We start from the raw sequence: 72089 nt of genomic DNA on the forward strand, positions 1-72089 counted from the left end.
ACAAGGTTAAATTACAGGCATGCAGCTCCCCAACTTTTAATGGTGAACAGCTTACAATCGTCTCACCTGTGACTTAACACCTGAGTGGAGCTAGGGTTCATTCCTCATGCAAAAGAGAGCCAGCTGCGCTGAGTGTTGGACTTTACACAGTAGCCAGGTAGAGAGGCCAGACCAGGTATGCCCAAAGTAGACAAGGTTATTAAGGGAGCCAATAACAAGGAGCGTGTTCATTGTGGGTGGGCTAAGCCTTGATTGGCTGGTGAGGTGACTTCCTACTTGTCTGACAGATGACCCTCTAGGAGCAAGCACATGGATTATCCTTTGTTTGGAGCAGTTTCCTGTCCAATCTGTTGGATAATGCTCCGTATATGTGAGGTGCTTCATTTTGGGAAGAATAGCCAAAATAGGACGTATGCAGTGAAGGGGAGGGCATTGAGGAATGCAGAGGAACGGGGAGATCTTAGAATAATGGTTCAGCATTCTTTGAAGGTGGATTCCCATGTAGATAGGGTGGTGAAGAAGGCTTTTGGTATGCTGGCCTTTATAAATCATAGCATAGAATATAGGAGCTGGGAGGTGACTGTTTAAAGCATTGGTGAGGGCAAGTTTGGAGTATTGTGTACAGTTCTTGTCTCCAAATTACAGGGAGGATATAAATAAGGTAGAGAGGGTGCAGAGATTTACTAAAATGTTGCCTGGATTGCAACACAGAAAGAGTGAGTTGACTGGGACTTGATTCATTGGAGCGTAGAAGGTTGAGAGGGGATTTGATAGAGGTATTTAAAATTATGAAGGGAATCGATAGAGTAGATGTGAATAGGCTCTTTCCCCTTGAGGGTGGGGGAGATTGGAATAATGGGTCATATGTTAAGGGTTAGGGGGAAAAACTTTAGAAGTAATATAAGAGGATGCTTCTTCACTCAGAGAGTGGTGGCTGAGTGGAATGACCTTCCGGAAGAGGTAGTTGCTGCAGCGTCAGTTCCGTCATTTAACAGGAGATTGGATGAGTATATGGATGTGAGGGGATTGGAGGGTAATGGGCAGGGAGCAGGTAGGTGGAACTAGTGGAGTTTCACGTGAATCAGTGCGGGCTTGAAGGACCGATATGGCCTTTTACTACACTGTAATTGTTATATGGTTATATGTTATATGGTTATAACAATCACAGTTGGTTGTTTTTTTTTGTTTTTCCAGACTCTTTTGTGTAGTCTTCCAAAGGCGCTATTTGCCTTGGCGAGTCTGTTGTCTATCTCATTGTCGATCCTTGCATCTGATGAAATGGTGCAGCCGAGATAGGTAAACTGGTTGACCGTTTTGAGTTTTGTGTGCCCGATGGAGATGTGGGGGGGCTGGTAACCAACTGAAAAACCTCACAAAGATAAGCGTATACAGAGCCGTTGTCATACCCACACTCCTGTTCGGCTCCGAATCATGGGTCCTCTACCGGCACCACCTACGGCTCCTAGAACGCTTCCACCAGCGTTGTCTCCGCTCCATCCTCAACATCCATTGGAGCGCTTACACCCCTAACGTCGAAGTACTCGAGATGGCAGAGGTCGACAGCATCGAGTCCACGCTGCTGAAGATCCAGCTGCGCTGGATGGGTCACGTCTCCAGAATGGAGGACCATCGCCTTCCCAAGATCGTGTTATATGGCGAGCTCTCCACTGGCCACCGTGACAGAGGTGCACCAAAGAAAAGGTACAAGGACTGCCTAAAGAAATCTCTTGGTGCCTGCCACATTGACCACCGCCAGTGGGCTGATAAATCCTCAAACTGTGCATCTTGGCGCCTCACAGTTTGGCGGGCAGCAACCTCCTTTGAAGAAGACCGCAGAGCCCACCTCACTGACAAAAGGCAAAGGAGGAAAAACCCAACACCCAACCCCAACCAACCAATTTTCCCCTGCAACTGCTGCAACCGTGTCTGCCTGTCCCGCATCGGACTTGTCAGCCACAAACGAGCCTGCAGCTGATGTGGACATTTACCCCCTCCATAAATCTTCGTCCGCGAAGCCAAGCCAAAGAAGAAGAGGATAACAATCACAGCTGCAGTGCCTAGTTTAAGTCTCCTCTGTACTGCTGAAGTGAGCAGCAAATAGGGAGACACAAGAGAGAAGTGATCCTCTGGAAAGGAATTTGATTATCGACAAAAACTTGTCCAGGCATGGGAGTGTGCTTGAAACTCTACATTCAGGATTTCATACAATTCAGCCTTGGGCAAACCTGACCCTGTATATGGTTCAGGTGGTGTCGACTGTCTCTGTAGACTCTATGACATTAGGCTCCTTCCTGATGGGATCTACCTCAAAGTTCCAGAGCCACCAGTGACGGAATTAATACAGTGGAATGCTCAATATTTGAGAAAACACTTCCTGTTAGCTGTATCTGTTTGAGCAGTTGCCGTCAATTGCCTAGATGGGGTGTTCTGATGTCACCAAATCAGCCAGCCAGTGTAATATGCTTCCAATACTCATATGACTTTCCATGGTCCTCATAGAATGATTGAGGTCCCATGAAGCTCCCAGTTCTAACAAGGGGACTCAGATGTATACCAGAGTTGTAGGCCCTTTGGGTGTAATTGGGTGGCACAGGCTCATGGACCGAAAGGGCCTGTAACAGTGCTATAGGTCTAAATTTAAATTTCATGCTCTGATTTCCATGATGGATCACATAACCTCATAGTGAAATGCTTTGATGTTGGCATGTTCATGATTATGCTGGTATGCCAGCAATGTGCTTTAGGTGAATTGTAATAGATACTGGGAAAGTGTCAGATATGCTGGTGTGGATCATGGAAGGAAGTGCCTGGTCCAATTTTGCAATGTGCCTGAATGGAAATGATTGCAAACACAATTTCTTCCAGGTGAAATCAATGTTACTTTTACATGCTACATGGCCTGATTTCTGCCACATAATGGCTACAGAAATATGTTGTTGTTGCTCTTGTTGTTTGTCCTTCATAGTCGAAGATGACTTTGGCTTCAAAGTCAAATTGGAGATTGGTGGCTGTGGGTCCGGAGGTGACTTATGAGGCCAATCTGGGCCCTGAAGGCTCGCCCACGTGTAGGACACAAGTGGGTAGGTGCTGTCATGGCAGTGGATGCTGCTTGGGTCTTGTGCACAGCACGCTTTCGTCGCGCCTCGATGATAGGGGTGTATTATAGACCACTGAATGGGGAATGCGAATTGGAGGAACAAATTAGTAGGGAGATAGCAGATATTTGTAATAAGCACAGGGTAGTGATTGTGGGGGATTTTAATTTTCCGAATATTGATTGGGAAACCCATTCCATGAAGGGCTGGATGGGTTGGAGTTTGTAAAATGTGTGCAGGATAGCTTTTTACATCAATACATGGAGGTACCAACTATAGAGGGAGCTATGTTGGATTTACTGTTGGGGAATGAGATGGGTCAGGTGACAGAGGTATGTGTGGGGGAGAACTTCGGCTCCAGTGATCATTAGCTTCAAGGTAATTATGGAAAAGGATAGGTCTGGGCCCAGAGTTGAGGTTTTCGAGTGGGGAAAAGCTAGGTTTAAGGAGATGCGAAAGGATTTACAAGGGGTGGATTGGGACAATTTGTTTTCTGGGAAGGATGTAATAGAGAAATGGAGGTCTTTTAAAGGAGAGAGTTTAAGAGTATAAAATCTTTATATACCTGTTAGGTTGAAAGGTCAGGTCAAAAGTTTGAGAGAGCCACAGTTCTCAAGGGATATTGGAAACTTGGTTCGAAAAAAGAGGGAGTACTACAATAAATATAAGAAACAGGGACAAAAAGATGTTTGGGTACTATATTGAATGTAAAAAGAATCTTAAGAAATAAATTAGAAAAGCTAAAAGAAGGTATGAGGTGACTCTAGCAAGCAGGGTGAAAATAAATCCAAAGGATTTCTACAAATATGTAAATAGCAAAAGGAAAATGAGAGATAAAATTGGTCCAATAGAGAATCGGAAAGGACAAATGTGTGTGGAGCCAAAAGAGATGGGAGAGGTCTTGAACAATTTCTATTGAATTGTGCAGGGTAAAGGAAGCAAAGTGGGTAAATATGGAGACTACAGTGATTAAGAAAGAAGTAGCACTGGAGCTTTTGAAACATATAAAGGTGGATAAGTCTCCAGATCCTTACAGGATTTTCCCCAGGACCTTGAGAGAAGTTAGTAAGAAAATAGCGGAGGCTCTGGCAGTGATATTTCAAATGTCATTAGAGACGGGTATAGTGTTGGAGGTTTGGCGTGTTGCACATGTGGTTCCTTTGTTTAAAAAGGGTTCAAGGAGCAAGTCTATCAATTATCGGCCTGTAAGTCTGACGTCTGTGGTAGGTAAATTGATGGAAAGCATTCTTAGAGATAGTATATATAAGTATATGGAGGGACAGGGTTTGATCAGGGACACTCAACACGGATTTGTGCGTGGAAGCTCGTGTTTGACCAATCTTGTTGAATTTTTTGAAGAGGTGACTAGGAATGTTGATGAGGGTAGAGCAGTGGATGTTGCCTATATGGACTTCAGTAAGGCCTTCGATAAGGTTCCACATAGGAAGTTAGTTAGGAAGGCTAAGTCCTTGGGTATTAATTTGGAGATAGTCAAATGGATTCAACAGTGGCTGGGAGGAAGGTGACAGAGAGTAGTAGTAGATAATTGTTTGCCAGGATGGAGGACAGTGACAAGCGGTGTACCTCAGGGTTCGGTATTGGGACCATTGCTGTTTGTCATATATATTAATGATCTGGAGGAGGGGGCAGTAAATTGGATTAGTAAACATGCAGATGATACTAAAATATGGGGAATTGTGGATGATGAAGAGGGTTGTTAAAGATTGCAGAGGGATTTAAACTGCTTAGAGGAGTGGGCAGAAAAATGGCAGATGGAGTTTAATGCTGATAAGTGTGAGGTGCTTCATTTTGGAAAGAATAATCAAAGCAAGACATATGTGGTAAATGGGAGGGCATTGAAGAATGCAGTGGAGCAGAAAGATCGAGGAATAACGGTGCATTGTTCCCTGAAGGTAGGAGCGCATGTGGATAGGGTGGTGAAGAAGGCCTTTAGTATGCTTGCCTATATAAATCAGTGCATAGAATATAGGAGTTGGGAAGTAATGATGAAACTGTACAAGACATTGGTGAGGCCAAATTTAGAGTACTGTGTGCAGTTCTGGTCACCGATTTATAGGAAGGATATTAACACGATAGAGAGAGTGCAGAGAAGATTTATAAAAATATTGCCTGGGTTTCAGCATCTGGACTACAAGGAAAGATTGAGCAAATTAGATCTTTATTCCTTGGAACGTAGAAGCCTGAGAGGGGATTTGATAGAGCTGTTTAAGATAGTGAGAAGGATGAATAGAGTTGATGTGGAAAGGCTTTTCCCATTGAGCATGGGAGAGATGGATACAAGAGGTCATGGATTGAGAGTTGACGTGCAAAGGTTTAGAAATAATATGAGGGGGAACTTCTATACTCAGAGAGTGGTTACTGTGTGGAATGGGCTTCTGGGAAAAGTGGTGTAGGCAGGGTCAATTTTGTCATTTAAGAAAGAGTTGGATGAGTATATGGATGGGAGGGGTATGGATGGATATGGGCAGGGTGCTGGTAAGTGGGATTAGAGGAGGGTACTTGGATCAGTGAGGGCCTATTTCCATGCTGTAATTGTTATATGGTTATTTTTCAAAGAACAAAAGGATTCAATAGAGAGGCACGGGTAAGGGCAGGTTTTATATATCCTCTAGTTTGTTCCTCTAGTCATAAACAGTGGGAATGGCAGCCATAGCAGGAGAATGCACCTCTTGCAGAATGTGGGTTGTCAGGGAAGCCAGCACTATCCCTGATGAGAAGTGCATGAATTGGAGCTGGAGTTGGATGAACTCTAGATCATTCAGGAGGCTGAGGGGGTGATAGACAGGAGTTACAGTGATGCTATCACACCTAGGAGGCAAGAGGAGGGTAGATGTGTGACAGTCAGGAGAGGGAAAGGGAACAGACAGGCAGTGCAGGTCACCGCTGTGGCTGTTCCCCTCAATAACAAGTAGACCAATTTGGATAGTCTTAGTAGGGGAGGTAAGCCACCACGAATAGCTACTCTCTTGTCTGGGACAAGCCACCATGAATAGCTCTCTTGCGAATAGTCTATTCATATGGCAAGAAGGGAAGGGAGGAGAAAAGGTGAGCTATAATGATAGGGGATTCAAAGTTAGGGTAAGGGTTAGTTAGATAAGAGATTCTATAGAGTATAGCAGATGGTATGTTGCCTCCCTGGTGCCAGGGTCCAAGATATATCAGACTGTTCTCAGGAAGGAGCCAGATGTTGTGGTGAGAAGGTCCTGCAATGAGAGTTCAGGGAGTTGGTTGAAGGACAAGACCTCCAGGGTTATCACAGTTTTGATAGTGAGGTTAAAAATTGGAGGATAATAACATTTAGCTACAGATGTGGTGCAGGAGGGAGAGCTTCAGGTTTCTGGATCATTGGCCTGTCTCCCAGGGAAGATGGGACCTGTTCCGAAGGGACAATATGCATTTGAGCTGGAGGGGGACTAATATCCTTGTGGGAAGGTTTACTAGTGCTGCTCCGATGCATTTAAACTAGATTTGCAGAGAGATGGGAACCAGAGTGGAGAGCAGATAGAGGAGTGGATAAGGGAAGTACTATCTGAAAATTACATGCAAAGTTAGAAGTCAAAGGGTTGTACATGGTGGAAAATTTCAATGCAAAGAGTATTGTAGGAAAGGCAGATGAGCTTAGAGCATAAATTGGCATGAGGAATTATGAAATTGTGGCCATTAATGAAACTTGGTGGGGTGTGTGTGGGGGTGTAGGACTGGCAGCTCGATGTTCTGTCCTTCTGTTGCTTTAGATGTGATAGAATGAGGGAATTAACAGAGAAGGAGTGGCATTACTCATTTGGGAAAATATCATAGCTGTGCTTAGGCAGGACAGACCAGAGGGCTTATCTACTGAGGCTCTATGGGTGGAGTCGAGGAACAGGAAAGGTATGACCACCTCCTGGGGTTATACCATTGACTGCTCAATAGTCAACGAGAATTGAAAGAGGAAATCTGTAGAGAGATAGCAGACAGCTGCAGGAAACATAAGGTTGTGATAGTAGGGGATTTTAACTTTCTGCATATTGATTTGGATTCTATATTGTAAAAGGGATGGATGGCTTGGAGTTTGTCAAAATGTGATCAGGAACATTTTCTAAATCAATATATAGAGGTACAAGCTAGAGAGAATGCAATACTGGATCTCCTATTAATCAATGAGACAGGACAGGTGACAGAAACACGTGTAGGGGAACACTTTGGGTTCAGTGATCATAACGCCATTAGTTTCAAGTTAATTTTGGAGAAGCATAGGTCTGGGCCTCAGGTTGAGATTCTATATTGGAGAAAGGCTCATTTTGAGGAAATGAGAAAGTTCTAGAATGCGTGGATTGGGGAGAGCTGTTTTCAGGCAAGGTTGTGTGAGGCAAGTGGAGGACCTTCAAAGGTGAAACTTTGAGAGTTCAGACTTTGTATGTTCCTGTTAGGATTAAAGGCAAGGTTAGCAGGCACAGGGAACCTTGGTTTTTGAGGGATATTGGGGATCTGGTTCAGGTGGTAAAAGCAACATGGACCCAATGAGGTACTTGAGGCATTTATAAAATACAAGAAAATTCTCAAGAAAGAAATCAGGAGAATCATGAAGGAAAATCCTCAGGGTTTCTGCAGGTACATTAAGAGCAAAAGGGATAGTAAGAAACAAAATTGGACCTTTTGGAAATCAAAGTGAATCATCTTTGTATGGAGTCAAAGGAGATGGGGGAGATGTTAACTGGTGTTTTTTAATCAGTATTCACTCAAGAAACAGGCATAGAGTCGTGGTGCTTCTTTGACAAGATATTTCCTTGAATCTTGAGGGAGGCTAGTGTAGAAATTGCAGGACATATTTAATATGTCCTTAGCCACGGCTGAGGTGCCAGAGAATTGGAGGGTAGCTCATGTTGTTCTGTTGTTGAAAAAAAGCTCCAAATGTAACAACATATTATCGTAAGAAAGGAGGAAATGGAGTCATTTGGGGTAGTCAAATGCTCCAGTTGTGGGATGTGGGAAGTCAGAGACACAACAGCTGTTTCTGACGACTACACCTGCAAAAGGTACATCCAATTGCATAGGACCGCGATAGGGAGCTTGAGCTGCAGTTGGATGAACTGAGGATCATAAGGGAAGCAGAGTCAGTGATAGAGAGGAGTTACAGGGAGACAGTCACCCCTAGAAGGCAGGAGTCGGGGAATTGGGTGACTGTGAGGAAAGGAGGGAGAGTGCCAGTGCAGAGTACCCTGTGGAAGTGCCACTCAGTAACATGTATTCGGCATTGGATACTGCTGGGGGGAACAGCCTACCAGGGATGAGTTGTGGGGGTAAGGTCTCTGGCACAGGGGCTGCCCCTGAGGTTCAGAAGGGAAGGAGGGATAAGAACAGGATACTTGTAGTTGGGGACTCATTAGTCAGAGGGACAGATAGAAGGTTTGTGGGACGAGATCGGGGATCCAGGTTGGTCTGTTGCCTCCCTGGTGCCAGGGTCAGGGATATCTCTGATCGAGTTCATGGCATTCTGCAAGGGGAAGGAGAACAGCCAGAAGTCGTGGTCCATGTGGGGACCAATGACTTAGTTAGAAGTGGGGATGAGGTCCTGAAACAGGATTATGTGGAATTAGGTAGGAAGGTAAAAAATAGGACCTCCAAGGTAGTAATCTCTGGATTGCTGCCGGTGCCATGCGCTAGTGAGGGTAGAAATAGGAGGATGTGGAGGATGAATGCGTGGCTAAAGAGATGGTGCAGGGGGCAAGGGATAAGATTTCTGGATCATTGGGATCTCTTCTGGGGAAGATCGGACCTGTACAAAAGGAGGACTGCACTTGAACTGGAGGGGGACCAATGTGCTGGCAAGCAGATTTGCTAGAGCTGTGGGGGAAGGTTTAAACTAGTTTGGCAGGGGGATGGGGATCAGAGTGTGAGAGCAGTGTCAAGGGAGCATGGCCACCTAGATAGGAATAATAACAATAAAATAGGTAGGATGGAGATTAGGGTAAAAGGTAGAAAAGAGAATATATGTGGGGGTCATTCTCTGAAATGCATATATATTTTAATGCAAGAAGCATAGTGAATAAAGTAGATGAGCTTAGAGCATGGACAGATACTTGGGGTCATGATATTGTGGCAATTAGTGAGACCTGGCTACAGGAGGGGCAGGACTGGCAACTTAATATTCCAGGATACATTTGTTTTAGATGTGATAGATCAGGGGGTAAAAAAGGGGGAGGAGTTGCTCTGCTTGTTAAGGAGGACACTACTGCCGTGAGGTGGCAGGATGGTCTGGAGGGATCGTCCAGTGAGGCTGTTTGGGTGGAATTGAGGGGTGAAGGAGTCATGAGGGTGCTAATAGGGGTGTATTACAGACCACCAAATGGGCCAAGAGAATTAGAGGAACAAATTTGTAGGGAGATGACGTGTATGTGTGAGAATCATAAGGTAGTGATCATGGGAGATTTTAACTTCCCTCACATTGATTGGGATACCCACACAGTTAGATGGCTGGATGGGCTAGAGTTCGTTAAATGTGTTCAAGATTGTTTTCTAAATCAATTAGTAGAAGAACCAACTCGGGACGGTGTAATACTGGATCTCCTGTTAGGGAACGAGCTAGGTCAGGTATGGGACATTAACGTTGGAGAACAACTTGGGTCTAGTGATCATAACTCTGTTAGTTTTCGGTTAGTTTTAGGGAAGAGCAAAGAGGGGCCTAAGGTTGAGGTTCTGGATTGGAAAAGAGCAAATTTCAAAGGAATAAGAAGGGATTTGGGGAGTATTGAGTGGGACAGGATATTTTCAGGTAAGGATGTTAATGAAAAATGGAGGATATTCAAAAAAGAAATTTTGAGGGTACAGAGAAGATATGTCCCAGTGAGGATCAAAGGAAAGGCTGGAAGTCATAGAGGCTTGGTTTTCGAAGAATATTGGAAATTTGGTTAGGAGAAAAAGGGAGGTGTACAAGAGGTATAAAGAGCAGGGAGCTGAGAATTTGAAGGAGGACTACAAGGAGTGTAGAAGCAATCTTAAGAGAGAAATTAGAAAAGCCAAAAAAAGGCAAGAAGAGGCTTTGGCAGACACAGTAAAAATAAATCCAAAGGGTTTCTATAAGTACATTAAAAGTAAAAGATTAGTGAGGGATACAATTGGACCTCTTGTAGATAGTGAGGGTAGGCTGAGTGAGAAGTCAGAGGAAATGGGGGAAATTTTGAATGATTTCTTTGCCTCGGTATTCACTAGGGAAAAAAAATATTGAACCAGTTGAAGTAAAGAAAAATAGTGGGGAGGTCATGAAGCATATAAGGATAACCGAGAAGGTAGTGATGGCTGTGTTAAAAAAGATAAAGGTGGATAAATCTCCGGGACCAGACAAAATATTCCCAAGGACACTCAGGGAGGCTTGTGGACAGATAGTGGGGCCATTAACAGAGATATTTAGGATGTCACGGGTGTAGTGCCAAAGGATTGGAGGGTTGCGCATGTGGTTTCGCAATTTAAGAAAGGGTCCAAATGTAAACCTGGGAATTATATGTCCGTGAGTCTGACGTCTGTGGTGGGCAAGTTGATGGAAAGTGTTCTGAGGGATGGTATTTACAAATATTTGGAGCTGTGGATGTTGTCTATTTAGACTTTAGTAAAGCTTTTGACAAAGTTCCCCACAGGAGGTTAGGAAAAAAGGTGGAGGCATTAGGTATAAATAAGGAGGTAGTGAAATAGATTCAGAAATGGTTGGATGGGAGGTGTCAGGGAGTAGTGGTAGAAAGTTTTTGTCCAATTGGAGGCCGGTGACTAGTGGAGTTCCTCAGGGATCGGTCCTGGGTCCACTATTGTTTGTTATATATATTAACGATCTGGAAGTAGGGGTGGAGAATTGGATAAGCAAGTTTGTGGATGATACAAAGATTGGTGGTGTTGTGGACAGTGAGGAAGATTACTGTAGATTAAAAGGTGATTTAGGAAGGCTGGAGGTGTGGGCTGAGAATTGGCTGATGGAATTTAATACATATAAATGTGAGGTGTTACATTTTGGAAAGGCAAATCAAAATAGGTCATATGCATTAAACGGTAGGCTATTGAGATGTGCAGAGCAACAAAGGGATTTAGGAGTGATGGTAAATAGTACTCTCAAGGCTGATACTCAGGTAGATGGTGTGGTGAAGAAGCCATTTGGAATGTTGGCCTTCATAAATTGGAGTATTGAATTCAAGCGTAGGGAGGTTATGATGAAATTGTACAAGGCATTGGTGAGGCCAAATTTGGAGTACTCTGTACAGTTTTGGTCACCAAATTATAGGAAAGATATAAACAAAATAGAGAGAGTGCAGAGAAGGTTCACGAGAATGTTGACAGGATTTCAGGGTCTGAGTTACAGGGAAAGGTTGTGCAGACTGGAGCTTTTTTCTCTGGAGCATAGAAGATTGAGGGGGGACTTGATAGAGGTGTTTAAAATTTTAAAAGGGACAGAGAGTAAATGTGGATAGGCTTTTTCAATTAAGAGTCGGGGAGATTCAAACTAGAGGGCATGGTTTAAGGTTGAAGGGGGAGAATTATAAACGGAACATGAGGGGAAATTTCTTTACGCAAAGGGTGGTAGGGATGTGGAATGAGGTTCCGGAAGACGTGGTCGAGGCGGGATCATTGGTTACATTTAAGGAAAGACTGGATCGTTACATGAATAGGAGGGGACTGGAGGGGTATGGACAGGTGCTGGTCAGTGGGACTAGGAGGGTGGGGATTTGTTACGGCATGGACTAGTAAGGCCGAACTGGCCTGTTCTATGCTGTAAGTGGTTATATGGTTATATGGTTATAAGTAACCCTGTAAATTATAGGCTGGTGAGCCTGATGTCAGAAGTAGGTAAATTATTGGAAGGGTTCTAAGAGATCAGATATACAATTATTTGGATAGCCAGAAAATGATTGGAGATAGTCAACGTGGCTTTGCGCGTGGTAGGTTGTGTTTAACCAAACTTGTAGATTATTTGTAGGAGGTTACCGGAAAAGTTGATGAAGGAAAAGCTGTGGATGTTGCTTACATGGACTTTAGTAAGGCCTTGACAAGGTCCCACGTGGGAGGTTAGTCAGGAACTTTCAGATGCTAGGTATTCATGGTGATGTAGTGAACTGGATTCAACAATGGCTGGGCCAGAGAAGCTAGTGAGTAATGGTGGATGATTGCTTCTCAGACTATAGGCCTGTAACTTGTGGTGTGCCTCAGGGATTGGTGCTGGGACCATTGTGGTTTGTCATCTATATTAATGATCTGAATGATAATGTGGTAAATTGGATCAGCAAGTTTGCAGATATCAATGTTTTAGATGTAGCCAAGAGATTGGTACTTTTTTTACATACTACATGGTCATGTCCAAAATTGAGACCATTTTGGATAGAATTAAAAATATTTTTGGAGCTAGTCACAGGAGTTAAATTTCCTCAGAATCTAATGTTGTTTTTTACTGCATATTATTTCAGGGATAAGACCAAAATTGAAATTAATTTTTTATCAAAAAGCATTTGTAAAAATTGTATTAGCAGTTGCAAGAAAGTGTGTAGCAATGACATGGAAATTGGATTCTCATTTAGGTTTGGAAAGATGGCATGCTGTATACCTCTTGACAAAATTACATATAATTTGAGGAATAAACATGATATTTCTTTGAAATTTTGGTCCCCATATTTACATATTATAGGTATAAATTTATAAATGGACTTTCCCTAAACCTCATGAGCCTTATTAACTTCTTGGAATAAATAAACAAATAGAATTGAAAATGGTGAAAATTGAGTGAAAGACAACCAGGTCATCTTTTTTTAAATCTTTCTTTATAATTGTATTCTTTTTCCTTCTCTCTTTCTTCCTTCTTTCTTTTCTATCCTTTTTAGAATTATTATTTAAGGGAGGGATTTGGGGGGGGGTTATATCTTGGTGGTTTTATAAAACCATCATGTATAATTGTTTTGATATGATTACATTATTTTATTTTACATTTTGACATGAATACATGTGTGAAAAATTTGAAATATTCAAAAAAAGCAAGCTTGCAGATGATATTAAGATTGGTGGTGTTGTAGACAATGAAGGTTTTCAAAGCTTGCAGAGGGATCTGGACAAGCTGAAAAAAATGGGCTGAAAAATGGAGATGGAATTGAATGCAGACAAGTGTGAAGTATTGAATTTTGAAAGGACAAAGCAAGAAAGGACATACACAGTAAATGGTAGGGCACTGAGGAGTGCAGTAGAACAGAAGCACCTGGGAATACAGATTCATAATTCCATGGAAGTGGTGTCACAGGTGGATAGGGTTGTAAAGAGAGCTTTTGTCATTTTGGCCTTGCAATAACCTGGATGAATGAAGGGGCATCAAGCCAATTGTTCTGCTGCAATTGGTTCTTCAGCTGAGGGAAGAGCAAGCGTTCCAAGGAACGTCACCGTGCAACCTAAGTAACATGGCGTACCTGACCATAATTACAACCCAGTTTCAGATACAAATTCTTCACTGCAGCGCCTTTATGTGCTGTGCATAAGATGTTCTCGATCCAAATCTCTTGTACAAACACTTGTGACATTCTTTCTCCTTTTCCGGAACAGAAGAATTGCTGAGCATGCAAGGTCCTTCAAAGAGAAGATGAAAAAAAGGTATAGAAGTTGAGACTGAAGTGGAAATAATGGTCATAACTCTGTTTTGCGATAAGTCCTTGGAGTTTTCCTGAAAGTTGTGAAGCTCTGCTGAATTACTACATTTGAATTAAAAAAAGGAATGTGTATATTGCAAGAAGCATTGCACTTGAAGCTCATGTTCCCAATTAATACCCAACTGTCTCGAAATAGAAGCACATAATCTCACTGGCTGTCTCTTCAGCACCATTTCTTTCAGGTACATCAATAGATGAAAGCTTAATTATTACAGGAAGGACACCATTGTGGGAAGCATTGTTATTTGACTGTAATGCCAAGATATAGTTACAGAGCTCAAAGGTAGATAGTGATGAGAAGATTAATTGAATTGGAAGCTTATAATTAAGCATTGTGAGTCACCCATCTCTTTTAGGAATCCATTAACGTTTCTTTCACACATGAAAGATTTTAAGCCTTTTGAAAAAAATACTTAAGATTAGTCTCAACTGAATGATTTATCTGGCATTCTGTAAGTGCCAAGGTCATCTGAAAAAGAATTCCAGTTCCTAACTTAGTCATCTTTCATGAAAAACAGTAGATCAATTTTAATTGGTTAATTCTATTCATTAGTGAAACACAATAGACTGTAGATGCTGTGATTGTAGAAAACACACTAAAATGCTGGAGGAACTCAACTGGTCATTTCCGCATCTATAAGAGACAAAGATATATTGCTGACATTTCGGGCCTGAGCCCTTCTTCAAGGAAAAATCAGAAAATATAGAAGTAGGGTACATCAGACCACCTGTAAATTGGAGGAACAACACCTCATCTTCTGACTGGGCACCCTCCACCCGGATAACATTAACATTGACTTCTCTGGACTTTGTTAAACCTCCTCCCCACCCCCTTCTTCCCCCATCATCTCGCCATTCCCAGCCTTCTTTCTCACAGGCATGATTTAATTCTACCTAGTTCCTTATCATATCCAATTTGTTGGTCTGGATTCCTCCCTCATTGTTTGAATTCTGAGGCTGTCTCATATATCCTGCTCCTGCATTTTCTGATTTTTCCTTTAATCTAGAATGGGTGCCAACATGCCATTAGGATGAGGATATTTGACTCAAGATTGGAGATGAATATTTTGGATTGGGATCTTATTGCATGGGCTACTCTTGATTAAATTTAATGTACATTTATGCATTATGGAACAGAGGAATGAGTTTGCCTCATAACCTGAAATTGAAATTGTAACAAAAACTTCAAAAGCCCACGTTTGATATCACCCTACAATCCAGAGATATTTGTTTTCATAATGCTAATATCAGCAGGTTAATTTAAACATAAATAGCTCCAGTACAGTACAAATGGACAGAAATAAAATGGGAAAGCATGAAAATCTGTGGACACTGTGGTTGAAATAAAAACACACAATGCTGGAGGAACTCAGTAGGTCAGTGTCCTTTAATATAGCAGATTCAGTGAAAATAGCATATTGAAATAATGTAGAGAGCAGTTTTATCCAGTTGATGCAATGTTAACTAACCTGGTATGAAAGTGACTCAAGGCTATTAAGGTGTGTATAGATGTAGAAAACATAAGTGGTGGAAATTTAAAAAGACAGAAAATGCTGGAAATACCCAGCAGATTGTGCAGCATCCATGGAGAGCGAAGGAGCATCAATATTTCAGGTTGATGACCCTTCATTAAAATAAAATGCTCTTCTGCTCTGTTGGAGCATTGTTGGAGCTTAACTAATACTGGATGCATGGTTTTAACAGAATTTCCACCCTTTTTAGGGCCGCACAATTGACGTAGCGGTCAGCACAATGCTATTATGATGGCAGCGACCCCAGGTTCAAATCTGGCACTGTTTGGTAAGAGTTTATATGTTCTCCCCATGTCTGTGTGGGTTTCCTCTGGGTGCTCCGGTTTCCTCCTACCCTTCAAAATGTATGGGTTTGAGGATTAATTGGGTGTAATCCAGTTGCACAGGCTTCTAAGCAGCAAGGGCCTATTACTGTGCTGGGTGACTATATTTAAATTTAATTTAAATTGGAGTAGATTTTTGTGTACTTGAAAATTTTATCCATGGTTAAACGCTTTGTATCATTGGAAGATTTTAAATTTTACACAAATTTTAGACATAGAGCATGGTAACAGACCCTTTCGGTCCACAAATCCATGCTAACCAATTACACCTAATTGGCCCAGTACATTTTGAAGGGTGGGAGGAAACTGAAGTGCCTGGAGGAAACCCACGCAGACACAGGAAGAACATACAAACTCCTTACAGACAGCGTCATCTTCGAACCCCAGTCACTGGCGCTATAACAGCATCTCACTAACCATCTCGCTAGCCGTGTCACCCTGTGTTCGGAAGGGAATGAATTATAGCTGATCAATGGTTCTCAGATAAAATCATTTATGCTGGTTTTGGTTTTGCTTTAAAGGGCAATTTCAAGTTGCAATATATTTATTCTACAACAGCTTACATTTTTACACATTGTGCCTTTGACATGACCAATCATTGCAAGGCCTTTCACCATATCAAGTGGTGAGCCATTGTTACAGAATTGTTGGATGCGATGAATGGTAAGATACATGAAGTGGAGAATTTGGGATTTGAAAGGATGCAAAATTGGAGCCTCATGAAGGAAGGATGAAGGATTTGTGAATAAAGGAATAGAGTTTGGAGCACTGATGTCCAATAGGCAGTCACTGGAAAACATAAAGTGGGATCATTTAGAATGGAATTAAAGGGTTTAATCATGGAGAGAGGTTTTAATATAAATACTTTAAAATCAGAGTACTGCAAATGAGAATCAATGACATGAAAGCTGCCTTTTACAATTTATGATGTGTTCATGTTACGAGGAGACAGAATGATTCAGAAGGCAATGGCTGAGGCATTGGATACATGGATTGGAACATCATGTGATAGTTATCCAAAACATTGATTAAGCCACACTTGGAGTATTATGTGAGGTTCAGTCACGAACGATCTGATTAGGCTAGAGAGGATGCAGAAAAGGTTTTCAAGGATGTTGGGAACACACAGGAGACTGCAGAGACTGGAATCTATTATAAACAGGAGCTCAGTGGGATAGTCAGCATTAGTGGGAGAGAAAGGACTTCAGCTCAAAATGTCGACTATTTCTTTTCTTCCACTGTTTCACCCACTGAGTTCATCCACTGGAGAGTGTTTAGATTTTTTTTCCAATGATCATTTTTCCAACGATACAATGTTGAAGTCTCTTTCTGTCAAAGAAACCCATGTTGCCCATTTTCATCCAATTAACCAACTAACACCATAAGTTTTTTGACGGTGGGAGGAAGCCGGAGCACCCGGAGAAAACCCATGCAAGTCATGGGGAGAGCATACAAACTCCTTACAGGCAGCACCAGATTCCATCCTGGGTCGCTAACATTGCACTACCTGCCACCCTAACTGTACCACAGCTTCACAAAGGATGTTGCAAGGATTAGAGGGCTTGAGTTCTCAGGAGAGATTGGATGGGGTCAGTCTGTTTTCCCTGGAGCAAAGGAGGCTGAGGTTGACATGATGGCCGTGTTTAAGATTTTGAGGGGTGTAGGTAGGGTAGATCGCCAGTGCTTATTTTCCATGGTAAGGGTGGTTAGAGGTTTAAGATGAGATAGAGGAGGTTTAAAAAGGATTAAGGGGTAGATATTTCATATCAGGTATGGTTACTATCTGAAATGAGCTGAGGAAGAAAGTTTGTGGCGGCAGGAGCAGCAACAGTATTTAAGAGGTATCTGCACGGATGCTTGTTTGAACTGATCCAGGAAAGTGGGTTTCGTGTAGACAGGCATACTGGCCAGCCAGTGCAGGTCTCTACTGTTTACCTCTATACAGTTTTACATGAAATGTTTCAGTTTTACATTCAATTGCATTTTGTAACATTTTTGAAGACAGGGATTCAAGTACAAATGCTCATAAGTAAGTTCAATGAAGTGCAGACTTTGAGGAATTAACTGCCAAAATGTTTGGCCTGGAAGTCAGCCTGAAGAAAACTGAGGTCCTCCATCAGCCAGCTCTCCACCATGACTACCAGCCCCCCCACATCTCCATCGGGCACACAAAACTCAAAACGGTCAACCAGTTTACCTATCTCGGCTGCACCATTTCATCAGATGCAAGGATCGACAACGAGATAGACAACAGACTCGCCAAGGCAAATAGCGACTTTGGAAGACTACACAAAAGAATCTGGAAAAACAACCAACTGAAAGACCTCACAAAGATAAGCGTATACAGAGCCATTGTCATACCCACACTCCTGTTGGGCTCCGAATCATGGGTCCTCTACCGGCATCACCTACGGTTCCTAGAACACTTCCAAGAGCGTTGTCTCCACTCCATCCTCAACATTCATTGGAGCGCTTTCATCCCTAACGTCGAAGTACTCGAGATGGCAGAGGTCGACAGCATCGAGTCCACGCTGCTGAAGATCCAGCTGCGCTGGGTGGGTCACGTCTCCAGAATGGAGCACCATCACCTTCCCAAGATCATGTTATATGGCGAGCTCTCCACTGGCCACCGTGACAGAGGTGCACCAAAGAAAAGGTACAAGGACTGCCTAAAGAAATCTCTTGGTGCCTGCCACATTGACCACCGCCAGTGGGCTGATATCGCCTCAAAATGTGCATCTTGGCGCCTCACAGTTCGGCGGGCAGCAACCTCCTTTGAAGAAGACCGCAGAGCCCACCTCACTGACAAAAGGCAAAGGAGGAAAAACCCAACACCCAACCCCAACCAACCAATTTTCCCTTGCAACCGCTGCAACCGTGTCTGCCTGTCCCGCATCGGACTTGTCAGCCACAAACGAGCCTGTAGCTGACGTGGACATTTACCCCTCCATAAATCTTCGTCCGCGAAGCCAAGCCAAAGAAGAAGATGCACCCAAAAAGTAGTTGTGTGCTTTTTTTTAGAAAATGGTGCATTTCCAGTTCAGGTTTAAATGATATCTAAAAGGCAAGGTACAAAGGGAGCTGAAATCATAGAAGAAAATATTAGAAAGGAGAGTAACTGTCTAATGTGAAGGAACTTTATCCAAAGCTTTCCATGAGTGATTGCTGACCTGAAAACCTAACTCTATTTCTGGAAAGGCTCACCCTGAAAAGACTCAAAAAGATCCTCCCAAGATTCTTGCAACAATGCCAGAGGATTTCTGAGCACTTGTTTCGATTGAATACGTTCCCGTTCCTTGCCCTGTCATTTGCGGAACCACAATGCCGTCTCTCCTCTTCTCTTTGTCCCTCAGCTAGGTACTGGGGCGAGTTGAAAGATCACAGTGAGATCTAGAAAGTATCTGATTCAGTAGGAGATGACACTTACTGCATCAAATGTGATATTATATTCCCCAGAGTGGCGTGGAAGAGTGGAATGGACTGCAGGAATAATGAGTTACGAAGCTTTCCTTGAAATCTTTAAACATACTTGTCAAGTTTTTCTTTAAATTGATTTTTTCAACTGTTAGTTTACATAGTCATGAAATGAGATATATGCCCCAGCCATCATGCATTTGGCACCAACAGACTGTTTTCTGGAAGTTTCTGTCTCTATGTTTTGCATTCAAAATAACACTGGCCTGGCTCCTTAGGACAGACGTTTTAGTGTTTAGGTGTGGCAGAGTTTTAGAGAGAAAGAGAAAGAGAGAGAGAGAGTTCTGTGTAGAAGGTATGTGGTGCACTGAGGTAGCAGCAAGCACAAACTAAGAAAAGACTGTACAACAGGCTTTATTGCATTAAAAGTCTGAACACCAGTTCATGCCTTGGTGGTTTCCCATGTGACTGGCTCAGGAGGGGCCAGCTCAGGTTTATATTCAGGTCGACTGATTGACAGTCGGCCAGGTGGAGTCAGCCCCTTAGGTGGTCTTCCTGCAGGTACAGAGATCGCCCCCCCTGCAGTACAAACCTGGAATGGGGTGGGGTGGGTCATTTTAGCCACAGCACCCAATCGACATCTGTGTAAAAAGGGGGAGCCATAACACTAGACACCGATGCTGTTGTGATACATGCCATGTCTCTTTTGCATGCTGTAATGGACTCCTGTTCGGCTCCGAATCATGGGTCCTCTACCGGCATCACCTAAGGCTCCTAGAACGCTTCCACCAGCATTGTCTCCGCTCCATCCTCAACATTTATTGGAGCGACTTCATCACCAACATCGAAGTACTCGAGATGGCAGAGGCCGACAGCATCGAATCCACGCTGCTGAAGATCCAACTGTGCTGGGTAGGTCACGTCTCCAGAATGGAGGACCATCGCCTTCCCAAGATCGTGTAATATGGTGAGCTCTCCACTGGCCACCGTGACAGAGGTGCACCAAAGAAGAGGTACAAGGACTGCCTAAAGAAAGCTCTTGGTGCCTTCCACATTGACCACCGCCAGTGGGCTGATATCGCCTCAAACTGTGCGTCTTGGCGCCTCACAGTTCGGCGGGCAGCAACCTCCTTTGAAGAAGACCGCAGAGCCCACCTCACTGACAAAAGACAAAGGAGGAAAACCCCAACACCCAACCCCAACCAACCAATTTTCCCTTGCAACTGCTGCAACCGTGTCTGCCTGTCCCGCATCGGACTTGTCAGCCACAAATGAGCCTGCAGCTGACGTGGACATTACCCCTCCATTAATCTTCATCCACGAAGCCAAGCCATAGATAGATAGATAAAATGCTTTGTAAAATGACACAATGGGGCAGCATTATGCCGGTGTTGTTTGGTTCAGTGTAAAAAAGTAAAGCCGGCCTAATGGCTATGCCGGCATAGATGACTGTGATGCTTCATTACCCGATGAGCTGAACACCTTCTATGCCCGCTTTGAGAGGAAGAACCAAAATATACCTACTAGAATTCCTGTAAAAGCTGAGGACCCTGTGATATCTGTCTCTGAGGATGATGTTAGAACATCATTCTAGAAGGTGAACCCTCACAAGGCATCAGGCCCTGACGGTGTACCTGGCAGGGAACTGAAAATTTGCGCCAACCAATTAGCCAGAGAGTTCATGGACATTTTTAACCTCTCATTGCTTCAGTCAGAGGTTCCCACCTGCTTCAAGAGGGCCAGTGCCCAAGAGCAGGGTGAGCTGCCTCAATGTTTATCACCCAGTAGCACTAACTTCTACCATGATTAAATGCTTTGAGAGGCTGGTCATGGCCAGAATTAACATGTATCTCTTTCATCTTGTATTCATATGTGTGAGTTCCTAGACAACACATGGATGAGGGAAAAGGTACTTTAAAGTTGTTATAAACAGCACCATGAGGCAGGCCATGAGGCTGCAAGTCTTCATTACAGCTCTAAATACTGTGTGTCATTCCCCTGCTGGCAGCCAAGTCTAATCAAACAGTAAGGCATGGCAACCATGATCACTATCATTGCAGGACCTAGGCAAAGATCTGCAATTCACCTATCGTCACAATCGCTCCATAGCAGATGCAATATCGCAGGCTCTCCAGATCTGGAACACCTTGAACTTAGCCATAACTCATATGGCTGTTCTTCATAGACTACATCTCAGCCTTCAATACCATTATTCCCTCAGTGCTGGTCAAGAAGCTACAAACTCTGGGTCTTCATACCCTAATCTGCAACTGGATCCTTGACTTTCCATCGGAAGACCATAGTCAGTATGAAATGGAAACAATCTCCTCACTGATTATCCCAAGGATGCGGGCTTAGCCCACTCTGTGGTCCCCACTCTGTGGCCAGGCACAATTCCAAAGCTATCTTCAAGTTTGCCGATGACATCACAGTTGTTGGCAGAATCACAAATGGCAATGAGGAAGAGTACAGGAGGGAGATAGATCAGCAATTTGTGTAATGTCACATCAACCAGCTTGCACTAAACGTTAGGAAAACCAAAGAGATGATTGTGGACTTTAGGAGGGAGTCAGGGGAACTCAAGCCAATCCTCATTGAGGGCTTAATAGGGGAGAGGGTCAATAACTTCATATTCCTGGGTGTCAACATCTCCGTGGATCTGTCCTGCAGCCTTCACATTGATGCAATCACAAAGAAGGCCCACCAGCAGCTATACTTTGTGAGGTGTTTGAGGAGATTCCATATGTCACCAAGAACTCTCGAAAACAATTACAGGTGTACTGGGGAGAGCATTCTGGTAGGTTGGATCACTGCCTGCTATGGAGGCACCAAATCTCAGGACAAGAAAAAAACTCCAGGGGTTAGGCACCAGACTTCATACCACCGAAGACATCTGCATGAAGCGGTGTCTTAAAAAAGTAGATTTATCCTCAAAGACCCCCACCACCCAGGCCCTGCCCTCTTCGCTCTTCTCCCAGTGGGAAGGAGGTACAGGAGCCTAAAGATGAGCACTCAGTGGCACAAGGACAGCATCTTCCCTGCTGCATGCCTGAATGATTAATGAACCAAAGACGCTGCCTTACTTTTCGTGCACTACTATTTTATTTTTTTAATATTTATTAGCGTTGTAAGTTGATTCATAATATGAATGCTTCCACCGTGATGTTGCCGCAAAACACCAAATTTTGTGACTTGTTCATGACAATAAATTCTGATTCTGATGAGGGGTCTTCTTCATGGCAGTATTGTGGGATCTCTTGTAAAAAGGGCTAGAGATTGAGTGTCACTCTCATTTCCTTGTGATTAAAATTCCATTTGGTTTGAAGTGTAAAATGATTTATGCATTAGTTTGTTTCTTTGTACAAAGCATTGGTGTTAAAAAATCTTGAAGAGAGAGTTGAAAATCCCAAAGCCCAGAAATTCAGTTGCAAAACACATGATTTTCATGCCCAACAGGATTGAATTGTCAAGTGTGTTCTTGGTTAAAAACTGATACCACCCACTTAGCATACTTGAACTTGAACATTTTGTCCATTGTCTCAGGATATATCGTAGTGACCACATGTCCTGTTGTGATGTCACTGGGCAAGCATGGTTCATGCCAGAGTAATCTCTTCATTATTCACCATTGAGTGGAGAAAAAATAATCACTGGGGCATGAAGAAGGAACTGGCCAAGGTTGATCGGAAGGGGCCACTAGTGGGGACGACAGCAGAGCAGCAATGGATGGTGTTTCTGCAAGAAATGAAGAAGGTGTAGGATAACTATCCTACAAAAAGGAGGAAATATTTTGGAGGGAAGTAAAAACCAATGTAAGAGCAAGAGAGAGGGAAGCAAAAATTAGTAGGAGGATAGCAGATTGGGATGTTTTTAACAACTTGCGGAAGGCAACTAAAAACACATAAGGACGGAAAGGATAAGTATGAAAGTAGGCTTGAAAATAATTTCAAAGATTGTTGCAAGAAGCATCTTCAAGCATGTAAAGAATAAAATAGAGGGGTGAGTAGATGCAGAAAACGATGATAGAAAAATAAAAATGGGAGACAAGGAGATGGCAGAGGAAATAAATGAGTATTTTGCATCAGTCTTCATTGTGGAAGACAGCAGTTTGTAGGATGTCGAAGGGTATTAGGGAAGGGGAGTGAGATCAGTTACTGTTTCAATGGAGAAGGTGCTTAGAAAGCTGAATGGCCTTGCATTCAGTTCTGGTCACCTCATTATAGGAAGGATGTGGAAGCCATGGAGAGGGTGCAGAGGAGATTCACCAAGATGTTGCCTGGATTGGAAAATAAGTCTGATGAGGCAAGGTTAGCAGAGCTGGGACTTTTCTCTTTGGAACTGTAGCGTGAATAAAAGCTCTCACAACTGGAGAGAGATCAAATGCTTTTACTAGCTTATAACTAAGGGTAGGGTTCAACAGTAGCCTTCAGAAGGGTTCTGGGTTTAGGCGGGAAACCATGGTTATATGTGGGCAGATGGGGGCAGAGCCGGGAGGCGGGACCAGCCATCAACACAACACCTTACCAGTGAATCCCAGTTCACTGCATTCACCCCTTCCTGTAGAATTTAGGGTCTGTGAATGAAGTGAGAGATCATGGGTTCAGAAACAAGTGGTTAAAAAAATATACAGTTATTAACAAATTTACAAATTTAAGTGGTCCGGGGATCTGGAGATCCTGGTGGAGCACCTTAGTACCAGGGAGCCTTGGACTCCTTGGGTCTCCTGGTTCCCTTGTGAGGGAGGAGAGGCAGGCTGGGTGTCCGGCTCGAAGATGGATGTGGATGCACTTTACTCCTGAACTGGATCTACCGAGGCCCTGACTGGGGTTGGTGAGAATGAGCTCCGTGACTCACAGGGCATCTGAGGCAATGGACCCTCTGTTCCGGAGGGTGCCAGGTGTCTGATGGAGATGGTATCCTCCCTGCCATCTGGGTACTCCACATAGGTGTACATAGGATTGGCGTGGAGCAGTTTCACCCTTTCCATCAAGGGGTCGGTCTTGCTTCTCCTCACATGCTTCCTAAGAAGGACTGGACCAGAATTGGTGAGCCAGACTGTGAGTGCAGTTCCTGATGCCGATCTTCTTTCAAAAGTGAATAGGAGTTCATGAAGAGTAGCATTGGTTGTGGTACATAGTAGCGATCAGATGGAATGGAGCACCATAGGAATGATTTCGTGCCAGTGAGAGTCTGGAAGGCCTTTTGACTTCAGAGCCAGTTTAACAGCCTTCCAGACCGTGGTGTTCTTCTTTTCGACCTGCCCATTTCTCTGGGGGTTGTAGCTGGTAGTCCTAGATGTGATGACCCTCGCCATCAAGTACTGATGTAGCTAATCACTCATAAAGGATGAGCCCCAGTCACTACGAATATAGCCGGGATACCCAAACAGGGTGAAAATGGAGTCTAGGGGTTTCATAACTGACAAAATGGACATGTTTAGGCATGGAATGGTGAACAAAAAGTGGAGGTACTTGTCAATGACAGAGTGGAAGAAGGTGCTCTCATTTGTGGAGGGGAGAGGTCCCTTAAAATTGACACTGAGCCGTTCGAAGGGCCTGGATGACTTGATCAGGTGTGCCGTTGCCGGGCGGTTGAAGTGCAGCTTGCGCTCCACGCAGATCTGTCAAGACCTGATCATTTCCCTGATGTCTTCCATGGAGTAGGGCAGATTGCACGCTTTGACAAAATGAGCCTGCCGTTAACCCCTGGATGGAAAAGCTCATTATGTAGAGACCGCAGTTGGACAGTGTATGCAGAGGCACAGTTTCCTCTGGAAAAGACATCTGGAGGGTCGTTAAGGGCTCCTGGTGATAGGCGATGTCATAATTGTAGGGGGGGAGCTCGATCCTCCATCTAGCAATCTTGTTATACTTGATTTTGCCCCTCTTGACATTATCGAACATGAATGTGACCGAGCGCTGGTCAGTGAGGAACATAAATCTTCTACCCGCCAGGTTGTGTCTCCAATGCATTACAGCTTCTACAATGACTTGAGTCTCCTTTTCCACCAATGGGTTCAGTAGCTCATGACCTTGAAATGTCAGTGAAAAAAATGCAAACGTCCAGCACACTTGGTTGAGGGTAGCGGTCAGGGCTACGTCCAAAGCATCGCTTTCCACATTCTCATCCTCCATGTGTATGGCAGCTTTTGCGATGTGGTTCTGGAGGTAGGTAAAAGCCATTTGGACAAGAGGGGGAAATCAGTGGCTTTAAAGAGTTGGCAAATCTTATCTGCATATTGAGGGATCCACTGGGTGTAATATGAGAAAAAACCCAGGTGGTCCTGGGGATGGGAGCTCTAACAGGGGGCGCATCCTATCAGGATCAGGCCAATGATGTCATTCTCCACCACGTGGCCAAGGAGAGCCAGACATTTAGTCCTGAACATGCACTTGTTAAAGTTATAAGTGAGGTTCAGGGCTTTTGCCGCGTGGAGAAAACTCTGGAGGTTGGTGTCATGGTCTTCCAAGGTGTGGCCACAGATGGTGATGTAATTGAGGTAAGGGAAGGTAGCCTTCAACCTATACACATCCACCATTCTGTCCATATGCCTCTGGAAGATAGAAACCCCATTAGTGATACCGAACAGGACCCTCCAGAATTGATAGAGATGACCATTAGACTCAAATGCTGTATATGGACAGTGCTCAGAATGGATTGGCAGCTGGTGATAGGCAGCTTTCAGACTGATGGTTGAATAAACCCGTTACTATCATTCACCATGTCTGAAATTCGAGGGAGGGGTTATGTGTCCAAGAGTGTGTACCTGTTAATAGTTTGGCTATAGTCAATTACTAGCCTGGATTTGTTTTCCCCTTTTACCACTACCACTTATGCTCTCCATGGGCTGGTGCTAGGTTCAATGATACCTTCATCCAGCAGATGTTGAGTCTCTTACTTTATAAATTCAGTCTGCTGCATTGTGCCTCCTGCTCTTGGTAACAATGGGTTTGCAGTCTGAGGACAGATTTGGGAACAGAGGAGGGGGGATTTATTTTCAGTGTGGAGAGGCTGCATGTGGGTTCTGATTTTAGGGGCCCTCCGTTTTGAACCATTGCAGGGGGAAAGGGACCAGAATACCCCAAGATCATGCTTTTAATGTGACACAGGAAAGCCAGACCCAACAGCACCAGAGCACACAATATATCAAGAATATACAAGTGAAATTTACAGAAATCCCCCCCTTCAAACGATCGATGCACTGTATAATGTTGTTGTACACGTGTAGAATGTGAATGAGATGTGAGAAATATGTGGTTATTGGAAGGATACCATATAACCATATAACCATTTACGGAGCGGAAACAGGCCATGTTGGCCTTCCGAGTCCACACCGGTTCACTGATTTTGTGCACCCTCTTAAGGCATTGGTCCCGGTAGATCTTCATTCAATAACGATGGGCGAATTCAATGCAGGTGGAATCAGGCATGTCTTGCCACAAAATAACTTTTATGCTAATTAGTTCATTCATAAAATGACTGGATACAACAGGGTGCCACAAAATAACTTTTATGCTAATTACATCCTCAGGTTGTATTTTTGGACAGTCCGTGAGTCTATGATGCTTTCAGTAAAGCCTGTGGTGATTAGGCATTTAGTGGAATGTCTGTTTAACTTCACAGTCACTATGGAGTTGCTGAGCTGGTGAGGTCTGTCCTGATCTAGGACCATTGAAACTATGTCCCCGAGACTCCATGCTCCTCACTCGAGTGGCCCCCTCCGTCCTGGGTTGCCCTACATGGGTAAGATGGCATCGACCTCATGGCATGGCAAGATGATCATGCTCCTTTTTCCTCTGACGATGATGGCGCCAAGTTTTAATTCGGGTTGCGGCAAAATGGCTGCCAAACCTTTTCATGTCGTCTCCTCAAGCTTGGCCTGTTCCAGTGATTCAGCCAACTTGATGTGGCTAGCCAGGTCCTTCTTTCCTGACTCGAGCAGTCGCTGCCTCATGTACCTCAAGTGGACCCCCGCAACTAGAGTGTCCAGATCTGTTCTTCCTCACGAATGCGGCCCATAGCTGCTTCGTACTTGCGCTTCTCGGTGAGTGTCCACAGATCCAGCAGGTAGCTATCGATGTCTCTTCTGGCTGTGGGTGATGTAGAGTGAGTTGGTGCCTTGCTGGGACCTTGTTTTGCGACTAGGTACTGAGCCTTCAACACCTCAATAGCAGCATCATATATAGTGTAGTCCCTGATGACTGCATACCCTTTCTTTCTTACTCTTGAAACGAGTGCGGACCTCCTGAGTTTATCGGTGTGAGGACGTCTATGGTCACGCTCAGGTAGGCCTGGAAGCAGTCTAGCCAGTATGTGAACCTTTCAGCCATGTTGGGGGACAGAGGGTCTATCAGTACCTTACCAGGCTTGAGTAAGCTAATAAAATTGTAGCGTAAATAAAAGCTCTCACGACTGGAGGGAGAACAAATGCTTTTATTAGCTTATAACTAAGGGTAGGGTTCAACAGTAGTCTTCAGAAGGGTTCTGGGTTTAGGCGGGAAACCAGGGTTATATGTGAGCAGATGGGGATGGAGCCAGGAGGTGGGGCCAACACCCTACCAATGAATCCCAGTTCACTTCAGGACCATAGAAGGATGAAAGGAGACTTAATCGAGGTCTACAATATTAGGAGAGGCATAGGTAGGGTGGACAGCCAACACCTGTTTTCCAGGGCAGGAATAGCAAACACCAGAGGATATATGAACAAAGTTGAAGGGAGGGAAGATTAGGGAAACATCAGGGGTAAGTTTTTTTTATATATGCAGAGCGCTGTGAGTGCCTGGATTGCCTTGCCAGGGATGGTGGTGGAGGCTGAAACATAAAGGGCATTTAAGAGACATGGATGCAAGAAAAATAGAGGACTGTGGGTGTGAGATGGGGAATATTAAAATTGATGAGTAGGTTTATGTAGGTCAGCATAATATTGTGGGCTGAAAGTTACTGTGCCAGGTTATCAAAAGCTATGGGGAGAAGGCCGGGCAGTGAGAATAAGTGGTAAATTGTATCAGCTCATGATTAAATTGGAGGGCAGACTCAATGGCTTGAATAGCTTGTTTCTGCTCTATGTCTTCTGCTCTGATAAAACAGGGAAGATTCAATAACTAGAATGTGGTTCAAAACAGAAGAAAGCAGAGTTGCTGAAACAAAAGCACCATTTTTCAGAAATTGACCGAGTTTGTCACACTGGACGTGGATCTCTGTTTGCTGTTCAGGTGGGCTTTCTATATTTTTCTTGTCTGATTCTTCCCGTCCATCTCAGGCACCATAATCTCCAAGCTCCCATGTCTGTGTCACTCATTTTTGAACCAATTCACCCAGATTCATCCAATGAGCTACTGCAATGGCTCCCTCCAATACTTCCTTTTTAAGTGATACAGCCTGGATGTCACACTGTGTTATGGTCTGTGCAGGCCACAAAATTACATATGGTTAATGTGGATTGTTGAGTCCTACCAATTAGCTGGACAATGTTTCAGAGGAGGCGATAAAAATGACTCATTGCTGTGTTGCCGATATCAGACATGAGGTCACTATGTTAAATAAATGTCCATTAACTTCTGATGAAGCAGAAAAACTGTCAACAAGGCATCAAGGTATAGAACAGTCAATTCCTTAAGTTATACTAGCAAGCCCTTAGAAACCACCAACTATTTAATATATGAAGCTATACAGCAGGATAAGTATATACATGTACATTACAAGTATATAAATATTAAACAGATCATTCAAGTTATCTCTTCTTCCTGTTCTTACTGTAACGGCAGGAAAACAACTGTTCTTGAATGTGGTGATCTCGCTCACAGAGTTCTTCCCGATGAGAGGAGTTGGATGAGAATTTTAACATGTTGGTTTCTTTTCAAAGACATAAATGAAGTTACGGGAGGGGAAGGAGGCTTGTGTGAAGGTCTGAGCCATGTTCACCATCTTTTGCAGTTTGTTGCAATCTTGGGCAGAGCAGTTCCATTTCTCTCCAGCGCTGCATCCTGACTGGATACTTTCAGTGGTGCATCTGTAGAAGTTGTTGAGAGATGGTGGTGCGAAGCCAAGGAGTAATGATGCTGATGAACATTCTTGACCATTGCGTCAATGTAGGACCCCAAACAGACCTTCTAAATGAAGCAACACTTCACTCGTGAATCTGCCGGGAGTCACCTCACCACCCAGCACATGCTCTGTTCTTGAAGCTGTCTCAGAAAAGAGCCAGAAGACTCACCTCCACTCCCCCCCCCCCACCAGGTTCAGGAACAGCTGTTCCCCCTCCACCATCAGACACTTCAATGACAAACTCCATCAGAGACTCAAGACTCACACCACCAAGTTCAGAAACAGCTGCTCCCCCTCCACCATCAGACACTCAATGACAAACTCCATTAGAGACTCAAGACTCACACCACCAGGTTCAGGAACAGCTGCTACACCTCCTCCACCATCAGACACTCAATGACAAACTCCATCAGAGACTCAAGATTGACCCCACCAGGTTCAAGAACAGCTCCTCCCGCTCCACCATCAGACACTCAACCTCAAACTCCATTAGAGACTCAAGACTCACACCACCAGGTTCAGGAACAGCTGTTCCCCCTCCACCATCAGACACACAATGACAAACTCCATTAGAGACTCAAGACTCACACCACCAGGTTCAGGAACAGCTGCTACACCTCCTCCGCCATCAGACACTCAATGACAAATTCCATCAGAGACTCAAGATTGACCCCACCAGGTTCAAGAACAGCTCCTCCTGCTCCACCATCAGACACTCAACCTCAAACTCCATCAGAGACTCAAGACTCACACCACCAGGTTCAGGAACAGCTGCTCCCCCTCCACCATCAGACATTCAATGACAAACTCCATCAGAGACTCAAGATTCACACTACCAGGTTAAGGAACAGCTACTACCCTTTCACCATCAGACACTTCATTGACAAACTCCATCAGAGACTCATTTAAGGACTTGTCCAATTTATTGATTTTCTTTTGTGTTCTCTGTATTGCAGTCAGTTTGTTTACATTCACTATCTGTTTGTTTGTTTACATGTTTTATGCTGTGCACAGTTTATTTTTTACACTACCTGTTAGTGATAATTCTGTTGCACCCACAGGAAGAAGGAATCTCAGGGATGTGTGTGATGTCATGTATGTACTATGACCATTCTGAACCACTCTGGGAAGTGCAGAGCAGTTCCAGTTGCACGTGCAATTATGGGTGAAGAAGTTGGCCATTGATCATTTTCACAGTGTTTATATTTTATCCTCCCTCACCTGTGGGTTCTTGGTTCTGGATATTGCAAATCATCAGTAAAAATATTCATCGTCGATGTGCCCACCACCATAACCCGCGACACAACTTTGGGCCCTGAACTGGCTGCTCCACTCCCTCATCCTTCTCAATCTCCCAGTCTCGGCGGGTCAGGATCACCAAGCCCACGACGATCATTCCGCAGCAGGTCAGCAGTAACAGTGTTGGGGCGGCGAAGGTGCAGCATTGCCCACACCGATGATGACTATTCCGCGGTACTCTGGTATAATATGTTCACTAAACAGTCCTGGGTTGTGGGCTGACAGCATCATCACGACATCATCAGCCTGTCCCCTGGCCAGCCATTTATAGTGGCTGGACATTTATGGAGTGCTCCTCTCCACCTCTGACACAAGCCTACAGAAGGATTAGAGTTAGCACCTTGGAGTCACTCACAGACCATTTACAAAGGTAAGGTTTGTGACGTGAGGACAGAGAATCCCCGCCTTTATGTTTGGATTTTTTGCTTTATTAAAGGGGCTTTCTCTCTCTCTCTCTCTCTCTCTCTCTCTCTCTCTCTCTCTCTCTCTCTCTCTCTCTCTCTCTCTCTCTCTCCCCCCTTCCCCAATCAATTCTCACCATCCTGTCCTTCTATCAAATTAACACGTTTGTCTATTGATGTATACTCCTCCCCCTCCCATTCTTCACTTTTCCTCAGCTTTTTGGTGCAGACGCCTGTCTATTTTCTCTCCTATCTTTAAGAAGGGCTCAGGCACTAAATGTCGGTAATACATCTTCACCTCCTATGGTCACTGAGAGACCAGCTGAGTTCCTCCAGCATTTCTGTGGCTGTTGTTCCCAGAATCACAGCATTTGCAGACTTTCATGTTTCACCTCCCTGTACTTATTCAGACTTACTGTTGAAAGGGGGCAATTTGTATGAGTTATTGTTTTACTTGAAAGCAGCAGGAAACAGATTTTCTTTACATAATATATCTCAGATGGGTAAAGAGGATGGCTACTGTTCACAGGACCACCCAAAATGAAGCACAGAAGGCTGCAGACACACGGAAATGCTGATGGAACTCAACAGGTCTCACAGCGTTCATGGGAAATAAAAATATATAACTGATGTTTTGGTTCTGAGCCCTTCTTCCATGTATGAGTAAAGAGCAGGGAGGTGCCAGAATTAAAAGGCTAAGCAGAAGGAAAGAAAGGGCAGTGAGAGGTGTACAGACACACAGACAAAAGGTGTAATTGGATATTGTGACAGAGTATCGAGAGGTGGTTTGGGAAGAATTAGGAACAGCTGGCACACACATTTTAAAACAGAATTTTTGCAGGACTTTTACAGAATACTTTTTGCAGAGGAGCCACAAATTAGCGACATTCAGCAGCTTGCCTGGGAGAGTCTGTGATCTTTTCAGGCAGGCCGAGAACAGTTTTGCTCTCAGAGAGGGAGGGTATGAAAATGAGAGAGAGGAGACAGAAATCAGTTCCAGAAGGACAAAGCTGGAAATTTTTTGAAAGACTGTCTGGTCAAAGGAGAAGGCTGTCTGTCTGAAAGGTGACCTGAAAGAAAGAGGATCATCTGGAGAACCCTGAAGGGGGAAAGTTTCATCAGCAAGACTGATTGGAAAGGAATCTGTTGTGGATGTCCTGGAAAAGGAATCTCTCTCTGAAAACCAGCAAGAACCCTCCTGAGTGGTAACCATTTGCCTGTTAAGCACCAAAGACTGGTGAACTTTGTTAATGCTAACTTCTGTGCACAGTACAAGAACTGCCTGCAACCAGTGAGATTAGACTGTAATCCAAAGAACTTTTTAAATCTTAAATATACATTACACACATCTGAGCTTAGTATTAGAGGGGGGATTAAGTAGGTTAGGTAGGTTAAGTAAGTAGGTTAAGTAATAAGTTAAAGTTTAATTCTGTTTTCTTGTTCAAATATAATTAAAAACTACTTTTGTTTAAGTAACCCTGTGTTGTGGAGCATATCTATTGCTGCTGGGTTTTGGGGTCCTCTGGACTCTGTAACAATATGGCCAGGACAGGAGAGAGGAAAGGTGAGAATTGACTGGGCCGGGGGTGGGGGGTGGTGCTAGGCTCTGTGAATGCAGGAATCGGGAAGAGAGAGAGAGAGACAGAGCTAGAGAAAGGGATAAATGGGGTGGGCACGTAGAAACTGGAGAAATCCATACTGATGCCATCTGGTTAGAGGGTGTCCCGACGGAATATGAGGTGTTCCTTTTCCAATGTGTGTGTGGTCTCTGGCAGTGCATGAGAACATGGACAGACATGTAGGCAAGGGAATGGGGCTGGGAATTGAAATAGGTGGCCACTGGGTGGACCCCACTATTGCGCCGGACAGAGCTGGGGTGCTCAGTGAAGCAATCTCCCAGTCTGCGTGCAGTTTCTCTGATGTAGAGGAGACCACAATGGGAGAACAGGACCACCCTAAACCTGCAGGCAAAATACTTAGATTTAGGGTGCAGTACATAAGTATAAAGGTTTCTTTAAGAGCTGATTGCAATGCATGATAGGATTATTTATACTTTGTTATGCCAAACTGTTATTTTGGGTAGGAGTCACTGCAATGTAAATTATAAAGGTACTTTTAAGAACTGAGTGCACCATTTTATATGACTTTTGATTCACTGTGGTACTGCAATTAGTTGAGAATTATTTCATCAACAAAGGATTCTAATGGTAGATCCACTCCTGTTATTTGAATTAGTCAGTAGTAACACCATAGACATTACATTGGCACTGAAGGATCTAGGGGGAAATGGTAGAATTTGAAGGAACTGACAGCAATGTGAGGAGAATAAATTAGGTTAGACTACAATTATTAGGAAAATAGGTGTTTGATGATAGGTAATGGAAACTGGGCAAAAAAGTCTGCTTCAATGGTATATATTTTTATGGCCCTAAGTAACTAAGGAGGTTACTGAGAAACCAGCAGGACAAGGATTTTGTCTAAAGTGTTACAAGCCCAGAGGACCCATAAACCCAGCAGCAATAGATATTCACCAAGACAAATGGTTATTTAAATAAAAGTTGCTTTTAATTATCTTTAAACATGAAAACAGAATCACACTTTAACTTATTGACTTAACTAACCTAACTTAACACTCAGTGCACGTGTATGTAATGTGTGTGTAAGTTCAGAAAAGTTCTTTGGTTCACAATCCAATCTCACTTCTCATTCCTCCAAGTTTATTGGTTGCAGGCAATTCTTATACTGTGCACAGAATTTAACATTTATGAAGTGCACCAGGCTTTAGTGCTTGAAGGGTAAATGGTTACCATTCAGGAAGGATCTTGTCAGTTTTCAGAGAGAGATTTGTTGTTCCAAGACATCCACAACTGATTCCTTTTTTTAATCAGCCACCTCAGTGTCTTGCTGACGATACATCCCCCTTTAGGGTTCTCCAGATGATAACCTCTTTCTTTCAGGTCACCAGCGAGTTACTTTTTGTTTCTCTTATTCCAAGTGAAACATTAGATAGTCAGTCTTCTCCTCTTGCATGAACCACAAGGGATTTGGCCAGGCCATCTTCCAAATGGGGTTTTCCACAAGCTTGCCAGCTTGTCTTGTTCCAGTCCCAGCTGCCTCTGCTGGCTTTAACACTGTAGAATGATCTCTCTCTCTCTCTCTCTCTCTCTCTCTCTCTCTCTCTCTCTCTCTCTCTCTCTCTCTCTCTCTCTCTCTCTCCCTCAGAGAGAAAGACTGTTTGACTCTCTTTGCTTGCAAACCCTCAGAATAACAAATTCTCTTCCAGACAATCTGCGGCTCTGACATGCTCTTTCGTCTGTTGCCTCTTTTAAACAACAATCCATTAGCACCCATCAAAGCTCTTGCAAAACTGCAGAGCCGTTAAGATCTGTTTTAAAGTGTTTGTATGAGACCTACTCTAACAAACCTTTCCCAATTTACCCATATCACACACATACATATCATATCATACATACGCTCTGTTCTCGTTGCTGCCAAGAGGAAAAAGGTATAGATACCACAAGACTCACATGGCCAGGTTCAGGAACAGCTGCTACCCCTCCACCATCAGACTCCTCAATGACAAACCATCAGAGATTCATTTAAGGACTCTTACCTGTGCACACTATTGATTTTCTTGTGTTTTTTTTTCTCTATTGCACAGTCAGTTGTTTTTACATTCATTATCTGCTTACAGTTCTTTTATTTGTTTACATGTTCATGTTGTGTACAGTTTATTTTTTGCCCTACCAATTAGTGGTGATTCTGCCACGCCTACAGGAAAAAAAGAATCTCAGATTTGTGTGTGTACTCTGACAATAAATCTGAAATCTGATTAACACTTTTTGCCTGCTGATCTGCATCCCACCCCCTCCCATTCTTCCCTTTTCCCCAGCCTTTTGAAACAGATGCCTATCTTTTTTTCTTGATTATACCTTGAGGAAGGGCTCAGGCCCGAAACATCGGTAATATATCTTTCCCTCCCACGGGCAATGTGAGATCGGCTGAGTTCCTCCAGCATCTCTGTGTTCTTAAATATGGGGAAGGGATTTTTTTTCTTCACTTAAAAGGAAATCAAGTAAAACCAGTGCTTACTTCAAATTCCCAGATAGTGGGAAATGGACTAGTAAAAGGAATCAGTGCTGTTGGAATGCATAATAAAGCAAAATTAATGCGTAATTAGATGATAGCCAATGAATGTGGATTATCATTCCAATTGTAAGCACGTAACAGTGAAATGTGTTAGATATGCTACGCACACGGGAATAAACCTAGGCAGCAAGAAAAGTGCAGAAGGGGTTCCACTGTGATACATAGAGTGGTTTTAACTGCAGCGAGGAATGTTCAAGAATACCCTTCACGTGGTGAGAGACACACACACACACAAGAGACTGCAGTTGGTGGTGTTGAGCACAAACAACCTCCTAGAGGAACTCAGCATGTTGAACAGCAAGGGCAGGAGGAAAAATGTCTTGAGCAGGAACCTTCATCAAGGCTGAGAGTGCAGAGGGGAGATGGCACTGGACAACAAAGGTTTTGCTTCCCGAACACGTTTGGGTGCATTTTATGGCTGTGGGGCCGCTGATCATGATGATCGCCTTAAAATGTTATTATCACATACCATGTTTTAAATATAGCCTATTTTGGTGGTGTCCTGTCATATTTTACATCTAGTTCAAGTATACAAAACCATGAAGGGCAACACGTCATTGAAAATTGATTTTCTGCATTTGCACTTGGACATCTTCCTTGATGATATGGGTGCAGTCAGTGACAAACATGGTGAAAGTTTTCACCAGGACATTGCAACCATGGAAAAGAATCCATCAACATTGGCGGACTATTGTTGGACACTGACACAAGAAGCATCAGTTGCTGGGTACAAATTTAAAATCAGCGCAAAACATTTTTAGGTCAGTTGAACTAACGCAATATGTCAGCTTCATAAACATACTAAATTTAATATAAGTTAAATTAATATTTCTTCAACTTCCCATTGAATAGACCAAATCTGAAGTTATTTATCATAATCCCCAATTTTTTTTCAGAAAGAAAACTTTTTGAAAATAATTGTTGTCCAATGTGGACAGGGTGAGAGTGATTGGGCAGGAACCAACAGGGGATTGGTGAACCAGGCAGGAGTGATGGATGATGCACAGAGGCAGTTGATTGGCAGGTGTAAGACAAAGAAATGCCGGGGTGGGGGGGGGGGGCGGAGATAGAGAGATAGAGAAGAAAATAGTGAAAGGAAATATTACCCAGTGTCTTTCAAAGTGGTTCAATTGTCGAATGTAGCAAGCCCATAAGTGAAGAAAGGAGTGTTGACTTTGGCGATCCAAATGTTGGAGGACTTGAAGATTGCTAATGTGGCAATGTACCATTGTTCCTCAAGTGGCCAAGGAACAGATCAAGGAATTAAAGGTCAGCCAGTTGCAGATAAGTGCAGGGCAAGTTATTGGAATCAATTCTGAGTGACAGCATAAATCAGCATTTAGAAAGGGTGATCTAATCAAGAACAGTCAGCACAAATCTATTAAGAAGAACTTTTATCCACTTAACTTGATAGATGAGGACAACATGTTGAGTCTACACCAGTGGTTCTCCACCTTTTCCTTTCTACTCAGAGTCATCCCTATGCCATAAGTGCTCTGTGATTAGTAAGGGATTGCTTAAGGTGGTAGGTGAGTGGGAAGGGAAGGTTGAAAATCACTGCTCTAGACCCAATTGTTACTGAAATATTTTGCTTGAGAAAAATTGTCATTGGCCCATTTCCTTTGGAGTTATCAAGTCAATTAGGTACGATTAAAACAGTGGTTTTCAAACTTTTTCTTTCCACCCACATACCAGCTTAAGCCATCCCTTGCCAATCACAGAACACCTATGGCACAGGGAATACTTAAAGTAGTGCTTAAGTGGAAAGAACCACTGGTCTACACAGATTTTATCAAGAGGTTTGATGAGGTCCCTCATGACAGACTGGCCAGATCATTCCATTTCAGGTGCAATGGTGAATCTGATGTAAAATAAGCTGGGACAAAGCAGAGCTAATGGCTGACAAAAGGTTCAGTGACAGCTGGGCACCATAAAACTGGGTCATACCTAAATGAAAACATCTCACTGTTCTTTACAACTGAAATTAAACCTCAAGGACTACAGCCAATCACATTCACTGATGATACCAAGCTTAGCAAATACAACAGGTGAAGAAAAAAACAGGTAGATCAGCAATGCACAAATGTTCTGGAGACACTCGGCAGGTCAGCAATGCACAAATGTTCTGGAAACACTCGGCAAGTCAGCAATGCACAAATGTTCTGGAGACACTCGGCAGGTCATCTTTTGGAAATAAAGGGTAAACAAGAAAAAAAGCTGAGAAGTGATAGCGGGGGTTGGGGGGAGGAGAGTTACCCATTTCCCCTATCACCTTGGCTTTTTTCTCCTACCTTCCCACCTATAAACTTCTGCTCCTCCCCTTGCCTCTTTCTCCCTACCCTCCACCCCTCCTCCCACCTTGTTATTCAGGCGCCTGCCTGTGTTTTTGCTCATATCTTGACGAAAGACTCAGGCCTGAAAGGTGAGTTACTGTTTACCTCTTATAGATGATGCGTGACCTGCTGAGTTTCTCCAGTACAACAATCCCAGCATCTGCAGACTTTCTTTGTTAACTAACATGGCTGAAACTTGTGTCTGATCTCAATTCTGGCCACAAGGCTACAGGGATGATACCTCCCAGCATGGTGTAGAGGAAACTTACAAAGTTTCTGGGGCTGGAGAATTATAGCTATGAGGAGAAATTTACTGGACATGGATTTTTTTTTCCAAGGAGAGATTTAATCAAAGCATGGACTGAAACCTAAAGTGTAGGAAAAAGCTAAGCAGGTCTTTAACGCCAGATTTAAGATGTGATAAAATATATTTAATTCTATATTTTATGATAAACATTGGGAAGTTGATAAGGATCCATCATCAGAACTGAGAGGGTAAAGTGGAAATCACTAGCATAAAGGGGTGAGTGGATAAAGTAAATCAGGAGATGGCAAGCGATATCTGGATACAGGTGAGGAGGGGTTGATGGGCAAATGCTTTTAAAAATAATTGCATCTGATGCAGTGGGGCTTAATATTTTCAATGTTCTTAAGATCTTTGGTCAGAAATAAAAGCTGAAGTTCTTGCTATTGCATGGATTCTCAGTGATTGCCTTAGAAAAGACTGACTCAAAACCCATGAAGGAGCACTCTATCTCTGTCATCGATGTCAGCATTTGACAAAATGCACGGATGCACTAGGCACTTGCATGGGAACAATGGAGACAGGCAACATGCCCAATTTCATCAGACTTTTTTGGTGACTTTAACATTTTATAGTCATGAGAAGTCTGAGATAATCAGGCACTTTGGTTGTTTCCCTCAACGACATCTACAGATGCATCACTGAAATTATCTGTCAGGACATATCACTGTGTGGTACGGGATCTGCAAGATGGCACGAGGGTCATTAGCACAGCTCAGCTTTCCTCCATACACTTTATCTTTATTTTTGCCAGTGTAAGGTTAAAGGTTGTAAGTTAAAGCAGGGTAGGACTTGCATGGTGAATGGTGGCCTTGGAGTGTGTTGTAGAACAGAGATCTACAAGAACTGGTGACCAGTTCCATGAAAGTGGTAATTCAGGTGAACAGATAATGAACAGGGCATTTGGCTCACTTGGATAGGATATTGAGTAAAAAGCAGGCAAGGCCTAATAATTAGATGAACAATGCCATGTTGAGTAAGCTGTGCAGTTCTGGTCCCCCAGACATTATGAAAGACATTAATAAATTAGAAGGAGTGCAGAGGAGTTTCACAAGAGAGTTTGAGTTATAGAGAGATTGTAGCAACCTGTGCATGGAGACGAGAACTGACCCACAAAATGGTTGACGAATGTGGCGACTGCACGGACCTGGGGGTGACACCGTCTGTTGTCCCAGGTGATCTCTGGCATGACAGGAAAAGAGGGACCTCTGGCAGGAATGCCAGCCAATCCAAGGTCGGCAGTATGATGACACGGCCACCTGACGTCAGTGCCAGGGGCCCATATAAGCAGAGCTGCCGGTGCAATCAAGCAGTCTTTGTGTATCTTCCTTCCACATTTGTCGTAACGCGCACACTATATTGGTGACTCTGACAAGTCCATCCGGCATTTGGTCCCAAAGATGACGGATCAAGCATCCACGTGGCCTCCCTCAGGCTCCCAACTGTCTGGATGTGGCAGCTGCACGTTTAGTTCAACCAGGCTGAGGCCCAGTTCCATCTTTGCTGCATCATCGCCAATGACACCTGCTACTTCTACATCATGAGTGGTCTCAATCAGGACACAATGGCAAGGGTTATAGATTTCCTATAGCAGCCTCCAGAGCAAGGAAAATGTGCAGCCCTCAGAGAATTACTATCTCGCATTATTGGGCTTTCCCCACCAGTCAATTGCTGCACATATGTCTGTCCAAATGAGTAAGATGCTTGTGCTAACCGAGAACCACAAGCCTTGCCTGCTTTTTGAACAGATCTTCCTGGAGCAGCTGTCCAAGGAAATATAGCCAAGGAACTTCAGCAACCCTCGAAGGGCATGCTCTGGAGAGCGATAAAGGACATCAGCACCATCACAGACCACATCAACAAACACCATGAACAGCCCCCAGCGAGATCAAGGCCAGCAGAGAGGCAAGTGAACATCCCGGAACAGCTATGCTTCTACCATCTGGTCGACAAGGGCACAGAGATAAGAGTTCTAACCCCTGCAGACCTCTACACCTGCAGTGGCAAGCAGGACCCAGCATGAGGGCAGCCAACAACTCCTCCATTCGAACTTTCAGGACCCGCACCATCCCCCTTCATTTCAGCAACAACAGGTTTACATCAATTTTTACCCTCGCAGCAGTTACACCACCGCCCCTGGGGTCTTACTTCCTTTGGCTCCACTGCTTGCTGGTCAACCCCATGCTTGGTGCATGCCAGATATTTTCATGTAGGCCAAGACCTACATGAACTGTCAGTCCTCCAAAGTGCAGGTTCACACGAGACCGCCCACGCAGACTTTTGAGCAAGCGCAGTGCAGGTTCACCCACATACATATTGACTCATTGGGGTTGTTACCAGTTTCCCTTGGGGTGAGATACCTCATGATCATGGTAAACCACTCCACAAGGTGGTAGGAGGCAGTCCCGCTGGCTGATATCACCACAGAAACCTGCACCAGGGCACTTGTTGACACATGGGTATCCCGAATCAGGGTCCAGGAGCACCTCTCCTCGGATGGGGGACACAATTTATCTCCAGGCTCTGAGCAGCGCTGGCTAACTTTGTGGGGACGCAGCCCCACCATACCGCGGTGTATCACCCACAGGCCAATGGGTTGGTGGAGCGTTTCCACAGGCATCTCAAGGTAGCCTTGATGGTCCAGCTCTAGGTACCAACAGGTACCTTGGGTCCTGCTGGGAATCCATACTGCACTGAAGGAAGACCTCAATGCCTTGGTGGTGGAGATGGTTTATGGTGCACCCTTGATCATCCCTGGGGAGTTCCTGGGCCCCAATAAATGCCCTGAAGACCCTGTGGTGAGCCTTGAGAGACTGCGGTGAAACCAGGGGTCCTTGGTCCTGCGACAACCCTCAACCCACAGCCAGCCCAAACCTAGCGTCCTGAATGACCTAAGAACTTGCCGGTGCATGTTCATAAGGAGGGGAGCACACAAACCACCATTACAAAGACCCTACAAGATCATTAGAGACGATGGTTCCACCTTCGTCCTTGACATTGGCGGTAAGGAGGAAACTTTTACCGTCATCCGCCGGAAATCGGCATACCTAAACTGCGATGAGCCAGTCTGCATTGTGCCCCTACGGTGACTGCACAGACCTGGCTGTCATCCCAGGTGAACTCCGCACAGCAGGAAGATGGGTGACTCTGGCAGGATCGCCGGCCAACCTAATATTGGCGCTCCGATGATGTGGGTTCCTGACATCAACACCAGGGGCCCATATAAACAGAGCTGCCAGTGCTGTAATCTTTGACTTCAACTCCTCATGTGTGTGAGTCTTTGTTCCACACTTAACATAACATAACATAACAATTACAGCACGGAAACAGGCTATTAGGCCCTTCTAGTCCGCACCGAACCAAACACCCCTCTCTAGTCCCACCTCCCTGCACAATGCCCATAACCCTCCATCTTCTTCTCATCCATATACCTGTCCAACCTTTTCTTAAATAATACAATTGACTCCGCCGCCACTATTTCTCCCAGAAGCTCATTCCACACAGCTACCACTCTCTGAGTAAAGAAGTTCCCCCTCATGTTACCTCTAAACCTCTGCCCCTTAATTCTTAACTCATGTCCTCTTGTTTTAATCTTTCCTCCTCTTAACGGAAATAGTCTATCCACATCCACTCTGTCTATCCCTTTCATAATCTTAAATACTTCTATCAAATCCCCTCTCAACCTTCTACGCTCCAAAGAATAAAGACCTAATCTGTCCAATCTCTCCCTATACTCTAGATGCTTAAACCCAGGTAACATTCTGGTAAACCTTCTCTGCACTCTCTCCACTCTGTTTATATCCTTCCTCTAATTAGGTGACCAGAACGGCACACAGAACTCCAAATTAGGCCGCACCAACGTCTTATACAATCTCAACATCACCTCCCAAATCCTATATTCCATGCAATGATTGATAAAGGCCAGCATACTAAAAGCCTTCTTCACCACCCTATTCACGTGAGTTTCTACCTTCAGGGAACGATGTACCGTTACTCCTAAATCTTTCTGCTCTTCTGTATTCCTCAATGCTCTCCCATTTACCACGTATGTCCTATTCTGATTCTTCTTACCAAAATGAAGCACCTCACACTTATCAGCATTAAATTCCATCTGCCATTTTTCACCCCACTTTTCTAAGAAGCCCAAATCCCTCTGCAATCCTTGAAAACCTTCTTCAGTGCATATGCTACAAAATGTTGGTGAGGCTGTGTCTTTATTTCCTAGAGCACAGGAGACTGAAGGATGATGAGGGAGAGGTTAATAGGATCAGGAGGGTAAGGATGAAGTGAATGTTCACAGTGTTTCTCCCAAGAGAGATGATTTCAGAATGAGAGGCCATTGGTTTAAGATAGGAGGGGAGAGATTTAAGAGCAAATGAGGGGAAACCTTTTTACTCAAAGCATGAACAGACTGCTAGAGGAAACTAGAAGTGGGTATAATTTTGACATTCAAAATCCATTTGGAAAGAAAGTAGGGGCTTTGAAGGATATGGACCAAATATAAAGGTAATGGGGCTCTCCTAGAATATTAACTTGGTCTGCATGGACAGGTTAGACTGAAGAGCCTTTTCCATGCAGTATGACTCTATGACAATGGCTCCATATCTCCCAATGGCTTTGGGAAACAACCAACAATTTGCTTTATTTCAAGAAGAGGAAATACTACTAACTTCATCTCAGAAGCAAATTTCAGCTTTTACCTCATTGTTCGCTAGACGGGCAATTCTGATGAAATGGAAAGGCAGTGTTCTATCTCCCCAGCAGGTCATGACCTTCCTACGTTTAGGAAAAAAATCAGATGCAATGTTGAAGATGTAAAAGTGAATTTCTCCAAGATGTGGAGATTTACCATAATTTAATGAATTAGGATGTTTGGATGCTCTTGAACAGAGCTGTCTGATCTCCGAATGTCGTCCTTCTTTTCCTATGTTTATTAGATATGGAAATTAACCTTGTTTCGAGGGAGGGGTTCGATTAATAGTGTTTTTTTTTCTCTGTTTATTCTTTTCTTTTTTTGGTGTTTTTGAAAAAAGTGTTTAATCGGAAAGTGTACACACAATTTATAACATGTATCCTTTTTTAATTTTTTTTAAATTTTTCACACTATAAACCATACTGACCAAAATATATACAGACATTTTTTCTCTCGAATATATACAGTGTCATTTTCTCCCCCTTTTCCCCTCTCCCTTCCCTCCCTCCCTCACCCCCCCCCCTTCCCATTGAGGTATTATTTGACAAGTACAAATTATCTGTTTGTTTTCATATATCCCATATATTGGATTAATATGTGTGTATGATTTTTTTAATTAAACGATAAAGATATTTTAAAAAGAAAAAAAAAAGAACTACCAATATATTAAAAGACTCATCATCCCCTGGCCACACTCTCTTCACCCTATTGACTTTGGGAAGAAGATTCATAAGTGTGAGTTCACACACCACCAGATTCAAAGACAGTTTCTTTCCTGCTGCTATCAGGCTCCTGCATGGATCTGACAATAGCAAAATGATGTTGCCTTTCATGTGTACTAACTGATCTCTCTCTGTAACTCTGCATTTCCATGCTGTGTCTTGTCTGTGGTACTCTGTATGAGATGTCTAGCTCAGCCATTCTTAACTTTTTCTTTTGGCTATGGCCCCTTAGTATTCTGCTCAAAGTTTGTAGGCCCCCTTCCCTGTGAAGCAGTCAGGTTTAGTTGGTTCCTTCCATAATTCTCATCTACTGACTAGATAAAAATCATTTAAAATATTTTATGATTTCAGTTCATGGCCTCTCCTCCCCATCGCACACCGCTTCCCCCCCAATACCCCTCTCCGGTCAAGAATGACAGGTCGAGCTGGATTCATTACAAAACAGAACAGGGCATAGAACATAGAGTGTTACCATAGAGTACAAGGCCTTCGACCCTTGATGTTGTGCTAACCTATATATTCCCACCAAAACCAAGTACTAAACCCTCCTTATCCTGTAACCCTCCACTTTTCCTCCATCCATATACCTGTCTACGCATATACACTGATCTGCGAAACCTCATCCAACGCACCCCTACAGCTGACAAGGTTGTTATCCTTGGCGACTTCAACGCTCGCGTCGGCAAAGACTCAGAAACCTGGCCAGGAATCCTGGGCAAGCATGGTGTCGGCAAGTACAATGACAACGGGCCCCTCCTGTTGGAACTCTGCGCAGAACAGCAGCTTGTCATTACTAACACCCTTTTCCAGCAGACAGACAGCCTGAAGACTACCTGGATGCATCCCCAATCCAAACACTGGCACCTCCTGGACTACGTTCTGGTGCGAGGAAGAGACAAATGAGATGTGCTCCACACCAGGGTCATGCCCAGCGGGAATGCCACACTGACCACCGGCTTGTTCGCTGCAAGCTCAACCTTCACTTCAAGCCAAAGTTCAAGAACAGTGGAGCCCCCAGAAAGAGGTTCAATGTTGGAAACTTGCAGTCAGACGTAGTGAGAGGAAACTTCCAGGCAAACCTCCAAGCAAAGCTCGAGGATGCAAACTGCCTCATGGACACATCTCCTAAAACCCTCGGGGATCAGCTGAAAACGGCCATACTGCAATCCACTGAAGAGGTACTGGGCTTCTCCTCCAGGAAAAACAAGGACTGGTTTGACAAAAACAACCAGGAAATCCAGGAGCTGCTGGCAAAGAATCGAGCTGCCCACCAGGCTCACCTTACAAAGCCGTCCTGGCCAGAGAAGAAACGAGCCTTCCGTCGCACATGCAGCCACCTTCAGAGCAAACTCCGGGAGATCCAAAATGAGTGGTGGACTAACCTCGCCAAACGAACCCAGCTTAGCGCCGACATTGGCGACTTCAGGGGTTTTTATGAGACACTAAAGGCTGTGTACGGACCCTCACCCCAAGTCCAAAGCCCTCTGCGCAGCTCAGATGGCGAAGTCCTCCTCAGCGACCAGATCTCCATCCTCAATCGATGGTCAGAACACTTCCAATCCCTTTTCAGTGCTATTCGCTCAGTCCAAGAATCCGCCCTGCTCCAGCTCCCTCAACAACCCTTGAGTCTAGAGCTGAATGAGGTCCTTACCCGGGAAGAGGCATATAAGGCAATTGAACAACTGAAAAGTGGCAAAGCAGCAGGTATGGATGGAATCCCCCCAGAGGTCTGGAAGGCTGGCGGCAAAGCTCTGCATTTCAAACTGCATGAGTTTTTCATGCTCTGCTGGGACCAAGGAAAGCTGCCTCAGGACCTTCATGATACCATCATCATCACTCTGTACAAAAACAAAGGCGAGAAATCAGACTGCTCAAACTACAGGGGAATCACGCTGCTCTCCATTGCAGGCAAAATCTTCGCTAGGATTCTCCTTAATAGACTAATACCTAGTGTAGCCGAAAATGTCCTCCCAGGATCACAGTGTGGCTTTCACGCAAACAGAGGAACTACTGACATAGTCTTTGCCCTCAAACAACTCCAAGAAAAGTGCAGAGAACAAAACAAAGGATTCTACATCACATTTGTTGACCTCACCAAAGCCTTTGACGCCATGAGCAGGAAAGGGCTTTTGCAAATACCAGAGCACCTCGGATGCCCCCACAAGTTCCTCAACATGGTTATCCAACTGCACGAAAACCAACAAAGTGGGGTCAGATACAGCAATGAGCTCTCCGAACCCTTCTCCATTGACAACGGCGTGAAGCAAGGCTGCGTCCTCGCACCAACCCTCTTTACTCTCTTCTTCAGCATGATACTGAAACAAGCCATGAAAGGCCTCAACAATGAAGACAGTGTTTACATCGGGTACCGCACGGATGGCAGTCTCTTCAATCTGAGGCGCCTGCAAGCTCACACCAAAACACAAGAGCAACTTGTCCGTGAACTACTCTTTGCAGACGATGCCGTTTTAGTTGCCCATTCAGAACCAGCTCTCCAGCTCATGACGTCCTGTTTTGCGGAAACTGCCAAAATGTTTGACCTGGAAGTCAGCCTGAAAAAAACTGAGGTCCTCCACCAGCCAGCTCCCCACCATGACCACCAGCCCCCCCACATCTCCATCGGGCCCACAGAACTCAAAACGGTCAACCAGTTTACCTATCTCGGCTGCACCATTTCATCCGATGCAAGGATCAACAAAGAGATAGACAACAGACTTGCCAAGGCAAATAGCACCTTTGGAAGACTACACAAAAGGGTCTGGAAAAACAACCACCTGAAGGAACACACAAAGTTCAGCGTGTACAGAGCCGTTGTCATACCCACGCGCCTGTTTGGCTCCGAATCATGGGTCCTCTACCGGCATCACCTACGGATCCTAGAACGTTTCCATCAGCGCTGTCTCCGCTCCATCCTCAACATTCATTGGAATGACATCATCACCAACATCGAAGTACTCAAGCTGTCAGAGTCCGCAAGCATCGAATCCATGCTGCTGAAGTCTCAACTGCACTGGGTGGGTCACGTCTCCAGAATGGAGGACCATCGCATTCCCAAGAACGTGTTATATGGCAAGCTCTCCACTTGCCACCGAGTCAGAGGTGCACCAAAGAAGAGGTACAAGGACTGCTTAAAGAAATCTCTTGGTGCCTGCCACATTGACCACCGCCAGTGGGCTGATATTGCCTCCAACCGTGCATCTTGGTGCCTCACAGTTCGGCGGGCAGCAACCTCCTTTGAAGAAGACCGCAGAGCCCACCTCACTGACAAAAGACAAAGGAGGAAAAACCGAACACCCAACCCCAACCAACCAATTTTCCCTTGCAACCACTGCAACCATGCCTGCCTGTTCCGCATCAGACTTGTCAGTCACCAACGAGCCTGCAGCAGACATGGATATACCCCTCCATAAATATTCATCCGCGAAGCCAAGCCAAAGAAGATACCTGTCTAAAGTTTCTTAAATTCCATTAATGTTTCAACCTCCACCACCAATGTGTTAAAAATGCTTACACCCGCCCTTCACTTTGTAGAGATGTCCCCTGATGTTTGCTACTCCTGTCCTGGGAAAAAGGCATTGGCTGTTTACCCTATCTATACCTCTCAAAATCTTGTAGACCTGCAATAAGTCTCCTCTCATCCTTCTTCATTCCAAAGAGAAAAGTCCCAGCTCTGCTAACTTTGCCCCATAAGACTTATTTTACAATCCAGGCAATATCTTGGTAAATCTCCTCTGCACCCTCTCCATAGCTTCCCCACATCCTTCTGATAATGAAGTGACCAAAACTGAACACCAGAGATTTGTAGAGATGCAACACAACCTCTCAACTCTTGAACTCAATCCCTCTTTTAATGAAGCCCAGCATTCCATAGACCATTTTAACTATCCTAGCAACCTGCATGGCAACCACAGGGGATGTATGGATTTGGACTCCAAGTTCCCTCTGTTCACCTACACTCTTAAGTGTCCGACCATTAACCCTCAATCTGCCTTCTAGTTAGACCTTCCAAAGTGCATTGCTTCACACTTACCCAGATTGAACTCATCTGAAAATTTTCCGACCAACTTAATCAACAAACAAATAGTTTCCAAGTTATTAAAAGATCACATCAATAACTATTTATCTAGTGCAGGTTTGTAAACAAAAATCAACCAAAGGAACATTTTCCTAATGAGCTGTTCAGAAATTTAGCAAGCCTAAATTCCTCTGGGCTCAAAAAAAAAGACATTGCACTGAAGTTTAAGTGGATGGTTGCCACAGGAAACATAACTCCAAAAGGAATGGGAGCAGAATTCAGCCCATCAAGTGCACTCCGCCATTCCATCAGGAGCTGATTCCTTGTTGGTCTTGTTGCAGTAAACTCCAAAAGGCAAACAAATAATTTTTGAAAAGTTTTTGTCCTTAACCTGAAGCACTGAGTTTAAAAGAGTATTCCAAAAGGGTGAAATCTGTATTACAGGGTAATTTATCCCATTTAATCTCCAAGGCTATTTAAGAGATGTTGAGCGTCTATTTGGATGACATTGCTTGAGTCTCTTTTATTGTTGGGGTGGAATTGGTGCAGGTTTGAGGCTGGTGAGCAAGGGATGGTGGAGAAGGCTGAACCATTTGGGGGTATTTAAGAGACTCTTAGACACAGGAATGAAAGAAAAATAGAGGGTTATGGGGTAAGGAGGGGTAGCACTTTTTTTTAGGATGAATATATGGGTTGGCACAAGATTGAGGGCTGAAGAGCCTGTACTGTGCTATATTATTCTATGTTCTAAATATACTTTGCTCAGAGTAAATACAGTAAACACAATTGAGACATTTTTACATTTATGACACCATCAATTCAATCCATTCCCTTACAATCCATCAAAAAAAGTCCCTCCTTAAAAAATGCACTGCATTGTGTCTTTGTGAGATGGTTACATGGATTCCACACCCTCAGTGTTGAGTGGTGCAGAACCTGAGACTTTGGTTCTTACCCACTGGCCCTCTGCAGTAGCTACAGCTACAGCAGGAGTATCAGAGCCAGAACCTCCAGGCTGAGAACAGCTTTATCTCACAAGCAGTGAGTATGCGGAATGACCAAAGCAACTGCTCACACTAACCATCCAAGACTCTCATATTCACGAAACAATATTTATTTGTATATATGAATACTTACGTATTATTTGTCAATATGTATGTTATGTCTGGTTGTGTGTTTGCACCAAGGTCCGGAGAGCACTGCTTCATTGGGTTGTACTTGTGCAATCAGATGACAAAAAATTTGACTTGACACAGAGATGGCCATAAGGATGAGGGTTACTTTGGGTATATTTTTCCCCTTTTCTCTGGAGATTTGTACTTCAGAACCCAACAGATGGGATTCCTTCTGGTTCTCTCCAGAATGAATTGATGTGGGTTTGGGTGACTGCTACATCCTCAATCTTAATATGAGGGGAGCAGGGAAATGGGGATGCTACCACTTTCAAATTCTCTTCCAAGTCTCTCACCAGCTTACAGAAGCAATGGATTGAGGGTCATTCCATGTTGCCAAAATTGAAAGCCTGCAGGCACTGTATCTGTAGTCAATACAGTAATGATGAAGGAACTCAGCCGATCTTGCAGTGTCCATTTGAAGTAAAGATATAATACTGATGCTTCAGGCCTGAGCCCTTCCTCAAAGTATGAGTGAAAAAAAAGACAGTTATGTGAATTAAAGGCTGGGGCAAGAAAGATGAAAGAATGGGAGAGGGAGAAATACAGACCCACAGGCAAAAGGTTACGATTGGATACAATAAGAGGAAAGGTGACAATTTATTTTGGCTCTGTGAAAGGAGATAGAAGGAAAGGGGAAGAGAGAGAGAGAGAGGGGAGAGAGAGAGAGAGAGAGAGAGAGAGAGAGTGAGGGAGAGAAAGAAACATAGCTTGAAAAAAGGAAAGGGGAAGAAGATTGGGGAGATGGGGTTTATAATGGAACTGGTGCACAGACAGAAGATGAGGTGTTCCTCCAACTTGCAGGTGGTCTCAGTCTGGTAGAATATGAAACCATACACGGACATGACAGGAGGGGAATTAGAAGGGGATTTAAAATGTGTGGCAATTGGAAGATTCGTGCTATTGTGGCGGAGAGAGCTGAGATGCTCAAAGAAGCGATCTCCCAGTCTGCATCCAGTCTTTCCAATGAAGAAGAGCTCACGACAGGAGCACTGCATCCCTGCGTATCCACACTTGAGGTGTTGCTTCTCTTGGAAAGACTCTTTGGGTTCTTGAATGGTGGTGAGAGAGGAGGTATGGGCGCAAGTGGTGTATGACCTGTAGTCGCTGAGCTAGGGGTCAAGGGGGTGGTTGGTGGGAAGGGAGGAGTGGATGAGGGAGTCATGGCAGGAGTAGTCCCTGCAGAAGACAGGGAGAGGAGGAGAGGGGAATATTGTCTGGTGGTGGGATCATGTGGTAGGTGGCAGAAATAGTGGAGGATATGTTGGATGCAGAGGCAGTTAGAGTGGTAGGTGAGGACAAGAGGAACCCTGTCCTTACTGCATGTGGGGGAAGAGGGGGTATATAGGTTAAAGGAGGATATGTGGGTGAGGGCTGAGTTGATGGTGGTAGAGGAAAAAACTGCCTCAAAGCGTCCTTCAAAGGCCTAGGTGTCAACGTCAACACGTGGGAAACACTTGGCGCAGCAAGATCAGCACAGGAACCTGTGCAGCTGAAGTCAGGAGCATCACCGAGGCGCAACAAAAATGTGCTGTACGCAAGGCCTGAGCAGCATCCACTGCTATGACAGCATCCACCCTCTTGTGTCCCACATGTAGATGAGCCTTCTGGGCCCAGATCGACCTCACCAGTCACCACCGGACCCACAGCCACCAATCTTTCATTTGACTTTGACTACGAAGGATGAACATCATCAGAGAGAAAGCCACATTTTTTGAAGTGGGGGGACATTTGTAATTTTCTAGTTCTTCAGAAACATGCCATCATCTAATGATTCATCAAAGATTATGCCTCCACTATCTCTACTGCTATTTCTTTCAGTACCCGAGGATGTAATCCATCTGGTCCGGAAGACTCATCTACCATTTCAGGTTTCTGAAATAGTAGCCACACTCACTTCCCTTCCCTGATACCCTTTGACATCTGGCACACTGCTAATATTTTGCACAGCAAAGACTGATGCAAAAAAAAATTAGTTTCCGCCATCTCCTTGTTTCTCATTATTATTTCTTCAGAATAATTTTCTAGTCATCTTATATCTACACTCACCTCTCTTTTACCCTTTATACACTTGATGAAGCTTTATTCGTCCTCTTTATTTTTTTATTATTTGCTTGCCTACTTTCATGCGTCTGTGTTTCCCTCCTTATATTTTTAGTTGCATTCTGCAAGTTTTTAAAAGCTTCCCAATCTTCTATCTTCCTACTAATTTCTGCTGCCTTGTACGGCCTTACTTTTGCTTTTATGTTGGCCTTGTCAGCCACATTTGTCAGCTGTTGAGGAGACATTCAATTGGCAGCAAGACTTCATTTACTGAGGGACTGAAACTTCTTGTTTGAAATGGGGCCAATTCTATTCCTCCTTGAACGATGCAGCAGAAACTGCAGGAACCTCTGAATGGTGAAAGGTCTTCAACTTGAAATATTAACACCAACTCCGTTTCTCTTTCCATGAATACTGATTGTTCTGACATATCTCCAGCATCTTCTGTTTTAACTCGGGAGTTTCTGCACCCTCAGTTCATTTTTTTTTTACTTTCATTGATGTAATCTTATTTTCAAGTCGTTGAGTTCAGAAATGAAGATCTGTTCATGCAGATTTCAAATCTATAATCAGTCTTTGTCATAAAAAAAGTCTTTCCTGAAGGGATTGGGGATTGTCAGTTTCAATCAATCATATCAGTTAAGTGCTGGGACTGGGGTCTCTCAGAATAATTTAATGAACCAGAGAACAATAGAATCTATAAGAGTTTGCTCAAAATTCAGAAGAACGGTTGTGATATTTTATTTCTATTCATGGGATTTTGGTGTTGACAATACTCATACTTTAATAACATGGAGATGATTTGTGACTTGGAACTGATCACCCTAACCAAATATATCCTGAATATATATTGTTTGCCTGCATGTGTGTTATGTCTGGTTGTGTGTCTTTGCACATAGGATGGGAGGACACTGTTTCATTGGGTTGTATTTGTGCAATCAGATGGCAATAAACTTGATTTGATTAGACTTGAAAGACAACATAAGACAGCATGGTTAGTGTATTGGTTAACACATGCTTCTTCTTTTCTTTGGCTTGGCTTCGCGGACGAAGATTTATGGAGGGGTATGTCCACGTCTGCTGCAGGCTCGTTGGTGACTGACAAGTCCGATGCCGGACAGGCAGGCACGGTTGCAGTGGTTGCAAGGGAAAATTGGTTGGTTGGGGTTGGGTGTTGGGGTTTTCCTCCTTTGTCCTTTGTCAGTGAGGTGGGCTCTGTGGCCTTCTTCAAAGGAGGTTGCTGCCCGCCGAACTGTGAGGCGCCAAGATGCACGGTTGGAGGCGATATCAGCCCACTGGTGGTGGTCAATGTGGCAGGCACCAAGAGATTTCTTTAAGCAGTCCTTGTACCTCTTCTTTGGTGCACCTCTGTCTCGGTGGCCAGTGGAGAGCTCGCCATATAACAAGATCTTGGGAAGGCGATGGTCCTCCATTCTGGAGACGTGACCCACCCAGTGCAGTTGGGTCTTCAGCAGCATGGATTCGATGCTTGCGGACTCTGCCAGCTTGAGTACTTCGATGTTGGTGATGAAGTCATTCCAATGAATTTTGAGGATGGAGCGGAGACAGCACTGATGGAAGCGTTCTAGGAGCCGTAGGTGATGCCGGTAGAGGACCCATGATTCGGAGCCGAACAAGAGCGTGGGTATGACAACGGCTCTGTACACACTGATCTTTGTGTGTTTCTTCAGGTGTTTTTTTTTTTCCAGACTCTTTTGTGTAGTCTTCCAAAGGCACTATTTGCCTTGGCAAGTCTGTTGTCTATCTCTTTGTTGATCCTTGCATCAGATGAAATGATGCAACTGAGGTAGGTAAACTGGTTGACCGTTTTGAGTTCTGTGGGCCCGATGGAGATGTGGGGGGGAGCTGGGTGATGGAGGACCTCAGTTTTCTTCAGGCTGACTTCCAGGCCAAACATTTTGACAGTTTCCGCAAAACAGGACATCAAGCGCTGGAGAGCTGGCTCTGAATGCGCAACTAAAGTGGCACATGCTATTACAGCAGTAATGGCCCAGGTTTGAATCTAGTGCTGTATGTAAGGAGTTTGTATGTTCTCCCTGTGGCTGTGAGGGTTTCCTCCAGGTGATGCAGTTGCCTCCTACATTCCAAAGATGTATGGGGTTAGTAGGTTAATTGGTAACCTAGGTAGTGTGGGCTCATGGGCCAGATGGGGCTTGTTACTGTGCTGTATCCCCCACAAAAAATGTTTAAAATTATATAAACCATGTCATTCTAATGCACTTTCCACATAGCAGAGGTTGGTGCACACCACCCAACTCAATGCATCTCTGCTGGAGGAGTGAAAGATGAAGACGTTGTATGGGGTACCAATAATAAAGACCTTTTTATTCAGGTGATAAAGTTCTGACCATTGTTAGAACTGTGCCCCTACAGATTTTTTTTTATTTCACAAGAAAGGAGATTCAAGATTCCATTATTGTCATGTGATGTAAAACAGGTGTAATATTACACAAATTAAAACATGAAAGTCTGCAGACAACGTGATTGAAGTAAAAACACAATCCTGGAGAAGCTCAGCAGGTCAAACAGTGTCCTTTATGTAGCAAAGATAAAGATGCGTAACCAATGTTTCTGGCTTGAGTGCCGGCAAGGTATGAAAAAATGTTGGCAGGCACCCAAACAAAATGGTAGGGGGAGAAACATGGTCTCAAAGGGAGGAGGTAATAGGGATAAGGGAGGGAAAACACACCTGCAACAGGTGGAGGAGGGATGGTTCTGTGCACACCATCCATAGGGGGAGGAGGGATAGCTCCACACCAGCAAGTAGGGAGAGTGCCATCCAACCAAATGGCATAAATATCAACCTCTCTGGTTTCTTCCAGCCCACTCTCCATTCTCCCTGCTTTCCCTTTATCTTCTTTTCCCCAGATCTCCATTCACAGAGCCATCTCACCTCCCCCTGCTTGCTGGAGTGCCTTCCCTGCCGCATCCACCTATTACCTCCTGCCTTTGGGACTGTGGAATATTTTACTTGTTACATTTCATCCCTGGGTGGGAATGGAAAGGATGCAGTCCAATGCCATCCACCCAATCCAATTTGAGGTTGTGAAATCTATCTAGAGCCATCCATCCAATTGAATCAAGACCACATAATCCAATCCTGTCACCCAATTCAATCTGACTCCATAAAATGCTACTGCGTGCCATTCTTGAATTCAATCTTAAAACATGAAATCCAATCCAATGCAATGATCCACCCAATACAATCTAACTCAATTTCCAAACTACGGTTGTTCAACCAAACTAACCAATTCCATCTAACCAATTCATTTCAATATAGTCCCATACGATACAACACCATCCCACCCAATTTTCAATCCAAAGTCAACAATCAAGGTAGCCAGAGAAACTGTTTGTGGATCTAATGCAGTGCCTGGTTACAGTTTCCAAATATAATTGCTGTTTCTGGTTGGTTCCAGTGACCATTGTTTCATAACCATGCAACAATCTTGGAGTGGAAATCACATCCAGCGACCAAAAAGCCTGAGGAAATGAAGAGAGCTGCTATAATGGCAGTGCTGCCACTGGTGCAGAGTGGGGAGTGAAGATACAGCAGAGCTCCACGACGGTCTACTGCCAGTTCCTGTAGCCGATAGCTCGTAAAAGTTTTAAATGGCTTATGGAAGGATCAAAAGCTGTTTAAAAAAAAATCCTGCAAGCATGGTGTTCGCTATCTGTACTGTGCAGCATTACAAACTGCAGGAAAACAAACGACCAGCAGAGGGCACTAGAAATGGGGAGAAGACCAACAAGCCCCCCGCCACCTCCACCCCACACCAGCCGTTGAGAAGGAGAAGCGTGGGAGTCGACCCTACAGAGAAGATGACTATGGCCGGTGGGCTAGTGAGGAGCTCACTTGTAGCTGAAGGACTCACACAAGCCGCGGACTGCTAGAGACCGGCTCATGGGAACCGGGTATCGGGACTGAGACTTGGCAGTGCGGTGAGGGCAAGAAGGGCTCAAGAAGACTTCCTGATCAGATTGGAGGTTTGGACCTGGAGCTTGGGCTGCCAATGGTGTGGACAAGAAACTGTGCAGCGATAGAGGCTGTGAGATAGCTGGAGGTGAATCCATGGACATTCAGTGACTCTGAAGGGCTTCTCTTCTGCTTCTCATTTTCTGATGGTTAGGGATGCTGCAAAATGTTCTTGACAACTCTTTGCCTTACGCAGAGAAAAGTTGAAGTAGATCATGTATATTACATTTTTATCTATTGTTATGCGGAACTAAAAGGACCCTTAAACTTGGAATCTTCAACATTAATTAGTTGATGAAGATTTAATCATTTGAAATAGGATGTTATGTTGAAGTCATTTAAGACATTGGTGAGGCCAAATTTGGAATATTGTGTGCAGTTTTGGTCACCTAGCTACAGGAAAGATATCATTAAGATTAAAAGAGTTCAGAGAAGATTTACTAAGATGTTGCCAGATCTTCAGGAGTTGAGTTACAGGGAAAGATTAAACAGGAATGAAGAAGAATGAGGGGAGATTTGATAGAGGTTTACAAATTTATGAGGGGTATAGACAGAGTAAAGGCAAAAAGGCTCTTTCCACTTTGTAGCACGAATAAAAGCTCTCACGACTGGAGGGAGAATCAACACTTTTATTATCTTATAGCTATGGGTAAGGTTTTACAGTAGTTTTCGGAAGGGATCTGGGTTTAGGTGGGAAACCAGGGTTATATGTGAGCAGATGGGGGTGGAGCCAGCCATCAGCACAGCACAATATCAGTGAATCCCAGTTCACTGCACACTTAAATTAGGAGAGATAAATACGAGAAGATGTGGCTTTAGGGTGAAAGGGGAGAGGTTTAGGGGGAACATTAGGGGGAACTTATTCACTCAGAGAGCGGTGGGAGTGTGGAATGAGCTGTCATCTGATATGGTGGGTGTTATGTTCTCAGTTGTACCATTAGAGGTCTTAATAAACATTCAGAGAAGCTTGTAGGTTTACAGCACAAACTTTTACTTACATCAGTACTGGTCAGGCTGCTAGTCATGTATAAATACACAGTTGCACTGAGCATGCCCACCACTCAAGTGTGATGCGGCTCTTACAATGTGTCTTACTGAGCAGGCTCACCACTCAAGTGTGATGCGGCTCTTACAATGTGTCTTACTGAGCAGGCTCACCACTCAAGTGTGATGCGGCTCTTACAATGTGTCTTACTGAGCAGGCTCACCACTCAAGTGTGATGCGGCTCTTACAATGTGTCTTACTGAGCAGGCTCACCACTCAAGTGTGATGCGGCTCTTACAGTCTTGCATAAAATAGTCCAAAGTTTCCACTGAATATAACATCTCTCCTTCTTTAAAAAAAGTCTAAAAATTAAAAGATTAGGATTTAAATTTCTTAAAAATAAATTGTTACTGCTTCTTTACCTGCACTTTCCATTAAGAATTAAATATTCTAATTATACAATTGCACTTCTATATTCTTCTCAGCAGAATCGCACTGGTGGTAGAATGCTGCTTCTCCACCTCGTAGAGCTTGTTGCGTCTGTTTGGTTTGGTGGTGTTGGTACGGTTGTGGGTGGTGGTGTTGTTTGCCTCAGTTCTCCTGTTGCCTGCTGTTCGGTTGTTACGGTGTTGTTGGTTGGAATTTTTACTCATATTCCTTCACAAGTTGTTGGAATTTTAGAAGCTGTTGGTGCTCCTGATGCTTTCTGTGTCAGATCTGGGGTTGGGTGAATGTGGATTCTGTTTCGTCTCAGCTGCCTACCCGATTCTGTCTCAATGACGTGACAAAGCATCAGCAAGCACCATTTCCTTCCCTGGCCTATACTTCAAGGTAAAATCATAACATTGGAGCCGGAGGAGTAGCCTCTGTAATTTGGCTGGTGCCATGCTTAGGTTCTTTTTCTGGATGTGTTCCAGTGGGCGATGATCACTCTCTACCACAAAATGACACCCGTAGAGGAATTTGTGGAACTTTTCGCATCCATATATGACTGCCAACATCTCCCTTTCAATATTGGCATTTTGGGTGCAAAATGAGAGAGTGCAGAGAAGGTTCACGAGAATGTTGACAGGATTTCAGGGTCTGAGTTACAGGGAAAGGTTGTGCAGACTGGGGCTTTTTTCTCTGGAGCGTAGAAGATTGAGAGGGGACTTGATAGAGGTGTTTAAGATTTTAAAAGGGACAGACAGAGTAAATGTGGATAGGCTTTTTCAATTAAGAAAGGGGGAGATTCAAACTAGAGGACATGGTTTAAGATTGAAGGGGGAAAATTATAAGGAGAACCTGAGGGGAAATTTCTTTACGCAGAGGGTGGTGGGGATGTGGAATGAGTTTCCGGCAGACATGGTTGAGGCGGGATCATTGCTTACATTTAAGGAAAGACTGGATTGTTACATGGATAGGAGGGGACTAGAGGGGTATGGACCGGGTGCTGGTCAGTGGGACTAGGAGGGTGGGGATTTGCTACGGCATGGACTAGTAGGGCCGAACTGGCCTGTCTGTGCTGTAAGTGGTTATATGGTTATATGGTTATATGGGTCTCTGCTGTTGTTGGGGCTTTTGAGGCAAAGGATATCGGTTTTCCTTCCTGCACCAATCCTGCCCTGAGGCCTCTGATAGAAGCGTCTACTTGTAATGTGACAGGTTTTTTTCTGTCATAGTGGCTCAGTTTTTCTTCTCTGCAGATGTGATGGTGACCACTATACTCCACATCCTCTTTCATCAACTCTCTGAGGTTGGCTGTGTGGTCTGTCATGTGCAGGGTGAAGGAACTCATATATTAGACCAGGCCGAGGAAGCTTCTTAGTCCTTTGTGTGTTCCATTTCAGCACTGGCTGTTATCTTCTCTGGGCTTGGCCTGACCCTTTCAGGTGTGTTCACCATTCTGAAGAACTGGCACTCCTCCACCTTAATGATGCATTTGTCTGCATTGAGTTTGATGCCGGCCGCTCTTGTTCTCTCCATGGCCTCATGTAGGTGGAGATCGTGGGTCATCCCATCTCTGCCAAAAATCTGGATATCATCTGCGATACCGACAGCGCCCTTGCATCCCCTGTAGGTCTCATCGATCTTTTGCTGGAAGATGTCTTGGCTCACCTTTAGGCCAAAAGGTAGGTGCAGGAACTTGTACTGGCCGAATAGAGTGTTGAAAGTTGTTAGTAGTGTTGTTTCTTTATCCAGCTTTACATTCCAATACCCATTCTTGGCATCTAGTTTACTGAAGATTTTGGATCCCGCTAGTTTGGAAGTGATCTCTTCCAGCATTGGTATTGGATAGTGTCCTGTTTTGATTGCTTGGTTTAGATCTTTGGGGTCCAGACATATTCTTAGGCAACCATTCGGTTTTTCTTTTACTACTATAGAATTTACCCAGTCATTTGGTTCCACTACTTTTGCTATAACTCGTTTTTCTTCCATTTCTTCCAGATCCTGCTTTAGGTTTTGTTTCAGCTCTATTGGCACCTTCCATTGATTATTGGTTTGTATTTTGGGTCTATAGTAATGTGGTATTCAAAGTTCCCAAAGAACCCGACTGTGTCATCAAATCATTCAGAGTACATGACCATGAGCTCGGCCTTATTTGTGATCGGAGGCTGTTGCTCAAGTGGGGTGTCGCTATTGATCCTCTTGGACATTTTCTTCTCCCTAATCTCATTGTTTACAGAGATTAGCTGTAATTGTTGACAACTATTCAGGCCTAGGGTTCCTGGTCCATTGGTATCAACCACAAAGAATATGCATATGATGCTCTTTCCTTTATGTTTGCCTTTTATTTGGACTTTTCCTGGTTGTTTAATTATTCGGCCACCATATGCTATGAGCATGACATTTGCCATTTGTGGCATCTAGTGTGCCCTCCTCCGGGTACCCATTCTTTATGTACTCAGTGAACATCTGATGGTACAGTCTAAGTGGGAGGATGTTGCTTTGTGATCTAGTATCCAACTTTATTTTCAAGTTGAATGTTGTTGGTTTGTTTCTGATCTTTCTTTTTACTTGGATCATGCTGTGCAATTCATTTTTTTCTCCCTTCCCCCTCTTGGACGTTTCATGGAGGAGTATTGTCTCAATGCCAAACGTCAAAGAGTCGGAGTCACTTCTGACATTTCCCTCAGCATGGTGTACTTTCCTTCTGTATTCTTGGTTTCTCTCTCTTTTCATGTCAGACCTACACATCTTTTCCCAGTGACTGACCTTCTCACAGGTCCTCCACTTCAAACCATACGCGGGGCACTTCTTGCGGGTATCGAAGGGGTGTATTCTGCCACATCTCTGCAGTTCTCGGATGTCTGCGATTTTCTTTGCATACGCTTTATGGCACTGACCCCTCTATCTCTGTGCTGCATGTTGGCCTGTACAGAGAGGGATTGCATTTGCCTCCTAGTGGCCTTGAAGGCCCTAGCTGCATCTATGGCATCTGCTAGTTTCAAGCTGTCTTTTCCTATGAGAGCTTTCTGCACTTCAGGATGAACGCTTCCCCAAATTAGTTGGTCGACTATTCTCTCCTCTATTTCTTTGAACTTGCATTTGGCTGCAATGCTCTTTAGCCTTGTGAAGAAATTATCTACTGACTCATCAGGGTCTTGTTTTAAACCCTGGAACTCATATCGCTTTATTCTATGGTTCGATTTCGGTTCCAGATGAGAGTAAAATTTTTCTAATATAATTTCTGGGATATTTTCTTCCCCAAGTTTCCACTGTGAATAACAGTGGGTGTGGACTCAATCTTGAGTTTTAAGAATAAATTGGATAGATCCATTGATGGGAGTGGTCTGGAGGGTTATGGAATGGGAGCAGGGTATTGGACCTAACTGAAGAATGTTTGGCACAGACAAGAAGGGCCAAATGTTTTCATGGTTCTACTCCCTCAGACTCAGCTCTGTGGGTCTCTTTCAGCAATCCTGAACTTTGGCTAAAGAAAATAATTGCATGGAATAGCATTTTATCTGAATAAAAAGCTCTCCGAGAGCAAACAATAAAAGAGACCAATAAACAGAGTGGACATGCTTCTGTGTAGTGTTTGTCATTTGGTTTCAAGCATTCAGCAGCTCCTGTCACCAATACCAGTTGTCACTCTCAAATGCTTTAAAACTTTAAAAGCTGAAAGATGTTGAACAGAAGGTACACATGGAGAAAATACAAGGACAACTACATGATGAAATTTGGACCTAACATCTTGCGCTCATTACATTTTCTTATCCCTGTCTCTCCTGAGGCTATTTAGTAATATTTTATGTTTACTTTAAGTTGTTACTTCAGTAAAAAAATCTCCGGAACAATTAATTCCTCAGCTGCGTCTGTGTCTGGGACAGGCACAGAGTTAATACTGACCTAATTCTGGACAAAGTATCTGAGCTGGGATTAATTCAAATGCATATCGATTCAATTCAATTCATAATGAAACAAATGTGTCTGTGCCAAGTGTACCCATGTTATTTGGGTCCAGATCTTGATATCAGTATCAAGGAACATCCAACGTTTCCAAGGGCTCTTGGATCAAGTTCAGGGCTCTAAAGAATTCAGAGAACAAAATCCTCCCCCCACCACTTCTCAGCTTTTTCTTTTTCTGCCCTCTTTTGTGTTGGGAAGAGTATCAGGTTTGGTGGGTTCACAGAGAGATGAGTCTGGACACAAGTGTTACAATCACACGTAACTTTAATTAAAACATTGGAGAGCATTAAATGGTACTCGATTACTATTTCACTTTACCAATGATATAGTCATTCACCTCAGACCTTGGTTGAACTCTGACAATAGTGAACCTATACTACACGCCCACACACTTGACTACACACACAACAAACAGGGACTCTTACACACACTGGGTTCCCTGCACCAATGAGGATGCGGCTCCCTGCAAGTATTGATCTATTTCAATACTATGAGTCAGCTGTAGTGTAGTGCATGCCTTACCCAAAACACTTCCAGTGATGTCCATAGTAGCGACCTGGTAGGAAGCAATGTCTGGAGCTTGCACCACTAGGCAGAGAGCAAGAATGTTCTGTGTGTTGGTGTTTTATATATATACAGTGCTAATCTGTGCTTCTAGCTAATAATGACCCTAGGTGATTTAAATGAGCCAACGGCAAGGTGTGCACTAATGGATGGCCGGAGTCCAAATAAGTTTCAGACAGGGAGGACAGACAGGCCACATTTCCTCCACACACAGCACCCTCCCACCCATATCCACGCGTGACCACTGCCTGTGGGCCTGCGCCTCCTCCCCCCGCTCTTCCTTTCCTCTTCTCCTCTTCTCCCCCCATCCTTTTTTTATTCGGGTGCCTCCTGCATTTTGCTCACACCTTGCTTCCTGTAGATGCCTGCATGAGTTTCTCCAGGGATTCTGTGCAAGGCCTTTCCAATGTGCCAGTCTTTTTTCATAAGCAGAAATTGAAAATCTTATCTGTTCCATTTCATATTCCAAAAGCAATCAAATCAACAGGAAGTCATTTTACTCCAAATAAATTTTAAGTCTTTGAAGTAAGATTCCGGCCCATTTAAAAAAAAATCTCTTTTATCTTTAAAAACACTTACGATTCAGCCAGATTCATAAAACAAGTCTTATTATACAAGGCTATGGAGCTACAGTTCTGGCCGAGAGTTAGGCATGAACCCAAACTGACCTATGAAGTGGGATAAAAGGATTTGATGGGAACAAGTAACACTAGGACTTTGACTAATATAACTTCAGGTAAAACTGCTTTGGCTGTAACACAAGCAGAGTTGTTACAAAACATTTTTTTCTTTGTATGCACAGTCTACACAGTAAAACTCAATTTTTTTAAGGGAAATTGAAGTTTTATGCTGAAATACACATAAAAAATAGCTTTGTGTTAGTTTCCAATGCTGACACAATTTGATTACAAATAAAGCTGGGCTTGCAGATCAGTTATTCTCGTTCTATTACTTGCCCCATTCTTAACTGGTCATGGAATCTGTGCAGTTCTTTAAGCTTTCCTCATAAGTTTTATTCTCACCTATCAGCATATTGACAGAAAGTTTGACTCCCATTCATGTAAGTCTTTCATCTGTCATTAATACAGATTTTATGTCATTGAGGTGACAGCACCTTAACCTCTGGCATCCAAGTCATAACAGGGTGGCTAACCAGAAATGAGCCACTTATCCCTATGTTCTGTTTTCTCTCAGTTATCCCGTCTGCTATTTATCTTAGGACCTGAACCTCTTTAATTTTATTTTTTCAATTTAGCCACAGTAATAGGCCCTTTTAGCCCACAAGCACTTGCTGTCCAATTACACGCAATTGGCCTACACCCCCGGTACACCTTTGAATGATGGAAGGAACCCGGAGCACCAGGAGGAAACCCACTTAGCACATGGAGAATGTACCAATTCCTTACTGACAGTGCCGGATTCGAACACCTGTCGCAGGCACTGTACCAGCATTGCGCTAACTGATATTCTAACCATACCATCCCTATCCCTTTGCAGAATTTAAGCAATTATGGAATATCACATCCAATGCACTGCTTAAGTGTAACTTAATTCAACCTCTTTCCTTGCTGAACCTCTGGCCTCAAGCTAATGAATACATTACTCATTAGTCGCCATTGACCAATATACCATTTTCTGGCAAATTGATGTACCATTTGCCAGGGAGTTTGCATTTTCATTTCACAGTGTAAGCTTTGCTCATGGTTCTGTGCTATCATCACACAAGGTACCAATTACTCATCAACATATTTTCTTGGCATACTGTCCCATTTGCTAATGGCTTCCTGGTAGAGAGTGTTAGTTGTAGGTAGCTTGTGATTTCTTGCAATGGATGCCAGCTGTTGGTGAACTTGCATTTTTATTCAGCCCAGCTGATTTGGACTGATCTGAGCCTGGGATTTCTGGCAGCATCAATGTTGGAGTCATGGTTCCATCACTAAATTTCCAACAGGCGCACAATTTCAGTCTCACACACGAGAATTGTTAAGTTCTGAAATTGTCTGTTGGTTGATTTCATTTTTTTTTAATTTTAGATATGCAATACAGTAACAGAGAAAGTGCAGAGAAGGTTCACGAGAATGTTGACAGGATTTCAGGGTCTGAGTTACAGGGAAAGGTTGTGCAGACTGTTTTTTTTTCTCTGGAGCGTAGAAGATTGAGAGGGGACTTGATAGAGGTGTTTAAAATTTTAAAAGGGACAGACAGAGTAAATGTGGATAGGCTTTTTCAATTAAGAAAGGGGGAGATTCAAACTAGAGGACATGGCTTAAGATTGAAAGGGGAAAATTATAAGGGGAACATGAGGGGAAATTTCTTTACGCAGAGGGTGGTGGGGATGTGGAATGAGCTTCCGGCAGACATGGTCGAGGCGGGATCATTGGTTACATTTAAGGAAAGACTGGATCGTTACATGGATAGGAGGGGACTAGAGGGGTATGGACCAGGTGCTGGTCAGTGGGACTAGGAGGGTGGGGATTTGCTACGGCATGGACTAGTAGGGCCGAACTGGCCTGTTCTGCGCTGTAAGTGGTTATATGGTTATATGATTAACAGGTCCTTCTGGCCCATGACCCTGTGCTGCCCCAAATACATTAATTAACCTGCAAACCACATACTTTTTTGGAGGGTGAGAGAAAATCAGAGCACATGGAGGAAAACCGATACAAACACAGGGAGAATGTACAAACTCCTTACAGACAGTGCTGGATTCGAACCCAGGGTGCAATTAAAAACAACTACAATGGTATACTCAATTGATTAAATGGAGATAATAAATGAAAAAAAAATCATAAATATTCACTTACCCTCATGTAATTAAGCAACTTTTCAATTGCGCAAACTATTATTTTGTGTTGTCAGACAAGTGCTTGTAACAAGGGGAGGTTGTAGATCCTGATAGCTCTTGGAAGTATTCTTGAACCTAAAGGCTTCTGTGCCTTCTGTGGTGAAGGTAGCAGTGAGAAGAGTTTGTGATCAAGGTGATGGGGGTCCTTTATGATGTTGGCTGTTTTCGTGAAGCCATGCCTCAGATAGATGTCTTCAATGGATGAGAGGACAGAGCCAGTAAAGGACCTGGCTATACTTGGTGCATTCAGGAAACTTCTGCATTCCTGAACAATCAAATTCCCAAACCAGGCTATTATGCAGCCAGTCAGTGTGCATTCCACACTCCACCTTTAGAAGTTTGAAAACATGCCAAATCTACTCAGACTCCTTTGAAAGGAGAGGCCTTTGCATTCCTTCTTCACAGTTGCCTCAATGTGTTGGCTTCATGAGAGATCTTACCAAATATGGACTGCCATATGGGTTCTGAACCCTCTCTACCTCCATCCCATCAATGCAGGAATGTGCATGGTCCCTTGGCCTCTATTTTGTAAGATCAACAATAATCACTTTGGTCTTGATAACGTTGAGAGCAAGATTTTTGTTCTGGCACCACCCAATCAGATTCTGGATTTCAATCCTATATTCTGACTGACTCATCATTTCCAGTTATTTGATCAGTAATGGTAGTGTCATCAGCTAAAATGTAGATTGAGTTGGACCCAAACTTGGCTATGGTATCAGGAATGCACAGAGAACAGAGTAAGGGACTAAGCACACAGCCTTGGGGTGTCCCTGTATTAATGGGTCAGTGAGGAGGAAGTGATGTTGCCAATCCACACTGATTGTGGTCTAACAATGAAAAAGTCAATGATCCAATTGTAGAGGAATTTATGGAGTCCTAGATCCTTTACCCTGATCATAAGTTCTGCTGGTATACTTTTGTTGAATGCTGTGCCATAGTCAATAAAGAGCAACCTGTTGTGAGTGCTCCCATGGTCCAGATGATCTACACAGAATTGAGGGCCAGTGTGAAGGCATCCGTTGTTAACCTGTTGTGATGACAGATGGTTTGAAGTGGGTCCAGGTCATTCCTGATATAGGAACTCAGTTCACAAGTAGTGAGTAGTGAGATTAGCCTTCTTTTCTTGTTTCAACGGTGTCTCTTAAGAAAGTGACATTATTTCCCAAGCTTTCTCAATTGGCCTTGGCTTGATCATAAGATAATAGATTTTCATCTTTATCAATGAACTTTGTCTTCTGCAATCAACCTTCTTCAAATGATCCCATCTCAACGACAGCTATTGCATCTGCACTTCAATTTATTCTTCTCCAGAATGAATAATGCATTAATCATAAATCTCAAAATCAGCACCTTGTTATTGTTATCACTGTTTAATTTGGAAGGAGTCGCAATGTACTGACACATGGAAAAGTAAATTACCAGCTGGCCAAAGAATATCATGCACTGCAGCTTGTGTCAAAAAGCTCTTGCAGATTTAGGTGATGCAAAGAAATCTGCAGTGATTGGCCAGAGCTCTGCGCCTCCTGTTTTACAAATCATTTACTGTTTCCATTTTACAGTTAAAAGCTGCAGACATCTTTGACATAGCAACAGCTACCTCTGAGTTGCGTCAGGTTCTTGGATTGCTAACTTGAATGCTCAAACATCCTAATGCATTTGATATAACTGAACATTCACTGAATTCGGCTCTCAAGCAGCACCTAGCTCAAACCAAAGAGCGATTCTCGAAAAACCTTAGAGAATTTGCCTGCCGCCTTCGCTTTTTTTTAACATGGATGGACTTGCAGCCAAGCCTAAAGGAGTTCATGGACCTTTTATGAGGGTGGTGGCGGTGGGGCAGTTAGACCGTGTGGATGATAATTTGTTTATTGTCACAAGTATAGATGCAGTGAAAAGCTTCGTTTTGGGTGCCATATAAGCACCCTTCAAAAGTCAACACATTGGAGCACTATTTTGAATATGCAAATGAAGAAAATGACAGAAGGCAGTAATAAGATTAATTATAAAAATGCTGCCATTTTACTTTAACATTAAAATTAAATGATTTGGGACTCTTCGTCCTTCTGCAACTGGATGCTCAACTTCCTCATTGGCAGACCTCAATCAGTGCTGATCAGTAACATCACCATCTCCTCACTGATCATCAACACAGACATTACAAGGCTGCGTGCTTAGTCCCCTACCCAAATCCCCACACAATATTACTACAAAGCCAGCTTGACTTATCTAATAATTTGCTGATGACTGTTGTTTTTCAACAAAAAAAATAGAAATATGGAACAATTCTTTAAGATTATATATGCCCAATATTACACAAGCCACATAAAACATAACAGCACAGTATAGGCCCTTCAGCCCTTGATGTTACACTGACCTATATAAACCTACTCAACAATCTAAATCTTCCCCATCTCACACCCACAACCTCTATTTTTCTTGCATCCATGTGTCTGTCTACGAGTTTTTAAAATGTCCCGATAGTACCAGCCTCGACGGCACCTGGGGCTCCCCCTACTCTCTGTGTATACAAACTTAATCCTGATGTCTCCCCTAAACTTTACTCCCATCACCTCGTACAGATTTTTGCTGGTATTTGCTAGACTCAAGCCTAAAAAAAGTGCTATCTTATCCTTATCTATCCTTCATAATCTTGTAGACATCCTATTAAATCTTCTTCGCTCCAAAGAGCTCTGCTAAACCTCCCTCATAAAACATGTTGTTAAATCCAGATAACATCCAAGGAATTCTCATCTGTAACTTCTCCATAGTTTCCATACCCTTCTTGTAATAGTATATAGAATATTACAGCACAGAATAAGTCCTTCAGCCCTCGATGTTGTGCCAACCTATATATTCCCACCAAAAAAAATCTAAGCCATTCATACCTCATAACCCTCTATTTTTCTTTCATTCATGGGCTGTCTACAAGTCTCCTAAAAGCCTCTAATGTTTCAGCCTTCATCATGATCCCTGGCAAGGTGTTCCAGTTAAAAAAAACTTACCCTGATGTCTCCCGTAAATTTCCTTCCTTCACTTTGTAGAGAAGTCCCCTAATGTTTGCTATTACACCCTGGAAAACAGGTACTGGCTGTTCACCTCATCTATTGCCTCTCAGAACCTTGTCAACCTCTATTAAGTCTCCACTCATCCTTCTTTGCTCCAAAGAAAGAAGTCCCAGCTCTGCTAAACTTGCTACATAAAAATTATTTTCCAATCCATTCAACATCCTGGTAAATCTGTCATCCTTTCCATAGCCTACACATCCTTCCAAAAGTGAGGCAACCACAACTGAACAAAATACTCTGTAGTCTCACCATAGATTTGTAAAGTTACAACATGATCTGTCTACTCTTGAACCAATCCCCCTATTAATTAATCATCCCACGGGCCTTCTTAACTATCCTATCAACCTGTGTGGTGACCTTGAGGGATGTATGGATTTGAACTCCAAGGTCCCGCTGTTCATCCTCATTCTTAAGAAACTGACCATTAACCCTGTACTCAGCTCTGGTTTGTCCTTCCAAAATGCATCACTTCACACTTATCTGGAATAAAATTCATCTGTCACTTTTCCATCCAACTCTGCATCCTGCCTATATCCTTTTGTAACCTTTGAGAAACATAATCTCCATCAAAAACTCCTCCAAACTTCGTATCATCCTCAATTCTGCTGATCCATCCTTCCACCTCTTCATCCAGGTCATTTATAAAAATCATAAAGAGCAGGGGTCCTGTAATGAAAGTGATCATGGTTGCAAGGCAACTAGCAATGCCTTACTATTTGATGAGACTTAGATGCCAACAGGAAGCTGATACACACTAGGCAGAGCTGTAATGTAGACTTGCAGCCTCATGGTTTGCTTCATAGTGCTGTTTACAACAACTTTAAAGGACATAACCTTTTCCTTCATCCATGTGTTGTCTAAGAACTCACTCATACGAATACAAGATGAAACATGATGTCAGAAGTGGGATTAATTAAATTAGAAGGAAATACTTTAAAAGGTAAAATCTAAAGTCAGCAACTGATCAGTGAAGAGAAGCTAACATAGTGAAATATGGAAGGATTACATCCACCAGCAAAACTTCAGTTGACAGGTAATGTAGCTGAAAATTGGAACAGATTTAAACAGTATTTTGGATTGTATTTAGTGGCAGTCGGAGCTGACAAGAAAAGTGATAAAGTTAAAGCATCAGTTTTCTTACATGTCATGGGTGATGAAGCCTTGGAGGTGTCTAATAACTTCACATTTGCTGCTGAAGGAACAAAATGAAACAGGAAAAAATAATAGAACAGGTTGAGGCATACTGCATACCTAAACATTACGAGATGTTTGAGAGTCACAGATTTTTCACATGTATACAGAAAATGGAAGAAAGTATTGATCAGTATGTGACTGAATTGAGAAACAGAAGCAAAACATGTGAATTTGGTGACTGACTCGCTGATAAAAGACAGACTTGTGTGTGGTATTCCAGATAATAGTCTAAGGGAAAGATTGCTAAGAGAGCAAAATCTAGACCTGAAAAAGATATAGCACTCTGTAGAGCTGCAGAAACTGTAAAATTGTTGCAACATTATACACTGAATGTACCGTACACTCCAGGTAAGCTGATGTACACAGCAGACACATTGTCTAGAGCTGTTGACATGAAAGACCCCACAAAAATGGATGAAGATGTGAATGCCTTCATGGACATGATCACAAGTGTACTGGCACATTAGGTGTAAAAATGGAGCTCATAAAGTCAGAGACAAACAAAGATGAAACACTGAGACAACTGAGAAAAAACATCTTGGATGGATGGCCCGACATGGAGCAGGACTACTCACCTGACATTTCAAAGTACTGGAATTGCAGTGCGGAATTATCAATGGTTGAAGACATCATCTACAAAGGAAGCAAAATCCTTATCCCAAAGAGTCTGAGAAAAGAGATGCTAAAAAAGATCCATGGAGGACATCTTAGAATTGAAAAGTGTAAGAAAAGTGCACGAGAGGTGATGTACTGGTCAAGAATCAACAATGATCCAAATGTTGAGCAGTTGGTGTAGTACTGGTGAATTCCCATGTTGCACCAGCTTTTCATCCCACTTATATAGTATATGTTCAGGTACCTTCTCCCCTATTTTATCCAGCTCTAACCTGGTCCAATCTGGTTTTTCTTTTTGATAAAAATCTGATAGGTATCTTAATTGTGCTGCTCTATAATAATTCTTAAAGTTTGGTAGCTGTAAGCCCCCTTGTTTGTACCATTCTGTTAATTTATCTAGCGCTATCCTCGGTTTCCCTCCTTTCCATAAGAATTTCCTTATGATTTTCTTTAGCTCCTTGAAGAATTTCTCTGTTAGGTGAATTGGTAACGACTGGAATAGTTATTGTATCCTTGGGAAGATATTCGTTTTCACGTAGAAAGGAAAAAAACAAATGATCAACTACCAAAATTAATATTGACCCAAAATCAACTAATCCTGTTCACAATAGATAACCTTTCCTTTAGAGAATGAGAGAGAAAAGGGATCAAAAGAATAGAAAATTGTTTTTTGGGAAATAAATTATTATCTTTTGAACAAATGAAGTGCAAATATGGTATAACTCATGGTACAATGTTTGCATACCACCAACTGAAAACCTACTTGAAGGACATATTGGGAAGCAGGCTGAGTTACCAGAAGGAAGCAATTTTGAATATGTGATTACAGACACAATGATAATTAAAAGATTTATAACAAACATGTACATCAAACTGCAAGAGAAAGAGAATGAGGAAACAGGCTGTGAACCCAAACAAAAATGGGAACAAGATCTAAACATAAAGATAAAGAATGAAACATGGGAAAAGCTATGCTCCGGAACTATGAGAAATACAATAAACACGAGGTTACGCATGATACAATATAATTGGTTACACAGGCTATACACCATGCCCTAAAAGTTCAATAAATGGGACCCAACAGTATCAGATAGATGTTTTCACTGTAAGAAGGAAATGGGAACAACAGTACATGCAATTTGGGCATGTGAGAAAATGGAAAAGTTTTGGGAAGATCTCAATCAGGTATTAAATAAAATCACAAAAACCAAAATACCAAAAAAGCCAGAGATCTTTCTTCTAAGTAATATAAGAAGTAAAGTATCATAGGTTGAACGTTGAGTGGGTGGGGAGGGGGGTGAAGGAGGAAGGGAAGGGAGGGGGAAAAAGGGGAGAACATGACACTGTGTATATTCAAGAGGGAAATGTTTGTGTGTTTTTTGGTCAGTATGGTTCATAGTGTGAAAATTTTTAAAAAATTAAAAAAAAGAATCAACAATGATATAACAAATGAAGTGTCAAACTGTGCATTATGCTGGAAATATCAAGCAAACAATACTGCAGAACCACTAAAGCCATACCCAGCAGCATGCAGATATTACCTGAAGGTAGGCACTGACCTATTCGAATGTGAAGGGAAGGAATCTCTTGTAGTCACAGACAAGTACTCTTTGTATCTAGAGGTGTGTAGACTGAACACCTCCACTGCAGATGCTGTATTAACAGGTATGAAAGTCATATTCTCCAGACATGGCATGGCAACCGAGGTCTTCACAGACAAGGGACTCCAATTTTGCAATTTAAAGTTCAATCAGTTTTCCAAATTGTGGGACTTTGCCCACATTACGTCAAGTCCTCATTTTCCACAGTCCAATGGACTCGTGGAAAAATTGGTACAGACAGTGTAAAGACTGATTAACAAGGCAAAAGAAAGTGGAACTGACTTCTACCAGAGCATGCTAATATACCGCACCACACTGGTCAAGTGTGGTATGTCACCAGCTCAATTCCTAATGTTCAAATCTACCCATTCAGGAGACAAAAGAGGGGGAAAAAGTGAGGAAGTTCAAAGAACAACAGAAAGAAAAGCAAAAGTATTACTTTGACAGAGGAACAAAAAACCTACTGAAACTCTACACTGGTGACCAAGTAAGGCAAAAAGACTAAACAAACTTATGGACTCAGAGGGAACTGTCCTTAGCGAAGTCCAGCCAAGATCATACACCATTCAAACAGATGAAGGTGCTGTTTGGTGAAGAAATTGTCAAGACCTTCAAATGGGACCAGCCACAGTCGATGGAAAGACGAATAATGTTGAATAACCTGAAAACTCAGCTGAGAAGACATGATCTGAGGCAACAACTCAGTTTCAAGGACAATCAATCAGGAGATCATCAAGATGCAGGAATCCTCCTAAGAGACTCATTGAGCAAATTTAAAGACTCCTATTATAGAATGAAGTAGTGCTATCTTATTCCCTCTTCAAGTTTTAGTGTAGGTAAATGTGAACACACAAGTTTAAAAAAAGTTTAAAATTTTGATAATAATGAAAATGTAAGTTTCTGGTGTTAAAGTTAAAATTGGAGAGTTATACAAAGAAAACATGTTAGTTAAAAGTAAGCTAATTTTATTTTAAGAAAAGAGAGATGTAATTAAAGTGATCATGGTTGCAAGGCAACCAGCAACGCTTTACTGTTTGATTGGACTTGGCTGCCACCAGGGGCCGGACACACTGTATGCAGAGCTGAAATGGAGATTTACAGCCTCATGACCTGCCTCATGGTGCTGTTTACAACTTTAAGGCAAAAAACCTTTTCGTTCATCCATGTGTTGTCTAAGAATTCACACATACGAATACAAGATGAAACAGGTCCTAGAACAGATACTTACGGTTCTCCACTAGTCACCAACCTCCAGAAAGAATACTTTCCTTCAAATACTACTTTCTGCTTTCTACCTGCAAGCCAATTTTTTATGCAGACAGCCAAGGTTCCATGGATCCCATTCCTCAAGATTTTCTGAATGAGTTTCTCATGGCGAACCTTGTCAAATGTTCTAATAAAATCCATGCAGACCACATTTTCCACCTTAGCTTCATCAATTTCTATCTCCATAGCATCAACTAATGATAAATGGCCTTCCTGGCAGCTTACTTATGCCTCAATTTATGTAGAGTTACTTTACCTTCCTTGCCCATTCTCCTGCTCTGTTTCTCCTCTGGGAGATCATACAGTCATATTTCCTGGTGGTTAGCATGGAAGAGGAGCCAGCCAATAGGAGCCTCCTGTTCAGATCACAGCAGATATTTTATGTACATCAAGCATGTACCCTCCTAATGTCTGCCGCACCAAGGGAAACAGTCCAGTCTCATTTTATAACTAAGACACTATCACTGACAATATCCTGGTGCAGTTCCTGTGCAACATGTCCAGTGTAATCATCTCTGATCTACAGTGTGATGACAAGAACTGCATACGGCACTCCAGCTGTGGTCTAACCAAGTTTTTGTAACATTGGAGCATGCTCTTATATTCATTACCCAAACTAATATAGATCAGCATCTCGTTTATCTTGTAAACCACACTGCCACCCTTCACTGACACCAAGATCCTTCTACTACTCAATATACCCAAAGATCCGACCATTTATGGTGTACGTCCTAGACTCATTAGTGGTTCAAAGTGCATTACTTCACGTTTATCTGGATTAAACTCCATCTGCCCATTCTCAGACCATTTCACCATCTTGTCAAATGTAGCCAGGACTACCTTCCATACTATGAACAGGTTCACTAACTCTATCTGTGAACTTACCTGCTAACCACCAGGAAATATGACTGTATGATCTCCCAGAGGAGAAAAAGAGCAGAAGAATGGGCAAGGAAGGAAAAGTAACTCTACATAAATTGAGGCGTAAGTAAGCTGCCAGGAAGGCCATTTATCATGCCTCCAACATCCACATCAAAATTATTTTTTATATATATTGTGACAGAGTATTTAGAGGTGGTTTGGGAGGAATTGTTAGAGTAGCTTGCACACACACATTTTGAAGCACAGAATATTTGCAGGACTTCTGCAGAATGCTTTTTTGCAGAGGAGCCACAAAGTAGCAACACACCCCATGCCTGGGAACATGTGATCTTTGCAGGCAGGGGAGAAGACTTTTGCTCTCAGAGAGGGAGGGTGTGAAACAGAAAGGGGAGTCACAGAAATCCATTCCAGAAGGACAAAGCTGGAAAACTTTGGAAGGCTGTCTGGTCAAAGGAGAAGATTGGCGATCTGAGAGGTGAC

General features: G+C 43.3%; 1 protein-coding gene across 1 annotated transcript; it reads right to left on the reverse strand.

The window, feature by feature from the left end:
• Positions 1–2714: 2714 nt before the first annotated feature.
• On the reverse strand, positions 2715–55284 carry LOC138762357 (uncharacterized). The gene is made up of 4 exons (XM_069936125.1): positions 55196–55284; positions 42256–42331; positions 13520–13676; positions 2715–3170 (listed from the first exon to the last, which is right to left on the reverse strand). Exons 2-4 carry the CDS (start codon positions 42258–42260, stop codon positions 2715–2717), a joined length of 618 nt encoding a protein of 205 aa, XP_069792226.1. The 5' UTR covers positions 42261–42331; positions 55196–55284.
• Positions 55285–72089: the final 16805 nt, after the last annotated feature.

This window comes from Narcine bancroftii, chromosome 4 (assembly GCF_036971445.1).
Source record: "Narcine bancroftii isolate sNarBan1 chromosome 4, sNarBan1.hap1, whole genome shotgun sequence".
NCBI classification, from domain to species: Eukaryota; Metazoa; Chordata; class Chondrichthyes; order Torpediniformes; family Narcinidae; genus Narcine; species Narcine bancroftii.

Coding starts and splice junctions, on each gene's coding strand:
- LOC138762357 (XM_069936125.1), bottom strand. Junction 3,171..13,519: donor TGGGTTGTAATTATGGTCAG/GTACGCCATGTT, acceptor TTCCCCATTCAG/TGGTCTATAATACACCCCTA.